Source organism: Camellia sinensis, chromosome 2, assembly GCF_055761805.1.
Source record: "Camellia sinensis isolate YWXY chromosome 2, ASM5576180v1, whole genome shotgun sequence".
NCBI classification, from domain to species: Eukaryota; Viridiplantae; Streptophyta; class Magnoliopsida; order Ericales; family Theaceae; genus Camellia; species Camellia sinensis.
The window spans coordinates 85081363-85153451 of record NC_138962.1 but is presented as its reverse complement, the minus strand read 5'-3'; the positions used below and the strand labels follow the sequence as shown (position 1 = coordinate 85153451).

Here is a 72089-nt window from a genome sequence, read left to right as displayed (position 1 = left end):
AATATATTTCCGTTTCATCTAATTTCACATTTATTTTTTATTTTTTATTTTTAAATCTCCCTTCAGATCATCCGAGCAAGAGTAGAGCAAGAAGATACAAGAGTACTTGGAGCTTATTGGCAGGCTTGTAGTCAGGATTAGTGTAGTGAGGGGTGGGGTCCACGATATGCTCTTTCCCTGGTTGGCTGTCTTGTTTCTGTGCTGGAAATTGCCCCTCCTGCTGCTTAATCGTCGTCGCCATTAATCTCTTTGCTAATAACACTCTCCTCCACCTCCCCTGAAATTCTCTACGGACTTCTCCGATGATGATGATGGGTTGCCCAACAATGATGATGACAAAAAACAGCTTCTGCTGCTAACACTCGAGAAAAATAACCAACAACACCAGATATATATGCAATATAACATACATACATACAAGCTTTGTATCTTCCAGACTGGTGATACATACATACTTACAGAGATCTATATATATATATATATATATGTAGAGAGAAAGAGACGGAGATGTGTTAGAAGCGGTGAACGGTGGAGCGGTGGTGGTGGTAGGCGTGGCCAGAGGTATTCATCTATGTGTCGGTCTTGGGCCGCATGCATCGGACACGTCTGTAGAAACGGACGTCATGGTTGAAGTGGACTTCGGCCCCAGCCCAGCGTTATCCTTCATCCCGGGGTTTCGTATGATTCTATTTACACCTAAATAAGTCTGATTAAAATTTTAATTCCTATTATATTGTAATGTAATTTTATTAATAAGGATAATACATATTAAATCATAATATAATTTTTTTATTTTTATAATACCTCTTAATCGTATTATTCATATTCAAGTTTCTTTCATTTTCTTTCTTTAAGTTTCAATTATTTTTTCATCTTTTTCCTCATTCCAAAATTTCAACCCACCCCTCCAAAACTTAGCATTTTTTTTTTAGATCAGTGAAAAATATAATATTTCATAAAAATATGCACCATCCAAATACAATCCAAAGCAGAAACAACAACTCCCTACCCCTAAAACACCAAATCAAAATGAACACAAATAACTACAAACGTACAATATAAGAACTGAACTGGGCATGTTAGCAAGAGCCAACAAACCACAAGAAATAGGAAATCAATAAGCCCACCCCCCAAAACAACATCAACATCACACGTACTCCTGCTTCTAGTAAACAAATGCTTCATCTTTCACAAACCTCTTCATCTTGGGGAAGTTCAAGTAAGAGTCGGTGGTGGAAGAGATTTGGTTTTAACATTTCAATCTCAAGAGATCATGAAGGAAAAACTCCTGTTAATGAAGAGCTGGCTAAATGAATGGTGTGATTCAGTCCTCGAATGGAAACAGGGGATGTCAATTACCCAAGAACGGCTTGTTTGGCTTAGTTGTTTTGGAGTTCCACTAAATCTTTGGAGTTGTAACACTTTCATCAACATTGGTAAGATGTGGGGTATTGTGACTGCTCTGGATTAGGATACTCGCAATTTAAATCATTTTCAATATGGAAAAGTGCAGATTGCAACAAACTTTATGGCTCCCATTAATCAAACCCTCAGTTTAGAATGCAAGGGTGTTCTTTACCCGTTAGGGTGTGCGAGGAACAAATCATTATCATCAAAGATTTGAAGGTGCCTGGTCTCAGCATTACATCTGAAGAGTTTTCCGGTGGAATCCGAAATAGTAGTCTTGCAAAAGTGGGCACTCAGTTTGCAGATACACGGAGTAAGCATGAGGAAGGGGATGATCTTGTCACAGTGGAAGCTCATGATAGCAGCAACATCATGGCAGAAGATGACCAGCTCAGAGACGCTTCGGTGGTGGCTGAATCAGATCTGCAGGAAGGCATGCCAGACGCAAACGGCTACGTATGTCAGGAGAGCTCTGCAGGACTGCTGATGAGTCCCAAGATGAGAGCCGTTGATGATCGAGGAAGGACTGAAGTTGAAATTCAAAATTCTGGATTGATTAAAACTCCGTGTGGGCCTGATAACATGGGCCAAGGGATTAATCTAATAGTGGACCTGAAATCGGCCCATGAATGTAATGGATCAGATGCGGTTCCAATCTTGGACAACTTGGTTGTCGGCCCAAGCAGGATAGCTCCTCTCACTGCTGGCTGGTCCCTTTAGATATTTGCAGCCCAATCTTACATACTGCTCCGAAAATCCTAAGTGTAGGAGATTTGGATCATCCCCAACCTAAGCAAACAGAGGGGCTGTGTGCTACCAGCTCACCCCCAAAATGCTCCAGCTTTCTGAGGAAAGAAACAAGAAGGAAGCTTCGGCTGATGAAAAGCTCTCGGGTTGGACCTTCTAGCTTCGGGAAAGCGACTCTGAACCTGTGTAAGGGAGCTTTCTTCTGATCTTCAGCAGCTGCCATTTCACTCTCAATGGCAAGCAAGTCCAGTAGAGGGAGTTTCGCTCTGTCTGAGCCAGAAGCTACCTTGGCTTTGGGTAAAACTCTTGGCATTGATTTTGAAGGGAAAGATGAGGAGGTTTTAAGCAAATTGCAGCAGTTGGAAGTTATTGATCTGGAGAAGGCCAGAGCTCGGGTTGGGGATGCCAACTAGGCTACTGCTGGCAGGGAACTAAGAGTGTAAATTTGTCTACATGAAGATTCAATCATGGAATATAAGAGGGATTGGCAGACTAGTGAAAATAAGAAAGATCAGGAAAGGTGTTCTTGAAAGAAAAGTGGATATTATCTTCCTTCAAGAGACTAAAAAGTCTGAGGTAAGCATAGGTCTCATAAGATCCATGTGGCCTAGTGATCAATTTGAATTTATGCAGTTGATGCTGTTGGTAGAGCTGGAGGTCTGTTGTGTATCTGGAATCCCAATGTTTTTCAACTACATGCTTCCTGTTGCAATCATAGTTTCTTGTTGCTATCAGGTACATTATTCTTTAGTTTTCATTGTGTCATTGTTAATATATATGCTCCTAATGTTGTGGCAAAAAGGCAAGAGCTCTGGGTCAGTTTAGTGAAGCTCAAAACCAATTTTCCAGGGCCTTGACGTATGGGAGGGGATTTCAATGAAATTAGAAATTTATCTGAAAGAGTTGGATGTTCCAGCAGAGACAGAGGAATGAGGGACTTTAATACTATGATAGAACAAATGGATCTAATGGATATGCCCATGCTTGGGAGGAAATTTACCTGGTGCAACTCTCAGGATAGGGCTAATTGGAGTAGAATTGACAGATTTCTAGTTCACCATGACTGGATCCAAAATTTTTCTCTCAAACTTTGGGGTCTTCCTAGGCAACTGTCAGATCACTGCCCCATTATTTTGTTGGAGGATGATAGAGATTGGGGCCTTCGACCATTTAGATTTCTCAATGCTTGGCTCTTGCATCCCAAGTTCATACCTTTCGTGAAACAAAGCTGGTCTGAAATGAATGTAGAAGGGTGGGCAGGATATAAATGTCTTATGAAATTCAAAGCTCTGAAACAGGTTTTAAAACAATGGAATTTGGAGGTGTTTGGGAGAGTTGAATCCAGGCTAAAAAGTCTTGAGGAGGAAGCTCATGCTTTAGATTTGCTAGCTGAGTAAAGATCATTGCTCTCCACAGAATCATGTCGAAGAAAGGAAATTAGGGGTGAAGCTTGGAGATTGAACAAAATGTTAGAATGGATTTGGCTGCAAAAATCTAGACAAAATTGGGCTCTAAAAGGGGATAGAAATACAAGGTTCTTCCATATCATGGGATGTAGCTGAATAAGAGGAACATCTTGGGTTCATTGTTGGTGAATGGCTCTTGAATTAAGGAGCCTAGGGAGGTCCGGGCTGCAGTTTTTAATCACTTTTCTAGGCTCTTTTCTGAATCTTAGGGTTTCAGACCCAAATTATCTGACCCCTTTAAGAACATTGGTGGTGCACAAGCTATAGGACATTTAGAGGGTGAGTTTACTGAAGTGGAAATCACACATGTTATCATGACTTGTGAGGGTAATAAAGCCCCTGGACCTGACGGTTTTAACATGGCTTTCTTTAAGAAATATTGGAGCATTGTGAAACCCGATTGGTCTATTTCATGAGAGAGTTTCATCGTAATGCATGTTTCGTTGGAGGTATAAACAACTCATTCATTGCTTTGATTCCAAAATCGGATAGCCCTTCTTCTCTAAATGACTTTAGGCCAATTAGTTTGATTGGCTCCCTTTACAAAATTCTTGCCAAGGTGTTATCTAATAGATTGAAATTGGTTATGCCTAGGATCATTGGTGAGGTTCAGTCAGCTTTTGTGGGTGGCCAGAATATACTTGATGGGATTCTGATTGCAAATGAGATTGTTGATGTGTGAAGGAAATCGAAAAGTAAAGGCCTTATTCTCAAATTGGACTTTGAAAAAGCGTTTGATTTCGTTGATTGGGATTTCTTATTTTCCATGCTATCCAATTTTGGGTTTGGCGTTAAATGGATCAAATGGATCAAAGCTTGTGTGTTTTCTGCTAGGATTTCAGTTCTGGTCAATGGTTCACCAACTTCTGAATTTCATCCACAAAGGGTCTTAGATAGGGCGATCCCTTGTCACCTTTCCTCTTCAACATAGTAGCTGAGGCCCTTAATATTCTACTGTCTAAAGCAAAAGGGCTGGGATTTTTAAAAGGAGCTCAGGTGGGACCATCTGGATTTTCTATATCCCATTTACAATTTGCGGATGATACTATTTTGTTTTGTGAAGCTAATTGGGAGGAAGTGGTGAATATCAAAAGAATTTTAAGATGCTTTGAGCTACTCTCGGGTTTAAAAATTAATTATCACAAGAGTGTAATCAGTGGTATTGGGGTGGACAAGGATTTGTTGCATAACTTTGCTAGTAGACTTAACTGCCTGCACCATAAATTACCTCTTAAGTACTTAGGGTTGCCCTGGGAGCAAATTCAGGCAGGAAAAGCACCTGGAAACCTGTTCTTGAGAAGCTTAGGTTGAAACTAGCCTCATGGAAGTAGAGACTGCTCTCCTTTGCTAGAAGGTTGACCTTAATAAAATCTGTTATGTCCAGTTTACCCACATACTATCTCTCTCTGTTTAAAGTACCTGCTGGAGTGGCTAAGGAGATAAAGAAATTGCAATCCTCTTTCCTCTGGGGTGGATCTGATTTAAGAAGAAAGGTGCATTTGGTCAAGTGGGATGTGGTGACATTAAATAAAAGGCTTGGTGGCTTGGGGGTGAGAAGAATTAATATTATGAATGTTTGTTTTCTTCTTAAATTGTGGTGGCGCTTTGGGACTGAGAATCACTCTCTTTGGAAAGCTGTAATTTGCAACAAATACAACTTAAGGGATGGCAGCTGGACTCCTAGTTTGGGTGGTAGTGGCTCCAGAATCTGGTCTGCTATCTTAACTTCTGTCCTATCAAACCCAGTGCTGCATAATTTTTATATTAATAATTCCACCATTGTGTTGGGGGATGGTAGGAGGTCTCTATTCTGGTGGGATAAATGGGCAGGAAATGTTTGCCTTAAGGAGGCATTCCCCAGGCTTTTCACCTTATCCATTGATAAGATGGGTGTGGTTGATGCCTACTATTAGAGAAGAGTTGATCCTGTGGATTGGAATCTTGGTTTTAGAAGAGCTTTATTGGCTTGGGAGGAAGAAGAGGTCTCTAGGTTATATGATTTTCTTAGAATTGCGCCTGGTTCATGCAGCTCCCAACCAGACTCATTATCTTGGACTGCTGGTTCTTCAAGCTCCTTCACTGTATCCTCAGCCTACAATTGGTGGGAATCTTCTCTTGGGCATGCTCTGAGCTGCACAAATTTACTTTGGAATAACTGTGCCCCTCCCAAAGTTCAATTTTCTGGTTGGCTAGCTTGGCATGGCAAGGTCAAGACTGCTAGCTTCCTCTGTAGAATTAGGGTCCTGGGCTCAAATGTCAACCAAGCTTGTATTTTTTGCAACAACGAAGTTGAATTTGTTAATCATATCCTCCTGTCCTGCCCTTTTGTTTGGCTGATTTGGTCCAACATTGTTCGATGGTGGGGTCTCTAGTGGGTTTTACCTGGTTCTGTGCCTGACCTACTGCTTTGGTGGTTTGGCTGTAGGATGAAAAAGCTGGAAAAGAAAATATGGTTGGCTATTCTCCTTGCTGTCCTCTAGTCCATTTGGAAACTCCGAAACGAATGTGTCTTTAAGGGCTCTCATCCTAACCAGGAGGTGCTTTGTGATCTTATTAAGATGAGAATAGCTCTGTGGGTTAAGGCCTCATCTCCTTCTTTGGTGTTCTCTGTTAGCGACCTTGTTTCAAATCTGCAACAGGTTTTATTCTGCCTTAGACAGGGCGGCTGATCTGGTTTGTTCTGAAGTGTATTCTGAAATTCTGCAGTGTGTTACTCTGCATCTGACCAGTTCTGAAGATCTGAAGTTCTGAAGTGTGTAACTCTGCATCTGTGTGCTGAATCTGATCTGCAGTTTCTTGGCTTCTCCTGAAGTGTGCTTTGCAGTTTTGCTGATATGAAGTGTGTAGTGAATTTCTGCAGTTTGGAGATTTCTATACCGATTGCTGTGTTTTGCTGCAGTTTTGCCACTGCTTTGAAGTTTTGCCACTGTTGTGTGTTTGCTGTGTTCTTGGTGAATTGCTGCGTGTTTGCTGTCTGAATGCTGCAGTTTTGCCACTGCTTTGGAGTTTTGGGGTGTCCGTATATGCTGAGTTTGTGCCACTGCTGGTTCTTTAATTTTCATCAGGCGTTGCTCTAAGTTGTCTGTCTGCTGATTCTTCTTTTGTTTGTCTATGCTTCTGTTTGTTTTTCACCTTTTGTTGGTTTCTCACCAACTGGAGCTTTGAGCTTCTTCTAGCTCTGAGCTCCTCCTTATTGATGTCTCTCTCTTTTTGTTTGATTCCATCAATAAAGATTTATTTTGCCGATCAAAAAAAAAAAAAAAAAAAGATTAAACAGTAAGTCATTGAAAGTTACAATAGACCGGGCATTCTTTTCTTTAACCTAACTCACTGTTATCATCAAAGAAGGAGATGAAGTATTTTTTGAATTGATTTGTTTATTATTTAGGTGTACCACAAATTATGATTTTATTTTGAAAGATAATTTGTGAAAAAATATAAGATGTACTAAGAGTAAATTATAACCCTAAATAATTATAAAGAGTATTGAAAAATTAAGCGTACTAAATAATTTTTTGGGTGTAAATAGAATCATCCTGGGGTTGAGGCTTTGTTTCAGGCCCAAAAATGTTGGACCCAAATTTAGTTTAAGGTCCAAAACTATGATAAGATTGAAGGCCTTATATGATTAGTATACGAGTAAAGGGCACTTACCTAGTTTTATTTACCAGATTTATTTATCTATATGTTCAATTCATTTTTTCACTTATCATTATTTTTAAAATACTCTTCCTTCATCTTTTCATCTCTAATGTCAATACTATTATCACTCCCTTCTCTCTTTTCATCCCTAGCCATCGGCAATCACTTCCAGTGACAGTTTCTTGGGACCACCTCTTGCGTTGACAACCATCTCTAGCGCCGACGACCACCTCCAACAATAGTGTTTGGCGATATTTTTTAGAATTTTTTTCAATGAAAATATCATCTATTACCACCACATCACTACTGCTACTACTTTCACCACTTGGTCATTCATTTCCACACAGTTCCTTACTCACATTTCTTTTCATACTTACTCACATAAACACAATAACCACAAATAAACATATACATATAGGAAGTAACAAAGACTAATATAATAAAATTATCAAAAACACATTCACTGATAAATTTATTACTGATCGATTTGTAAAAAAAAAAAAAATTACAAATGACAAATTTGATTAACTCACTCTTATTCATATTCACTTATAATTAAGAACACACCATGCGTTTCCACACATATATAGGAAAAAGAAGAACAAGGGGACTAATAAATTTACCATTGAAATATTAATTTGAATCTGAATAAGATTTATAATAAATCTAGTTAGAGAGAGATAGAGGGTGAGATATGGAGAATCACCATTGTTTAGAGTTATTTAGAGTCGATCTCACTATTTAAACAACTAGATAGTTGTAGTTCAAGATGAGGTCGTCTAAAAATGGCAGTTAATGATGGTGGTAATGATAAAGGATAGTGGCAACAATAGATAAGGTGGCAGTGATATTGTGGTTGTGTACATTGGCGACTGTGGAAGTGGATTGGAGATGGTAAAGTGTAGATCTACAATGGTGGAGATGGATATACGACGGTGGTCGTAGATTTGCGATAGTAATAGTGGTTGTATAGATCAGCGATGGTGATAGTATAAGAAATTAATGTACATGTTGTTGGAAATGGTTATAAAATTCTGGGTAAAACCAGATTTTTTTCCTAAGTTTGGTCTATTTTTTAGGTGGGTCTCGTGCGTCGATTTATGCGGGTCAAAGTGGTAACGCGTTCTATGCCGCGTTGTGATTCACGTGGTATAATTGGTTGCTTAAAACCATTACCGAGTGAATGGGAAATTGAAACCAAAGTGTGCTCCATGGAAATGGAGTTTTGGTGAAAAATCCTTAAAGGTTTGTCCCACATTGATTTGGTGGGAAGTTTTGAATGGGTTTATAAGGCATGGGTTTGGAACTTGGGGTGTGCCCCAAGGGGTACCCAAGTGTTTTAGAGAGGGAGGTTATGGGCAAAATGGGCTAGACGTATTGGACTCAAAATCACCACACGGGCGCCGCCGTCCGTCCGGTCGGCCGGGCTAGGCGCGGGTGCGTGGTGTGAGGTTGGGCTTGTCCGGCCCAATACCTCCAAAAACATTTGAATTTTATTTTATTTTATCAAAAAAAAAATCCAGAATTCAAATTAAACCGGAAATAATCTAGTCCGATTTTACTGTACATCCAAACAGGGCCCTTCCCGTTTTTTATCTGTTTGAATTATGAACCCAACAGATTCACATCTGTTTGAATTCAAAACCAACAGGTTCATACCTGTTTAATTCAAAACATACAGCCACCATTATATCTATAAATAGGACAACCCTCATTTGATGTTTTATGCATTTCAGAAATTTCGTATTTCACCTCTGCAAATCCTATTCTTCATTTTGCTGCATTTTATTTTTGTGAGAAAAAGTATAAACACTTAGTGTGTTCGATGAACGAATAAATTGTTGTGCTGCTTTTATTTGTTGATAGATCATTTTATCCTGGGAGATAGACGTCCACATTCTGAAAGCACCGAGGAGAGGACGAATCTGTCTTAAGGACACAGTGTCAAACACTGGTCTTGGTCAGATTATAATTCAAAGAAATTAATAAAGTAAGTTATTTAATTTATTTTTGGTGTTTTATTATTTATTTAAATCAGATTTTAATTTTGTTTTTGTAACAAAATAAAATTTGTTTTTATTTATTTATTTTTATTTCGAGTTTGATTTTTGTAATCAAACAAATTCTCTTCTTTCCTTTATTTCTTTTATATTCTGTTTGTTGTTAAGTACAGAAACTGAATTAATTAATTACAATGAAGATTGTCCAACAATCTTAAGACAGACCCATTTTTTGGTATCTTCATTGTATTTAATTTTCTGATTTCATAAAGACATATTCTGATTGGAAAAACAAATAGTTTTTATGCTATTTGACAGATAGTAGTAATATATTGTCTCTTTTCTTTGACAACTAGTAGTAATATACTGGTGTCATTAACAATTGCAGAATATTAATTGTGTTACAGAAAATTATTGTGATATTTTATTTTTCTAGTTTTAGTAACAAGGAAAATAAAATTATTTTGTATTATAATTTATTTTCTGGTTTTGGTAACTAGAAAATTAATTTGAGTTTTAATTTTTTCTGATTTTTGTAATAAGAGATTATGGTTACTACAACTGAAACTGCAACTGGTAGTGGTACTCTGATTGTTACACCAACATCGGTCCCTATCCAGAACCATGTTCATGTACCAATCAATCATGGAGAAAAATCGAAAAAATTTAACGGTACTGAGTTTAAAAGATGGCAGCAGAAGATGTTGTTCTATCTTACAACCCTAAATTTGGCCCGGTTTCTCCATGAAGAGGCTCTAATACTTAAAGAGGATGAAAGTGATCGGCAAGTTGTTGCCCCTGTAGATGCTTGGAAACATTCAGATTTCCTGTGCAGAAACTACATTCTTAATGGCCTTGACAACATGCTGTATAATGTATACAGTTCTTTGAAACAGTAAAAGAATTGTAGGATTCTTTGGAGAAGAAATACAAGACAGAGGATGCCGGCACGAAGAAATTTGTCGTCGGTAAATTTCTGGACTTCGTTATGGTTGACTCCTAAACGGTAATTTCTCAAGTTCAAAGTTTTCAATTAATTTTACATGATATTTATTCTGAGGGTATGTCTCTAAGCGAGTCTTTCCAAGTCGCTGCTTTAGTGGAAAAGTTACCACCGGCTTGGAAAGATTTCAAAAATTATTTAAAACATAAACGCAAAGAGATGACCATGGATGAGTTGATTGTAAGATTAAGAATTGAGGAAGATAACCGAAAGGCTGAAAAGAGGAATGAAAAAAATCCCATTGAGTCCAAGGCTAATGTGGTTGAACAAGTTCATATACCACATAACAAAAAGAGGAAGTTTACTGGAGATGGTCCTAAACAAGGCGACAACAATGGCAACAAGAAGTTCAAATGAAAATGCTATAACTGTGGCAAGACTGGACATCGAGCTTCTGACTGCTGCCGCTCTAAGAAGGATCATAGAAGTACAAGTAAGAAGACCACCAATCAGGCTAATGTAACAGAATTGGATTACATTTTTGATGAAGTGAATGACATCAACCTCTCTGCTGTGGTGTCTGAGGCTAACTTGGTTGGAAATCCCAAAGAGTGGTGGGTTGACACTAGAGCAACTCGTCACATATGTGCGGACAAGAAGATATTCACTACCTACAATGAGGCTGCAATTGGTGAACAACTTTTCATGGGAAATTTTTCTACTTCTACTGTGGCTGGACAAGGAAAAGTTATCTTGAAGATGACATCAGGGAAAGAACTGACCCTCAACAACGTACTGCATGTACCTGACATCGGGAAGAATTTAGTTTCTGGTTCTTTGTTAAGTAAAAATGATTTTAGACTTGTCTTTGAGTCTGATAAATTTGTATTAACAAAGAGTGGTATGTATGTTGGTAAGGGATACATGAGTGATGGTCTCTTTAAGTTGAATGTAATGACAGTTGTACCGAAAGTTGCTATGAATAAAAATAACACATCTTTTGTTTATATTCTTGAGTCAAATTTATGGCATGGTAGATTAGGACATGTGAATTTTGATGCTTTGCGTAGATTAATTGGTTTAGATTATATACCAAAGTTTGAAATTAATCCTAATCATAAATGTGAAATTTGTGTAGAAGCGAAACTAACTAAGGCTCTGTTTAAATCGGTTGAAAGGAAAATCGAACCTCTAGAATTAATTCATACTGATGTATGTGATCTAAAATTTATTCAAACTAGAGGAGGCAAAAAGTATTTCATAACATTTATTGATGATTGCACAAGATATTGTTATGTTTATTTACTTAGAAGTAAAGATGAAGCCTTAGAAATGTTTAAACTCTACAAAACAGAAGTTGAAAATCAACTTGGTAAAACCATTAAAATGGCTAGAAGTGATAGGGGTGGTGAATATGATGCACCATTAAATGAATTTTGTGCACAACATGGCATTATTCACCAAACTACAGCCCCTTATTCTCTCCAGCAAAATGGAATTGCTGAAAGGAAGAATAAAACTCTAAAAGAAATAATGAATGCCATGTTACTAAGTTCAAGTTTACCACATAACTTGTGGGGGGAAGCAATATTGTCTGCTAATTATGTTCTTAATAGAATACCCCACAAGAAAACCAACAGCACTCCTTATGAATTGTGGAAAGGTCGACTACCTTCTTACAAATACTTAAAAGTGTGGGGGTGTTTGGAAAAATTTGAAGTTCCTGTTCCTAAAAAGACTAAGATTGGACCAAAAACAGTAGATTGTGTATTTATTGGTTATGCTCAGAATAGTAGTGCATATCGATTTCTGACTTATAAATCAGAAATACCTGATATAAATGTGAACACTATTATAGAGTCAAGAAATGCTGTGTTTTTTGAACATGTCTTTCCTTATAAGAAAGAACAGGAATTAAGTTCACAGAAAAGAACTTACGATTTGTACACAAAGTCAAGAGACTAATGACAATCAAACACAAGAGACTAGTAATGGTCTCGACCAACAGGATTTAACTGATGATGAACCAAGAAGAAGTAAGAGAGCGAGAACTTCAAAATCCTTTGGTCCAGATTTTCTGACATACCTGTTAGAAAATGAACCTTAAAGCTTTAAGGCAGCAATGACAGGTTCAGAAGCACCTTTGTGGAAAGAGGCTGTTAATAATGAAATTGAATCCATTATGCAAAACCATACTTGGGAATTGGTGGATCTTCCACCAGGTTCTAAACCTCTTGGATATAAGTGGATATTCAAGAGAAAAAGGAAAGCAGATGGTTCAATTGACAAGTATAAAGCAAGACTTGTAGTTAAAGGTTACAGACAAAAGGAAGGTCTGGACTATTTTGACACATATTCCCCTGTGACAAGAATAACATCCATTCACATGCCTATTGCTATAGCGGCATTGTTTAATTTAGAAATACATCAAATGGATGTTAAGACAGCTTTCTTAAACGGTGATCTAAATGAAGAGATCTATACGGAGCAACCCGAAGGGTTTGTAGTATCAGGGCAAGATAAGAAAGTTTGTCGACTTGTAAAATCCCTTTATGAATTAAAACAAGCACCTAGGCAATGGCATGAAAAATTTGATCATGCAATGCTTACTAATGGGTTTCAGATAAACGAATGTGACAAATGCGTCTATGTTAAAAACACTGACCAAGGATATGTCATAGTTTGTCTTTATGTGGATGACATGCTTATCATTGGAAGCAGTCAAAACATGATCAAATCAACTAAGCAAATGCTTAACAAAAGATTTGATATGAAAGATATGGGGGTCGCAGATCTTATATTAGGAATGAAAATTACTAAAACATCTGACGGATATGCATTATCTCAATCACATTATATTGAGAAAATTCTTGGTAAATTTATCAAGGATGATTTGAATCTAGTTAGAACACTTGTAGATATCAGTCTTTATTTATCGAAAAATAAAGGTGATGCAGTGTCTCAGTTAAAATACTCCCAAATCATTGGAAGCCTAATGTACCTAATAAATTGCACTCGTCTTGATATAGCTTATGCTATCAGTAAATTGAGTAGGTACACTGGTAACCCCGGAGAAGACCATTGGAAAGCGATCATTCGCGTTCTTAGATATCTAAGATTCACCCGTGATCATGGTTTGAACTTTACTCGATACCCAGCAGTACTTGAAGGTTATTGTGATGCAAATTGGATATCGGATACTAAAGATTCAAAATCCACAAGTGGATATGTCTTTACTCTAGGAGGCGCTGCTGTTTCTTGGAAATCCATGAAACAAACATGCATCGCACGATCCACAATGGAATCCGAATTCATTGCTTTAGACAAAGCAGGAGAAGAAGCAAAATGGCTTCGTCACTTCTTAGAAGACATTCCAATGTGGCCAAAACCTGTGCCAGCTATTTGCATTCCTTGTGATAGTTAATCTGCAATAGGCAGGGCACAGAACCATATGTATAACGGTAAGTCATGACATATTCGTCGTCGACATAACACCGTTAGGCAGTTGTTGTCAAATGGAATAATCTCAATAGACTATATAAAATCTAAAGAGAATATTGCGGATCCGTTAACAAAAGGTTTGACAAAAGAGCTAGTGTATAGTTCATCGAAGGGGATGAGATTAAAGCCTATTACATAAGAGTCGTCATAATGGTAACCCTACTTATATGACTGGAGATCCCAAGAACTAAGTTCAAAGGGACAACTAAGTTATGTATGGCTCGCCAGAAATCACCAAGGGATTAAAATTCTCTACCCATTCCTATGGTGAGTGTGATATCTGCAACATATGTTGTATGCAGGGGCATAAGGATAATCTTTGCTTTTAATGATTACTTATATCTTGATTGAGGCATAAAATCAAGACGAGTATAAGGAGATACTCACAATAAGAATCACCTATATGAGTGTTGAACTGGGACCGGTTCTATGAGAATGAAGAGGCTAAATTCTCTAGAAACACTTATGAAAACCAGGCGCGTTCACGGCCAAAATGAACATTACAGTGAGAACCACGATGTGTTAGAAGATATTTTGTGTGAAATCTATTGTCTTGGCTTACACAAACGGCTGAACAATTCAAGGCATCGCGTCTTTTGGTTAGCCAGTAAGTCCGATAGGTTCTCACTAGGGAAGGTTCAAGGCTGAAAGCTATCTATCTTGATGCAAGATATTTTCGACTTATACTCTTTCGATAAAGTCTGCATATTGTTGCGTTTCCGTTGTCATCAAATTCCGTTCATGTGGGGGATTATTGGAAATGGTAATAAAATTCTGGGTAAAACTAGAATTTTTTCCTAAGTTTGGTCTATTTTTTAGGTGGGCCCCGTGCGTCGATTTACGTGGGTCAAAGTGGTAACGCGTTCTATGCCGCGTTGTGATTCACGTGGTATAATTGGTTACTTAAAACCATTACCGAGTGAATCGGAAATTGAAGCCAAAGTGTGCTCCATGGAAATGGAGTTTTGGTGGAAAATCCTTAAAGGTTTGTCCCACATTGATTTGGTGGGAAGTTTTGAATGAATTTATAAGGCATGGGTTTGGTACTTGGGGTGTGCCCCAAGGGGTACCCAAGTGTTTTAGAGAGGGAGGTTATGGGCAAAATGGGCTAGACCCATTGAACTCAAAAATCACCACACGCGCGCCGCCGCCGCCGTCCGTTCGGTCGGGCGGGCGGGGCGCGGGTGCGTGGTGTGAGGTTGGATTGGGCTTGTTCGGCCCAATACCTATCTTTTTGGGCCAAAAACATTTGAATTTAATTTTATTTTTGATAAAATAAAATTCAGAATTCAAATTAAACTGGAAATAATCTGGTCCGGTTTTACTGTACATCCAAATAGGGCCCTTCTCGTTTTTTATCTGTTTGAATTATGAACCCAACAGATTCAAATCTGTTTGAATTCAAAACCAACAGGTTCATACTTGTTTAATTCAAAACCTACAGCCACCATTACATCTATAAATAGGACAACCCTCATTTGATGTTTTATTCATTTTAAAAATTCCATATTTCACCTCTGCAAATCCTATTCTTCATTTTGCTACATTTTATTTTTGTGCGAAAGAGTATAAACACTTAGTGTGTTCGACGAACGAATAAATTGTAGTGCTGCTTTTATTCGTTGATAGATCATTTCATCCTGGGAGATAGACATCCACATTCTGAAAGCACCGAGGAGAGGATGAATTTGTCTTAAGGACACAGTGTCAAACACTGGACTTGGTCAGATTATAATTCAAAGAAATTAATCAAGTAAGTTATTTAATTTATTTTCGGTGTTTTATTATTTATTTAAATCATATTTTAATTTTGTTTTTGTAACAAAATAAAATATGTTTTTATTTATTTATTTTTATTTCGAGTTTGATTTTTGTAATCAAACAAATTCTCTTCTTTCCTTTATTTCTTTTATATTCTGTTTGTTGTTAAGTACACAAACTGAATTAATTAATTACAGTGAAGATTGTCCAACGCATGTAACCATAGTAATAATGCAGAATTGAACTTTACAGGATCTTGAATTCAATACAACTCAAGAATAAAACGAACATACCTTTGCCAGCCATTGAATTAGAGAAGTTGACATAATACCCCTAATAGTTGAATCTTGAATTCTTGGCTCACCTTCTTCTCTCTGTCTCTCTTAATTAGGCTGACTAAAGAATTTAGAGTGATGGAAAAATACTTATCTCAACAAAGGGAAGTCACCCATCCTTATATAGAGGAGAGAAGAGGGTCAGATAAACTCTATCAGAAGAATTCCTATCCATCAAGCTTTCCTTCTTATCTTAGAAGAGTAATTATATTAAAATTTTAATTACTGAACTTTATCTCAAATATTGGCTTTATCTAATTGTGGAGTCCAAATAAAATAAAACATGTAAAAACTATGTAGGCAATTGGACCACATTAGAAAATAAATGCAACATTCTCCCACTTGGGCCATTAAGCCAATTATGATGCAATTATGAGTTTTTTCAAAATATGCAATTTAAAAATAAAAATAAAAATTGACTTATTGGATTCCACACTAAAAACTTTGATATTTGATCACCAAATTTTAAAAATAGCCAATAAGGTCAGATATATTAGAGACTATAATATTGTGATTACTTCAAATCACCAATGTGAGTCATATCGGTTATATAACATTTATGTCATATTTCCTTCTATGCAGCACACCATCGATAACCTTCACTAACCCAGTCCATTATTGAGTTATGTAATTATTTCTCTGAAATATCCCTGTAATTTGTCTTGTTAAGACATTTTTTATTTATCAATATTCAAATTAATGTGTACACACGCTTTTAGAAACAGGAAAAATAGAAACAAAATTATTATTGCACAAATAATGTCAAATAAAAATAAGCACTCAAGATTAACCATACACATCATGGGTTGCTTAAAAGACCCATCATGATAACATGCTCTTTGTATGTCTTTGGTGGCAAACCCTTTGTGAATGGGCCAACAATCATTAGAGAGGTACTTAAGTTTTCAATTAACATTTGTTGTTTTTGGACTCTTTCTCTAACACCTAAGTACTTTACTTCCATGTGTTTGGAACCATTGGAGTACTTTCCATTCTTAGAGAAGAAAACTGCTGCGGTATTGTCACAATATATCTTCAGCAGCCTGACAATTGAGTCAACAACACCAAGTCCTGAGATAAAATTTCACAACCATAAAGCATGATTTGTAGCCTTAAAGCATGCCACAAACTCAGTCTCCATAGTAGATAAAGCAATAGTGGACTGCTTCACACTCTTCTGCAAAATTGCTCCACTAACTAGTAGAAAAACAAAATCTGATGTAGATTTTCTACTATCAAGACAACCAACAAAATCTAAGTCTGAGTATCCGGTCACTTCCAACTATTTTGATCTCCTATAGGTGAACATATAGTCCTTTGTTCCCTGAAGATATCTCATAATCTTCTTCACTGTTTTCCAATATTCCATTCCAGGATTACTTTGGAATTTTCCCAACATTCCAACTGAAAAACTAATATCTGGCCTGGTACATGTATGGGCATACATCAAGCTCCCTACTGTTGATGCATATGGAATGTCCTTCATTTGTTTTCTTTCTAAGTCATTCCTTGTACACTGTTTTTCACTTAATTTATCACCCTTCATAATGGGTGCATCACCGGTTGAACAAAACTGCATATTGAATCTTTCCAAAACAATATCAATATATCTTTTTTGAGATAGTCCTAGTAATCCTCGAGATCGATCCCTAAAGATCTCTATGCCAATAACATAGTTTGCCTTACCCATAACGATCATTTTAAAGTTCTTGGAGAGATATTCCTTGGTTTTATGCAATAAGCCAAGGTCATTACTAGCTAACAAAATGTCATCCACATATAACACCAAAATAATGAACTTACTCCCATTAACCTTCAGATATATGCACTGATCAACTACATTTTCCTTAAATATGAAGGAGGTAATGGTATCATCAAACCTTAAATACTATTGCCTGAAAGCTTGTTTAAGGCCATATATGAATTTTTTTAATTTGCAAGCTAAATATTTTTTACCTTTCTTTGCAAATCCTTCTGGCTGCTCCATATAAATTTCTTCATCCAAATTCTCATTTAGAAAAGCAGTTTTCACATCCATTTGATGCAACTCTAACTCATAATGAGCTACCAATGCTAGAATGATTCTAAGTGAGTCCTTCTTAGATACTGGAGAGAAGGTCTCTTTATAGTCTGTGCCTTTTTTTTGAGTAAAACCCTTGGCAACAAGTCTGGCTTTAAATCGTTCGATATTGCCTTTTGAGTCGTGCTTGGTCTTAAAGACTCGTTTACACCCGGCCTTTTTACAATTATTAGGCAATTCGACGAGATCCCAAACACTATTCTGTTCCATAGATTTTAACTCTTCATTTATAGCATTGACTCATTTAGTAGAATCGTCACTATTCATGTCTTGTGAAAATAAGATTGGATCTTTGTTAATCCCAATATCAAAATCAGATTCCTATAGATACACCATGTAATCATCTGGAATGGCATGCTTTCTTTCCCTCTGAGATCTCGGTTGCGGTGGCTCTACAATATTTTCAATGGTGGTATCTCTATGAAGTGGTGAAACATGAGGTGGTGAAGGATTTTCATTATGTTGTTCGTTTCCTTCAGCCTGTGAAATAGTCTAAGGAACAATAATTTTTTGATAAGGGTCAAATGTTGGCACATCCATCCTAATTTCCTCGAAATTCACCACTCGTGTTTTCTCACTACCACTAATTTCACCATTCTCTAGGAATCTAGCATTACTAGTCTCTACTATCCTTGTACTGCGATTAGGATAATAAAATTTGTACCCTTTTGTCACGACCCAAACTCGCCCCTATAGGTTTAGCATCGTAACCGGCCAGTAATCCTGGGATTACCGAAGGCCTCTGAGACAAATTAACATAATATTAGGGGCTAGCAGAAGCAAATAAGAAATATGCAACGTCCATTGAGCTGTGCAGGCTTATATGAGACAGAAAAATTTTAAGCTTTTATATACATATATACACATCATACAAAAAGGACTTAGCCCCTTTTTCAAAATACGCAAGACTTGTTTAACCAAGCAAGAAAACAGAACTTAAACTTTAAATCACATAGCGATAATCACTTGACATATCCGGAACCTCCACGGGAGGCATATAGGTTGGCTGACAAAAACAGATTCTAGGCAGATGCCTCTAAGCCTGGTCGCGCGTCTGATCATCTATATACATAAATAATACAGTGAGCTAGAGCCTAGTGAATAATAACAGAGTAAAGGGGTTTCAATGAATGATCCCGTACAGATTCAGAAATCACAATTCAGTTTCATATCAAATTCATAACTTGTCCAAATCATATACAGAAATCATGAGGTATGCTTAAATTTACGTGATACATTCATTAGCCCTAGCAGAATAGTTGACCCATAAAAGGGACGGCCATAAAGGCATACAGTTGATTCACGTGCACGGAGACGGTACAGTTGGCTCATGAGACGTACAGTTGACCTATAAATGGGACGTAAGGATCCATAACAGTTGGCTTATGAGACGTACAGTTGACCCATAAAGGGATGTAACAGAACAGATAACAGTTATCATTCGAGGCTAAGAATGTCACGAATACATTTCAGAAACATTGGACAACCATTAATTCATATAGAAAATATTACCTCAGAAAACAGATCATTTTACATCACTCAAAAAATACTTATAATTGAACATAATTTTACAAAGTTATTACTCACAGATAGCCGCAGAAGCAAATCAGACGGATTTGACATATCAGATAAATTAGGCAGACAATGGCGCGTGACCTACACAAACACATAGCATATACACATTGAAATACAATATTACTCCCTTGATCAAACTTGACTTTCCTTGTCTTTTTCCATCTAAATAGTCTGAAGTTCTACTACGCTTATTCTTTCTTATTTAAATAAATCAGGTTCTTATTTCACATATTCTTTCATTACTAAGTCCTTCTTTTCCAAATAGATTGATCCTTTACTTGGCTTCTTAAACAATTACCACTAGATCAAAGATTCGTTCTTAACTAACTAATCTATGTTGATTGGTAGCTCATTGATCTTTATTGAGTCATAAATCATGTCTAGAATGCTTTAGAAAGAGATGAGAATAAAAATGTGAACCAAATGCAACTTTCCAAAATATGCTGAAAAAGGGGTCTCCGCTTGAGCGCCACTTTGGTCGCTCGAGCGGACTGCAAAATTTGAAAAACTTCTGGGAGTTCAATTTCCACGCTCGAGCGAGAATTTCCTCGCTCGAGCGGACAACGTAAATTCTAGAATTTCATAATTGCAATTTAAATTCAAATTTGGCATTTAAAGTCTCAAAACATGTATTTTTGGTACATAAAATGGAGAACCACTGTATGATTTAGTAAACACTTTCAATTAGAAAACATTCATTCAAAATCATGTTCCAATTGTCCAAATTTAGTTTTTGTTCATCTTATTAATATCAACCCACAATTCTAAGCTATAAATTAGACTTCTCAACCTCTTGAAAGTTTTGTGATGTATGTAAAAAAAATAGAACCCAAGTTCATTATTAATAATAAAATCAAACTTAACCAATGAATTACAAAATCAATTCCTTAGAATTTCAACTTAACTCAATCTATAATCCAAAACTTGATTTATGATCATAAATGTTCCAAAATGTGTTAAAATTGAATAAAACTTTTAAATTCAATTACATGCATGGATCAAACAAATTCATAATTTTCATGACAAAATCAAAACTTTTTCTTACATTAGGATTAATTCCAAATTTCCCTAAATTTGATTTTTCTAAAGCTTTTCCTTTCTCTCTTCAAAATATGAGATTGAATTAATCCAAATTCTTCAAAATCTATGATGCATGTGTAATTAGAGTATTAAAACTTACAAAATTTGTCCATGCATGTATAAATGAAACTCAATTTCTTGCAAGACTACCAAAACCAAACTCAACATAATTGATTTCTAAACTAATTTCTAAATTTATTATCCATGCTCATGAACCTAACCCAATTTCTTACAAAATCCATGAGATTGATTCATAACTTTCTTAATTTCAAGTGTGACATGAAGATTCAACAATGCTTGTTTAATTGAAGTATTGATCTTGTAGAGTTTGTCCATGCACGCAACAATGAGGCTTAATTTATTCAAGACTACATCAATAAATCCAAAATAATTAATTTTCCAAATTAATTTTCATAATCATGAACCTAACTCACTTTCTTGCTAATTTATTTTCCATTGCATGAAATTGAGTCTAATTACCTCTTAGTTTCAACTTCTAGATAAATTATCTACAAGATTTGAGCTTTAATTTCTTATCCCAAACCTTCAATTGATGAGTTTCTTCACAATTCCTTGAGTCTCTCTTCAACTCTCTACTTTTCCAAGCTTCCCCTTGCTTTCCTTCACCCTTCCAGCACATAGAGTTGGTCTCCCCCCCCCCCCCTCTCTCTCTCTCTCTCTCTCTCTCTCTCTCTCTCTCTCTCTCTCTACCTCTCGGTTTTGTCCAGCACAAACACATGAATGCATTCATTTTCCTTTTCTTTCACCCTTATTTTGTGTTTCTTACTCATGGTTGAGTACAAGTTTGAACCCACCAGATTATACACTCACACACACACCTCACTTCTTGCCCAAGAACATGACACATGCACACACACACACACTCAATTTCCAACACATCACATACACACACATACACAGATTTCTCAATACACCCACACCCATTTACCCCCCCAATACTAATTTAGTCCATAATTCAATTTGTGTCGAAGAATAATTTAACTAAGCATCACTTAATCTTAATAAATTTTAATTAACACTAAATTAGTTAATCATAACTAATCTCAGATCCCACATAATTTAATTAGTCTAAATGACTTCCATTAGGGCCTAATTAAATATATTTAAATTTATCAATCCAAATCAGATTTTTAATCAAACTTCTAAAAGGCTCTAAACATCAAATTAAACTTATTCCCATCATCAATTTTGGTTCCTTAAATCATTAAAGTCTTCAATTTTGGATTAAACTTCAAAATCTTCGCCGATAAATTACATATTCAAATTGGACACCCCACAAATAAATTTAATTCGTAATAATCACAATTCTCAATCCTCATAATTTAATTAACTTAATCAATTCCAATTCGGGCCCAATTTAATTGAACTTCAATTTTACTAAATTGAATCGAATATTTAATTAAACTCCCAAATAGGCCCGTAATTAAAATTAGATTGATTCAACTTCTTAACTTCACTTCCTTAAGCCATTTGGACCCCTTAATTTCTAATTCCAAAATAACTCTTTAATAGAATCATATACAAGTCAGATCCCACAATCCTCATAAATCCCAAATTAAATTATAATACTCGGCAATGAAATTTCAAATTCTCTTAATTAATCAAGTACTAATCATTATACGTGATGGGGTTGTTACACCTTTAAACTTGTCTGGATAACCAATATAATATTCAGATATTGTTCTTGAGTACAACCTTTTCTTTTGTAGGTTGAAGATTCTTGCCTCTACTGGACAACCCCAAATATGTAAGTGTCTTAAACTAGGTTTCGTACTAGTCCACAACTCAAAAGGAGTTGTTGGGACCGCCTTACTAGGAATCCTATTTAAGATATACATTGCAGTCTTTAAAGCTTCACCCCACAATGAAATGAGTACAATTGAGTAGCTTAACATACTCCTAAGCATATATTTAAGTGTACGATTATGCCTTTCAGCAATTCCATTCTGCTGTGGCGTACCAGGCATTGTATATTGAGCACAAATGGCTTTCTTTTCTAAGACTTTGGCAAATGGGCCAGGATTTTGGCCTGACTCATCATATTTATCAAAATACTCACCACCCCTATCTGATCCTATTATTTTAACCTTTCTATATAATTGTTTCTCAACTTCAGTTATGTACACCTCAAGGATGTTAACAGTTTGAGACTTTTCATGAATTAGATACACATATCCATAACGTGAGAAATCATTTATAAATGTGATGAAATATTTTTCACCACTAAGACATGGGATGTTGTGTGGCCCACAAATATCTGTATGAATTATCTCAAGAAGCTTATTACTTCTTGTGTTAGAAAGTACTTCAGTAAGATTTGATTCATAACAAACAAAAGAAAATTTCTTACATTTCTTTTCGAACCAAGCCTTTCACTTGCTGCAGTCTTTCTTCACATGTCCCTTCTTGCCACAAAAGTAGCACTTGACAGTGAACCATTTTGAGCCTGATTTTCTTCCCCAGGTCCATTCTTTTTCTTGGGTTGATTTTTTTTTTTTTTTAATTTTACAAACTTACCCTTCTTTTTCTTTAGAGCTCCATAAGTTACAGCCAATGCAATTTGACGTCCTTCCTCCCTCAACCTCACTTCCTCTTGAACACACATATTAGTCAACTCATTCAAACTCTACTTATCTTTATTGGTGCTATAGTGAATTTTTAATGCGCCGAACTGTGATGAAAGTGAGTTGAGAATAAATTGCACAAGGAAAGTTTCATCAACTTGCATCACCAAAGTTTTAAGCTTTGCAGCTTTGTCAGCCATATTGAGGATGTGATCTTGAACTTCTCGATTGCCATCATATTTCATTGCCATCAATTCAGCCATAATAGTGCCAGAAAGTGACTTGTTAGTAGATCTCAATCGATCTTCAACAACCTTTAAGTATTCCAATGCATTAACAGTTTGAGGTAAGGAGGTCTTGATGTTATTCAGAAAGGGCAACTTGTTCTGAAGAACTATCTTTAGTAATGTCTGTAGGTTTATCTTCAAGCAATGCCATATCGAGGTCCAACACACGCAGTGTAAACTGAACATGTTCATACCATTCCGAAAAATTCGAGCCAGTAAGTCAAGGGACGCCCGATGCAAGAGAGTGCAATGAGGTGGGAACTATTATTGAAATAAGATAGAACATATGACGCCCCAAATTTTACTCTAAGGGTTAGGGTAAAGTCACTATAGAGTCTTTTGGTCAATAACCAAATAAGATTCTAGGAAGGTTGGAGGAGTCAATATAGCCTCCCTTTTAAGTCCAACCACCTTAGATAGCAAGCTATTTTTTTTGACAGATCTTAATAGCTTTTAACACAAGGTCTCATAAGTAACACAAAAATAGGCATAAACAATATACATATTAAAGCTTTAAGAATTATAATGATGAACTATATATATCACATAAGTCTTTCCTTTGGAAAAAACTTAGGTATATCTATTGTCCACTCGTCAAGAATCACTTATGTAGGTCTAAAGTAATATATGCAACTTTTCAACTAGTCATGTTACCTTTGGGTATTCAATTCTAATCTGCCAAATTACAAAAGTTACATTACCCTATCCAGTTCATAATTATTTGAAAGTGACTCTTCTTTGGGCTAGTCTCGATCTCCTAATTATAACTGCAATTGAGAATATTATCGACCTTAATATTACCTTTTTAACAATTCTTTTATGTAGTTCTATATTCATAAGTTTTACAAATTTAGGCCACTTTGGCAGCTACTAAATTAGTAAACCCTATGAATACGGAACTAACCAACAATATTCTCTATTAATTTGAGTTATTTAATTATTATTAATTCAATCACTATTTTAATAAAATCAAAATGTTATGATTTCTAGAATTTCTTTTATGTGATTGCAATTACCAATATGATAATAATAATAATTCTAGATGAATATGAATATATATATATCAAATTATGTAATATGACAATCATGAATATATCATATTGTACGGGGGAAAAATATCCCATACCGCTCGTGCTCCTCGCGTCCAAGCTCTACTTTGATCCGATTAACCTGCGAACAGAATGGCGGTGAGCTACCTGAAGGTGTGTTGCCGCAAAACCCCTCCGACGGTCAAGTTAGCAAACACTCAGAGATAGAGAGAGAGAGAGAGAGAGAGAGAGAGAGAGAGAGAGAGAGAGAGAGAGGGGAGCAGACTGAGTGCTAGCGTTTCTCTCATCAATTGATGATCCATGCCCAGCATGGAGGGTGCAGTCATGCTTATATACCTTCTGCGCATGCCTCTGCATCCATTCGCCTTTCGATGCGTGGACTTGCTCTCCTATCCCGTTTTCCCATGTGTTAGCGCAAATTCAGCTAAATACCACCTAATCAAACTGTCAAACGACGCTGGTGCGAACGGGCAGCTCGACAGCGATGACCCAACCGAGCTCTTAGCCGAGCTCCATCATAACCGAGCTTAATAGTCATCCATTATGACCGGGCTTCCGCTCGATTGGGCCGGTCTGCGGAGGATCCCACTCGCCGAGCTAAACGAGCGAACAATTGAAGCCGGGCTGGCAGAGGATCATCTTGGCCAAATCTGGTCTGGGCTTCAACTGAGCAAACTCCACCGGGAATGGCCCAGCCCAACTCGGCCCGAACACGCTCAGACCATCTTTAGCCAGGCCAACACATAGACCCAGGGCCAGATTATGAAATCTCCCTCTCATATATAACGGTCAATAAGAATTACACCTAATATGAATTAACCACTTCAATATTCAATATTCAATGCCATATAAAATTTCTAACAATTATAAAAAAAATATATATAACAAAGTTTACTCAGTAATCACATTACTTATGAATAATAGTTACCGATCACATGATGATCCACAATTTCAAAAATTAAAAATGTTCTAGAAATTTTGAAGTCTCCTATTTTTTTGTAAGAAGAGATTGCTTTAATTTAAATCAAATCTCATAAAATATTATTATTTAACAAAATATTTGAGGATCGCGATGTGGCGGTGTATAGGATCAAAAATTCAAATTAGTTTAAAATATTTGAAAAACTTCTTTACAAGTAACCAAGAAGTAACAAACATAATGGAATAATGACTCACGATTAACGTAAAAGTTTTACTACGGAATTTTCATCAATAATATATACAATTAATGATAATAATAATTATAAATAATAGATATTTAATATTCCAAGGTGTATTGATTCACAAAACTAAGGCTCTAATACCACATGTAAGAAATTAATGTACATGTAACCATAGTAACAATGCGGAATTGAACTTTACAGGATTTTGAATTCAATACAACTTAAGAATAAAACGAAAATACCTTTGTCAACCATTGAATTAGAGAAGTTGAGAACATACCCTAATAATTGAACCTTGAATTATTGGCTTACCTTTTTCTCTTTGTCTCTCTTAATTAGGATGACTATAGAACTTAGAGTGATGGAAAAATACTTATCTCAACAAAGGGGAGTCACCCATCCTTATATAGAGAAGAGAAGAGAGCCATATAAACTCTATCAGAAGAATTCCTATCGATCAAGGTTTCCGTTTTATCTTAAAGGAGTAATTATATTAAAATTCTAATTAGTGAACTTTATCTCAAATTTGCTTTATCTAATTGTGGAGTCCAAATAAAATAAAACATGTAAAAAATATGTTGGCTATTGGACCACATCAGAAAATAAATCCAACAGATTGTTGGTGAACGATAATGGTGGCCAAACAACAATGGTGGTGGTAGATGATGACGAGTAATATAAGATACGATATGAGCACCTGGTGGGATTAGTATAGGATTAATTATCCAGCTGAATTAATGGAATACATGATTTGTTCTTCTTACACTTACTTTGCAATAGATATAAAAAAAAATACAATCACAATTGGATGCTTATTTTACATTATTAGTTGTAAGATTAAAAAGTTCATCAATTTTGTTAAATAGAAATACCTATCAGAATCTAATATATGAATAACAAAAATTACAATCAAACACTAGAATGTTGTAGACGTCCCCCGAACGCCCCGGGGGGATGAACCCCCGTTCTGTTCATTTGGCCTCACTACAGTTCGGACTCTCAGATTGTCACGGTTCTTAATCTGAACCAAAGAGTCCAAATCCGGCAAATCGTTTTTGAGAAAACAGATTTTTAGAAAAGAAATGCCAAACATGGACTGCTTTGCCAGATACAGAGTCGCCACCTAAATATTTTATTTTGGGAAATTTAGGAAACCCTGACTCGTTGCCTAAGGCCACGTGTCCGTCATCACCAAAGTTGCCTCGGCTCGGGAACTTGGGTACGATTGGGAAAGGTCACTTCGTGAGCACCCCCGCTCGCCCGATCAAAGATCGGCCTCTACTAACCATGATATCTATTTTTGAAAACATTATGTGTTCTTATTCCAGTTATTAGCCTAGATTACTATGTGATGCGCACAGCATACAAGTATAGACTGGATCGCCTGAATTGGAACAAAACATTTCATGTTTGTTTGTTTGAAAATGGTTTGATGGTGCTACCCGCAAGTAGGCTAAGACGTGGATTTGCCACCCTCGGGTGGGTTTAGAAAACATGATTTTGCCACTATCTAGTGGGCTTAAAACACACATTTGATGAATTGTTCCAATTCAAATAACCCAACCTTCACCCACAGGCATTCAGGCAGTTATATCACATAAGAAATTAGCCTCATGGTAAACATGCTATCATGGCAGTTACTCACACGCATGCAAGGATGCTAAAGCATAAAACTTACCGAGTACTCCAAGCCAAAACAGAAGCTAATTAGAAATCCATGCATGATTCTAACTACACAAAGATGCCTAATGCAGCACATGCAAAAATGCAACTATAGCAGGCTCGGCTATTCTAAACATGGCATATGAAATGCTATAGCTAACACGTATTCAACTTGGAATTGAAAATACGATGCAGTTAGTATGATGCGCCGAGCCCGGTGCATGCAAGACAGATGAATGAATGCAAACATGCTATCATACTGTATGCTAATTGAAACATGCCCTAATCTAACCATCATAAGCGGGTAAATAAAAGGGAGAAAGACATGGGATTGGAAGACATACATCACACATACGCACACTTATTACAATATTTCCCTTGCGCAGAGGGTCCGAATAAATAATATAGTCCTGAATAAATAATTACAGTCCAAATAATTACAAAACCCTAATTAATTAACAAATTAAATTAGGAAAGCAATAAATTGGCATGCAAGCCAGGGACTGCCTCAAATCTGCTCCGGATGATGAATGATGCATGCTCGGGTTGCCTTGTGCGGAGAATCCCTTGCGATGCCCCGGTTTGCCTTTGTTTGCAATTGTTCTTCGAATGCGTGCTAAGCTCCGGAAGGCTGCCAATTTCTGATTTGCTGCAACAGAGAGCAACAAAGGGGCATGGCAAAGTATTTTCACATATGTATGCATGACTACTCTTCAGGGAGTGTAGTCCTCGATCCCCGTGCCACCAGTCACGTATCTCGATGCATGATGGCTGGGGAGTCAAATTGCATGACTCAATATGGAATGAAAGCACATGAAAACACAACAGGGCCTAGACTCCATCATAGATAATCCGGAGTGTCGGCGACCAAGAATTGAGATACGTTTCGTCACTCGGAGTATGAAACGTACCTCGTTTTCCGTGCTCAGGCTAACTCCTATCCCAAACACAATGCAATATGCATGACATGCATGAATGCAACTAATATACAACCTAGCATGCACAATGCTATGAAATGGCATACACGATGCACGAGGTAACATGGCATACACAATGCGCTAACATACAACCTAGCATATACAATGCTATAAAATGAAATGGCATACACAATGCACAATGGACTTACACCAACATGAGTGGACCTCAGCCGCACTGACATCGGTAGCCATTAGATGAAAATGAGACACTCGAAATGCGTGCACACATGCACGCAAACCGAGGACCGACCCTAAGGCACAAATGCCACTCTAACAAGACATGACAAGGCATGGAACATGGTATGCAAACATGCAAATTTCAGCACTGAAATGTGATGCAAAATGGTCCCAAAACATGGAAACATGGTACCCGATGCATGAAATGAGACCCGAAACGCAAAACTAGGCACACGCAATGGCCTATAGCTATACAAAGCATGCATTATTTGAAAATAAAGTGTAAGGAAAGAATCAAGGCAGTCCCAAAACATGCATATTTTCAGTTTTAAGCAAGGCCAAAAAGTGAACACAAATAGGGCTAAGTTAGCATGCAAAAATGGCCCCGAAAGAGAGATAAAGAAGCAAGTAGCAGCTGCTGGCCACAAACAATGAAGAGCCCTTCAACAAAGTAGAAGAGGGGCTCAAAACAAGGTATTTTACAGTTTATGGCCGAGCCCAAAACAGTGCACAAGTAAGCTTAAAATACTATGCAAGAAATAGGCCTAAAAGAAGGTTTAAACACAAAGTGTAAAAAGGGAGCCTCAAACAGCAAAAGACCCTTGATAAAACATGAAAGGGGCGGGGGTCAAAATATGACTATTTACAGTTCAGGTTAGAGTCCGAAAATACAATCACAAGGGGCTAAGAAAACATGCAAAAATAAGGCCAAAAGAGGGATAAAGAGGCAAGTGACAAAAGGAAGCCTCAAACAGTGAAGAGCCCCTCAACAATGTTAAAGAAGGGCTCAAAATAAACCACTTTTCAGTTTATAACCAAGCTCGAAACAATTTACAAATGAGCCTAAAATACTATGCAAGAAAGAGGCATACAAGAGAGGTAAAGAAGCAAGTGTAAAAAGGAAGCCTCAAACAGGGAGAGGCCCTTAAACAAACATGAAAAGGAGCTCAAAATAATGCTATTTTCAGTTAGGGTCGGAGCCCAAATATGCAAGCAAGAGGAGCTAATATATTGAGCAAAAATAGGGCCAAAGAGAGGGATAGAAGACTTACCCTTGAAGACCAATGCTTCAACAACTCTTTGTTTGAGAAAAGGTGCTCCTTGCCTCTGGAAAACCAGCTTCAAGTGTTGGAAAGGATGGTGGGGAGGTGGTGCTATGTGGTGGTGTAGAAAGGGGCCAAAAAAACAAAAGGGTTTTGATGCTTGGAATATAGAGAGAGAGAAATTAAATGTAGGAGGCTTAAACAAAATTTTTTTCTAACCTCCTTAATGCAGCTGGAGCTGCTGGTTATATAGGCATAAGAGTGGAGAAAAGGGGGGGAGATTCAAATTCAAGTTTCCCCTCCAAAAATTTCCCCCCCGGATACAGAATTTGGGGGGAAACAGAATACATATTTGTGGTGTACCAGGAGAGAGGAGTAAGGCCGGCTGCTTTTCTAGGGTTTAGGTGGCCAGCCGGCCTTCCCCATGGCCGGCCGCCCAAGGGTCAAAAGGGTCAATCATGATTGATGGCCGGCCATGCCAAAAAGAGGGCCTCCCATGTGTGCACAACACAACCATGTGGTCAAAAACTGGAGAAAGTGAACCAGGAGAGAGAAAAGGCCACTTTTAGGAGGGGTTCAAAAGGGTCACACAGAATTACTGGCTGGTCATGTGATATTGGTGGCCTCCCAGGTGTGTACAACACAAATATGTGGTTTAGGGCTGGAAAAAGTGGCCTTAGAGTGGTCAACATTGGTTTTCAAGTGAGAAAAACGGGCGACGGAGGGCGATGGAGGAATAAAACTGGTTTTCAGAACAATTACTGGCCTCCCACCCTTCTACGACCTTCCTAACAATGAAACAGAGGTCCCTGCCAAAAATGAACTCAAACCGATGCAAAATGGAGGTTCGGGGGCCGAAACGCGCAGCCCGAGGCCCCGAAAACTGACTGTTAGGCACCGGAAGTGGTGTTTGACCACGAAGTTGGTTTTTCGGACCGTAGTGTCCTTCAAAAGGGAGTAAATAAGATACATGCCAAAAATCGGAGCAAACGGAGGTGGTTAAGCGGTCCCGAACCGAGGCACACGACCGTTGGCTCCCAAAAACCGGAAACCGGGCTCCAAACGGGAAAAATGGCCTACGACCACAAAACGTAGCCTACGGTCACTGAGAGATGATCTATGAGACCTCTCCCTCCCTTCGGGAAGAGAAAACGGAGAAAACAGAGCCTGGTTCGTAAACCGAGGCAAAGCATGAAAGAGTCCGGAAGTCCGGAGGCGAGGCTCGCAGCTGAGACTCTGAAACCTCAGAACGAGCACAATATGCAATATCGCCAAGCACTCAATCGGTGACGTCTGAGTCTTAAGGTCGGTCAAAAATGGGGTGTCTACAGTTGCCCCCCTCTTTGACAGAACTCGAAAGTCATAAGTGACGGGAGTGAATGTCAAAGCCCAGAAACGACCCATTTTTGACAAGGCCGAAGACTTAGACAAACAGGCAAGATAACAAAGATGTGCCCGCAGGCAGGGGGCAAGATGCAAAATGATATGCAGGAAGATTTTGATAATTGGACTTATACGCTACGCGAAGCCGGTTTGAAAATTGGACTTATACGCTACGCGAAGCCGGTTTGATAATTGGACTTATACGCTACGCGAAGCCGGACATCACTCATGATCATGCAAAGAGAGCTGTAATGAAGCAATTATGCGAAATAAATGCAACATTTTAAGCGAATGCTAGGCAAGCAAGTAAACTCGAGCCAAACTACACCTCGTGCAGAAAGGATGTAAGAAAATTATGGAATTCTCACTGTGAATACAGTGTGCATGTGTGATAGATACACAGAGCGAACATGTGATTGATACACAAAAAGGTGAGCACAAAGTGTGATAGATGCACTAAGTGAACAAGTATGATAGATACACAAAGCGAGAGTGTGTGATTGATACACAGTGCGAACGCGTGTGATTGATTCACAAAAAGGTGAGCACAAAGTGTGATAGATGCACTAAGTGAACAAGTATGATAGATACACAAAGCGGGAGTGTGTGATTGATACACAGTGCGAACGCGTGTGATTGATACACAAAGTAGGCATAGTGTGAGCGTGTGTGATTGATACATAAAGTGGGCAAAGCGAGTGTGTGATAGATACACTATTTGAGCAAAGTGTAATTGATATACAAAGGGTGAAGTGAGCAAAGTGTGATGGATACACTAAAGGTGAACACAAAGTGTGACAGATGCACTTAGTGAACAAAGTATGATTGATATACTAAATGTGAACACGAAGTGTGATAGATGCACTTAGTGAACAAGTATGATGGATATACTAAAAGGGAACACAAAGTGTGATAGATACACTTAGTGAACAAGTATGATGGATATACTAAAAGCGAACACAAAGTGTGATAGATGCACTATGTGAACAGAGTGTGATTGATACACTAAAAGCGAACACAAAGTGTGATAGATGCACTATGTGAATAGAGTGTGATTGATACACTAAAAGTGAACACAAAGTGTGATAGATGCACTTAGTGAACAAGTATGATGGATATACTAAAAGCGAACACAAAGTGTGATAGATGCACTTAGTGAACAAGTATGATGGATATACTAAAAGTGAACACAAAGTGTGATAGATGCACTATGTGAACAGAGTGTGATTGATACACTAAAAGCGAACACAAAGTGTGATAGATGCACTATGTGAACAGAGTGTGATTGATACACTAAAAGTGAAAAGTGTGATTGATACACTAAATGAATAAAGTGTGATTGATACACTAAATAAATGAAGTGTGATTGATACACAAAAATAAATGATCTTAAAACGGAACTTGTTTGAATGAACCGTACATACAACATCGTGCGTGATTGAGAAACAAACTTGATAGGTACAATGCATTACAATGCATGATGCTTAAGGAAAGCAATAAATGGACAAAGCGGCGCTTTAGAAAGCACCTCATGAGGTGAGTGGCGATGAACCGCTCTACTCTGACGGGGATCTCCCTTCGTGCTCTTCGAACACTTACCTTCAACTTACAGTACAAAGGCTCTGAAATGCTAACAAGGGTCCTTTACGTAGAACACTTGGGATGCCACTTTTCTTCCTGACCACATTCACAACTTTCCCTATTCTCCAACGGGGTGACAGACTAGGTTGGTTCAGTATCTAGAATTGAGGTGCATACACGCTATCTCAACCTATGGGGCTTCCATACAGATTTCAAGCCGGGGATACACCCCTGGGTATTTAAACCAGACTTTAGTCCCGGAAATTCCGAGCCTTTATGTTCTAGGCATTAACCATTCGAACTCTAGTTTCCACCGTCGCAGTTGGTCTCCTAGGAACTCATTGCAAACACGGCCAAGATGTCCCTGGCACGAAACGGTCCTCAAGGAGAGCACTTCTGATTGTCTATTCTGGCTTGAAGCAGACTTGATCTTGAGATTGAGGTAAAGGTACATTCATACTTCGGAGCATTGGCAAGACCTGAAGAGGTACACACGGAATGTAGTCCTGGAACTTACTGAAGTTGAAACAAACTCTGATACCTGACATTTTCCTCTTTTGCTTTTGCTTTGCAGTCCGGAACCATATATAGCTTCAGATAGGTCCTGGTTCCACTGTTCTCACATGACTTGGGTTGAATCCTGGAATTTTATGAAAAAACAACTTCTGTTTTGTACAAATGTGGAGAACGGCCCGGCACTTGGAGCACAAAATGATTTTATTTTTGAAATTGAGAGATGAGTTTTTGACCAAGTATTGAGCCTACGACTGAACACAGTAAAACGACTCAACAAGGAAATAAAAGGCACACAACCTAGACACATCGAGTAACACTCGAAACGACTCAAAACAAGAATCGAGATAAAACAAAAAGACACGACACTCAGACGTGCACAGGGAGCCTGTTTCACCGGGTAGTGTTTCCCACCCTTTCTCATTTGTGGTTCTCACATCACTCGGCCCTCAAGCTCTGTTTTTCTGAAAAAGCCCTCTTCTCACTTTTCCTCTCATCGCACATCTTTCTATTCTTCAATCTCTCATTTTTCATCCCTCCCCTCGGTGGTTGATGGATAAATAGCAAATTGTGGGCTCGTGTCCCTAGCATTCTGCTAGATTCTCTTTCTTCCGCTCACAGCTTAGTGAATTCCTCCCACGGAAAGGTTGCGCTACAACTGGGTGTGTAGCAAATCTGCAGCTAACATCAGTTGATGAAGCTTTGCTGGGGAGTTTGGACGTGATAAGATCTGTCCAGATGATGGTGTGGAATATCTTGCCCCATTTTAGTTCGTGCTTCGCACTTTGCTTGATACCTCGTTGCTTGGAGGATGAGAGAGCTTTCTGCCCTTTCGCGGTCAGCTTCAATGGTGCCCTTTTCTGGCAGGTAAAGTGCCCTTTCTGGCAGGTAGAGTGCCCTTTCTGGAAGATGCATTGACAACGGGGGAAAGACAGGAAGCCTGACTCAACTGTGCCCCTAGTTCAATATTTTGACCATTTTTTTTTTTTGTCTTCTACTAAAACAATTTTGACCAATATGAGAGTTAGATAAACATACTTGTTCGATTTTTGATTTGAAAATCATGCGAGTTAGGTGATGAGCATTGAAAATTTTCCCTTTTTGGGTCTAAGAAATGGTTCAGTTTTGGAAAAGATGGAATAATTTTCGAGGGATCAGTCAACCTCAATAAAAATTCTCAAAAATTGTTTTTGCAAACGGCCACTGCTCAACGAGCGTAGAACCTACTCTTGAGATGCACGACCTTGGATCGGAGGCAATGGAAAATTGCCCCTTGTCTGAAGGACACTGCATGGCAAAGGAAAGTTGCCCCTTGTTTGAATAGCACTGCAGCGTATTGAATGGCAATAGAAAGTTGTCCCTTGTTCGAATGGCACCGCAGCACATTGTAGTCAGTCCTCAGAGTGACGAATACAACCAAATTCTCGGATACAGAGAAGACAAAGATGACCAGAACCATCACATGGACATAATCGAATTCGAAGTGTATGTAGCTGGACTTCAAGATGAAGTTGCCTACGTATCCCAAACATGGAAATCAAGCCATATGTAGTTCAGGGTTAAGGTACACTCGGGTATTTAACCTCTCCTTTTGCGCTCTAACTTTTGCCAGGGCTGCCCTTTGCGGGTTTTCAACCTTGCAAGCTATGTTTTTCTTCTTTTCAATTTTTGTGTTCTTTTTTTTGCATCTTTCTTTTTTGTTCTTTTGTTCTTTTCTCTTTTTTGTTCTTTTTCTTCTTTTCTTGCTCTAACTTTTTCCTGGGCCGCCCTTCTGGGTTTTCGGCCCAGCGAGCCTCTCAAGGGTAAAAGTATAGCTAGTTCATGCCAAATGGTTTTGAGATCCTGAAATTATCTGAATCCAGGAGAATGGCTGCTGTTCTAGCTTCGCAAGCTTCTTCTGATGAGATCTAATCTTCTTGACCTGACTTTGGATGCCTTTTGTTCGAGGGCTGCTTCAAATCTGGCCACATAGGCCTTACATGGCGATTGACCGTTGAACGTTCTGAATGGGTCCAAGGTTCGAAAACAAATGGATTGAATCTTGAGGCTGAGAGCGATCCTAGGCTGCACAATCTCAAGAGCGATTCCACACAAGTCTTCACAGGATTGCGCAAAACATTTTGTTTTTGAAAGTTTTAAGAAAGCGACAAATCGCTCGCGCCGGAGATAGTGTGGAACCAATCTGGATCAAAGCTAGGGTCCTTCTCAGTACTCACACTAACAAGCATGATTTCATTCATTAAGGGCTTAGCACGCCTCTCTTTCTCTCAGTTTGATCAAAGTTTTGCAAATCCTGAGGAATTCCTCCCTCTTTGTTTTCATCGCAACGTTCAAAAAGTTTTGAAAAACTCAGGTTATTACAATGACTTCAAGGCACAAAAAATGCAAAGTTCTTAGTCAAATACTGCCATCTCATTCAGAACTTCCGGCATAACTGGCACAAGGTAGAAGCAAATACGAGAGCGTGAAAATCACTGCTGTTTCATTCAAAATCTGTCGGCACAACTGGTTCCCTGGCAGAAACAGACTCAAAACAAAACGAAAAGATAAACACAAAACAAAATGGTGACGCCCAAGGTAACACCCCCCGGAATCACCCGACTCCTATACAACAAGACTGACTCGATACAACAAGACAGGCCCAAAACAAAAAGAGACTGACTCAAAACAAAAAGACAGACTCAAAACAAAACAACAAGGCTGACCCAATACCCAAGTCAGAAAGCACAAAAGCTAGCATTGGCAAATGCTCAAAACAGTGCATGCCATACACCATATCTGAAATAAACTGAACGCCGCCCGCAGGTGGTTCATCCCTTGTTCACATCACATTATCCCCTACAGGTTCACTGGTCGAGTGCCGATAGACTTTGCTGGACTGGTGATTTGTGCCTGACTGGCCTTTTTACCCTGCCTCTGGCAAAGGAACACTGATTGCCCTTGAACTGAATCTCTGACCTGACAAAGTCTATCAGCACAAGTTTGATGAACCTCGGGGGATATCGGAGCCTTCTGAAGCTATGGTTCCCAGACTACCCTAGCAAAAGAGAAAACATGCAGCATCTCAGCCTAACTTCACCAAAACAGATACGAGCATAGTAGGATGACTGTGCCCTCTACTGAATTCTGGCCCCAAAATTCTGCCCGTAAACTGATACCCTCAGGTGAACTGAATCCCAAAGTACTGAACTGGTGCCCGCAGGCCTGATGCCCAAACTTGTAGACTGATACATGCATTCCTATAGAGACGCACTCTAAAAGCACATAGCAGACAAGTGAGAGCCAAAACACCCCTATGTTGGGGTAGGGTTTCCCTGTCCTATTTTGTCAGGAGATAGGGTTTCACTACGCATGCAGCGGTTTCAAACAACCTATATCGGGTAAGCAACCTGTCCTAGTTTGGAATGGTCACTATGGATTCCGAATATGCACTAGGTCAAATGGTCAAAAAGGGTGCCCCGGTAAAATCGGGGTTTGTGTTCCCATACTGGTAGAGCCCACAACCGGTCAGCCTTATGGTCATGCCTTGACAAGACAAGCCTCCGGCAAACCGTTCAGGAATAGCAGATCGCAAACATGGTGTCCTAGGCGCACCAATGCAAATGCAATGCAAAGAAACACATAAGTGTAATCAAAACAAGATATCATGAGTTCAAGTTAAGTTCTCTAAATCCCCAGCGGAGTCGCCAAAAACTGTAGACGTCCCTCGAATGCCCCGGGGGGATGAACCCCTGTTCTGTTCATTTGGGCTCACTACAGTTCGGACTCTCAGATTGTCACGGTTCTTAATCTGAACCAAAGAGTCCAAATCTGGCAAATCGTTTTTGAGAAAACAGATTTTTAGAAAAGAAGTGCCAAACATGGACTGCTTTGCTAGATACAGAGTCGCCACCTAAATATTTTATTTTGGGAAATTTAGGAAACCCTGACTCGTTGCCTAAGGCCACGTGTCCGTCATCACCAAAGTTGCCTCTGCTCGGGAACTTGGGTACGATTGGGGAAGGTCACTTCGTGAGCACCCCCGCTCGCCCGATCAAAGATCGGCCTCTACTAACCATGATATCTATTTTTGAAAACATTATGTGTTCTTATTCCGGTTATTAGCCTAGATTACTATGTGATGCACACAGCATACAAGTATAGACTGGATCGCCTGAATTGGAACAAAATATTTCATGTTTGTTTGTTTGGAAATGGTTTGATGGTGCTACCCGCAAGTAGGCTAAGACGTGGATTTGCCACCCTCGGGTGGGTTTAGAAAACATGATTTTGCCACTATCTAGTGGGCTTAAAACACACATTTGATGAATTGTTCCAATTCAAATAACCCAACCTTCACCCACAGGCATTCAGGCAGTTATATCACATAAGCAATTGGCCTCATGGTAAACATGCTATCATGGCAGTCACTCACACGCATGCAAGGATGCTAAAGCATAAAACTTACCGAGTACTCCAAGCCAAAGCAGAAGCTAATTAGAAATCCATGCATGATCCTAACTATACAAAGATGCCTAATGCAGCACATGCAAAAATGTAACTATAGCAGGCTCGGCTATTCTAAACATGGCATATGAAATGCTACAGCTAACACGTATTCAACTTGGAATTGAAAATACGATGCAGTTAGTATGATGCGCCGAGCCCGGTGCATGCAAGACAGATGAATGAATGCAAACATGCTATCATACTGTATGCTAATTGAAACATACCCTAATCTAACCATCATAAGCGGATAAATAAAAGGGAGAAAGACATGGGGTTGGAAGACATACATCACACACACGCACACTTATTACAATATTTTCCTCGCGCAGAGGGTCCGAATAAATAATACAGTCCCGAATAAATAATTACAGTCCAAATAATTACAAAACCCTAATTAATTAACAAATTAAATTAGGAAAGCAATAAATTGGCATGCAAGCCAGGGACTGCCTCAAATCTGCTCCGGATGATGAATGATGCATGCTCGGGTTGCCTTGTGCGGAGAATCCCTTGCGATGCACCGGTTTGCCTCTGTTTGCAATGGTTCTTGGAATGCGTGCCAAGCTCCGAAAGGCTGTCGATTTCTGATTTGCTGCAACAGAGAGCAACAAAGGGGCATAGCAAAGTATTTTCACATATGTATGCATGACTACTCTTTAGGGAGTGTAGTCCTCGATCCTCGTGCCACCAGTCACGCATCTCGATGCATGATGGCTGGGGAGTCGAATTGCATGACTCAATATGGAATGAATGCACATAAAAACACAACAGGGCCTAGACTCCATCATGGATAATCCGGAGTGTCGGCGACCAGGAATTGAGATACGTTCCGTCACTCGGAGTACGAAACGTGCCTCGTTTTTCGTGCTCGGGCTAACTCCTATCCAAAACACAATGCAATATGCATGACATGCATGAATGCAACTAATATACAACCTAGCATGCACAATGCTATGAAATGGCATACACGATGCACGAGGTAACATGGCATACACAATGCGCTAACATACAACCTAGCATACACAATGCTATAAAATGAAATTGCATACACAATGCACAATGGACTTACACCAACATGAGTGGACCTCAGCCGCACTGACATCGGTAGCCATTAGATGAAAATGAGACACTCGAAATGCGTGCACACATGCACGCAAACCGAGGACCGACCCTAAGGCACAAATGCCACTCTAACAAGACATGGCAAGGCATGGAACATGGTATGCAAACATGCAAATTTCAGCAATGAAATGTGATGCAAAATGGTCCTGAAACATGGAAACATGGTACCGATGCATGAAATGAGACCCAAAACGCAAAACTAGGCATACGCAATGGCCTATAGCTATACAAAGCTTGCATTATTTGAAAATTAAGTGTAAGGAAAGAATCAAGGCAGTCCCAAAACATGCATATTTTCAGTTTTAAGAAAGGCCAAAAAGTGAACACAAATAGGGCTAAGTTAGCATGCAAAAATGGCCCCGAAAGAGAGATAAAGAAGCAAGTAGCAGCTGATGGCCACAAACAATGAAGAGCCCTTCAACAAAGTTTAAGAGGGGCTCAAAACAAGGTATTTTACAGTTTATGACCGAGCCCAAAACAGTTCACAAGTAAGCTTAAAATACTATGCAAGAAATAGGCCTAAAAGAAGGTTTAAACACAAAGTGTAAAAAGGGAGCATTAAACAGCAAAAGACCCTTGATAAAACATGAATAGGGGGTCAAAATATGACTATTTACAGTTCGGGTCAGAGCCCAAAAATACAATCACATGGGGCTAACAAAACATGCAAAACTAAGGCCAAAAGAGGGATAAAGAGGCAAGTGACCAAAGGAAGCCTCAAACAGTAAAGAGCCCTTCAATAATGTTGAAGAAGGGCTCAAAATAAACCACTTTTCAGTTTATAACCAAGCTCGAAACAATTTACAAATGAGCCTAAAATACTATGCAAGAAAGAGGCATACAAGAGAGGTAAAGAAGCAAGTGTAAAAAGGAAGCCTCAAACAAGGAGAGGCCCTTAAACAAACATGAAAAGGAGCTCAAAATAATGCTATTTTCAGTTAGGGTCGGAGCCCAAATATGCAAGCAAGAGGAGCTAATATATTGAGCAAAAATAGGGCCAAAGAGAGGGATAGAAGACTTACCCTTGAAGACCAATGCTTCAACAACTCTTGGCTTGAGAAAAGGTGCTCCTTGCCTCTGGAAAACCAGCTCCAAGTGTTGGAAAGGATGGTGGGGAGGTGGTGTTATGTGGTGGTGTAGAAAGGGGCCAAAAAAAACAAAAGGGTTTTGATGCTTGGAATATAGAGAGAGAGAAATTAAATGTAAGAGGCTTAAACAAAATTTTTTTCTAACCTCCTTAATGCAGCTGGAGCTGCTGGTTATATAGGCACAAGAGTGGAGAAAAGGGGGGGAGATTCAAATTCAAGTTTCCCCTCCAAAAATTTCCCCCCCGGATACAGAATCTGGGGGGAAACAGAATACATATTTGTGATGTACCAGGAGAGAAGAGTAAGGCCGGCTGCTTTTCTAGGGTTTAGGTGGCCGGCCGGCCTTCCCCATGGCCGGCCGCCCAAGGGTCAAAAGGGTCAATCATGATTGATGGCCGGCCATGCCAAAAAGAGGGCCTCTCATGTGTGCACAACACAACCATGTGGTCAAAAACTGGAGAAAGTGCACCAGGAGAGAGAAAATGCCACTTTTAGGAGGGGTTCAAAAGGGTCACACAGAATTACTGGCTGGCCATGTGATATTGGTGGCCTCCCAGGTGTGTACAACACAAATATGTGGTTTAGGGCTGGAAAAAGTGGCCTTAGGGTGGTCAACATTGGCTTTCAAGTGAGAAAAACGGGTGAAGGAGGGCGATTGAGGAATAAAACTGGTTGTCAAAATAATTACTGGCCTCCCACCCATCTACGACCTTCCTAACAATGAAACAGAGGTCCCTGCCAAAAATGAACTCAAACCGATGCAAAGTGGAGGTTTGGGGGCTGAAACGCGCAGCCCGAGGCCCCGAAAACTGACTGTTAGGCACCGGAAGTGGTGTTCGACCACGAAGTTGGTTTTTCGGACCACAGTGTCCTTCAAAAGGGAGTAAATAAGATGCATGCCAAAAACCGGAGTAAACGGAGGTGGTCAAGCGGTCCCGAATCGAGGCACACGGCCGTTGGCTCCGAAAAACTGAAAACCGGGCTTCAAACGGGAAAAATGGCCTACGACCACGAAACGTAGCGTACGGCCACTGAGAGATGATCTACGAGACCTCTCCCTTCCTTCGGGATGAGAAAATAGAGAAAATAGAGCCTGGTTTGCAAACCGAGGCAAAGCATGAAAGAGTCCGGAAGTCCGGAGGCGAGGCTCGCAGCCGAGACTCTGAAACCTCAGAACGAGCACAATATGCAACATCGCCAAGCGTTCAATCGGTGACGTCTGAGTCTTAAGGTCGGTCAAAAATGGGGTGTCTACAAATGTGAATCCCATAGATTAATAATTATAATTCTATTCTATCATCAGCTCAATCAAGTAGGCCCTAAAAGGACAAGTAATTTATTTATTTATTTATTTATTTTTTTTGGGGGGGGGGGGAGAGGAGATCATTACCAACAGATCCCATTGACTATATTTATTTACTCATAAGTAGAGTGGATTTTTTTTTTAATTTTTAATTTCATGTATTTGTCACTCATTTTGATAATGAGAAAATTTTTAGACTTTCTAGATGCGTTTTGTATTTGTAGAATGATAATTTAGAACTGTTAATAATACTAAGAAATTTATTAAAATGATAAATGATTGATATTGTAGACGTCCCCGAACGCCCCGGGAGGGTGAGTCCCGTTCTGTTCGATATTGGGCTCGCTACAGTTCGGACTCTAAAATTGTCACGGTTCTAAGTTTGAACCAAAGAGTTCAAATCCGGCAAATCGTTTTGAGAAAACAGATTTTTGAAAGAAGTGCCAAACATGGACTGCTTTGCCAGATACAGAGTCACCACCAAAATATTTATTTTGGGGGAATTTAGGAAACCCTGACTCGTTGCCTAAGGCCACATGTCCGTCATCACCAAAGTTGCCTCGGCTCGGGAACTTGGGTACGATTGGGGAAGGTCACTTCGTGAGCACCCCCGCCTGCCCGATCAAAGATCGGCCTCTACTAACCATGATATCAAGTTTTGAAAATATTGTGTGTTTTTATTCCGGTTATTAGCCTAGATTTACTATGTGATGCGCACAGCATACAAGTATAGACTGGATCGCCTGAATTGGAACAAAACATTTCATGTTTGTTTGTTTGAAAATGTTTTGATGGTGCTACCCGCAAGTAGGTGTAGACACCCCATTTTTGACCGACCTTAAGACTCAGACGTCACCGATTGAGCGCTTGGTGATATTGCATATCGTGCTCGTCCAGAGGTTTCAGAGTCTCGGCTGCGAGCCTTGCCTCCAGACTTCCAGACTCTTTCATGCTTTGCCTCGGTTTGCGAACCAGGCTCTGTTTTCTCTATTTTCTCTTCTCGAAGGGAGGGAGAGGTCTCGTAGACCGTCTCTCAGTGGCCATAAGCTACGTTTCGTGGTCGTAGGCCATTTTGCCCGTTTGGAGTCCGGTTTCCGATTTTTCGGAGCCGTTGGCCGTGTGCCTCGGTTCGGGACCGCTTAACCATCTCCGTTTGCTCCGGTTTTTGGCGTGCATCTTATTTACTCCCTTTTGAGGGACACTGCGGTCCGAGAGACCAACTTCGTGGTCGGACACCACTTTCGGTGCCTAACAGCCCACTTTCGGGGCCTCGGGCTGTGCGTTTCGGCCCCCGAACCTTCATTCTGCATCGGTTTGGGTTCATTTTTGGCAGGGACCTCTGTTTCATTGGTAAGAAGGCCGTAGAAGGGTGGGAGGCCAGTAATTGTTCTGTCAGCCAATTTTATCCCTTCATCGCCCTCCGTCGCCCGTTTTTTCTCACTTCAAAGCCAATGTTGACCACCCTTGGGCCATTTTCTGGAACCCTAAATCCCATATTTGTGATGTACACATCTGGGAGGCCACCAATATTTGGTGGGCGGCCAGTAATTGCTCTTGAACCTTTTGAACCCCTTTGAAAAGTGGGTTGTTCTCTCTCCTGGTTCATTGTCTCCAGTTTTTAACCACTTGGTTGTGTTGTGCACACATCAGAGGCTCCCTTTTTGGGGTGGCCGGCCACTAATGCTTCTTGACCCTTTTGACCCCTAGCCGACCGGCCATGGGAGGTAGCTGGCCGGCCACCTAAACCCTAGATAACTGGCCAGCCAGAATCCTTGCATCAAAAATAGTGTAAATACATCCTCCTTTTCCCCCCAGATTCTGTATCCGGGGGGGCCAACTTTTGGAGGGAAACTTGGCTTCATTTCCCTCCATTTTCCCCCCCTTTTTCCCCCTTCTCTTGCCTATATAACTAGCCTCCCAGCTCTGTAATAAGGGTTAGAAAATTTTCCCTTTAAGCTCCCTTGTTGTATCTCTCTCTCTCTATACTTCCAAGCACTAAACCTCTCAAGTTCTACACTCATTTCTTCATCAACCCATAGCCCCACCCTTCCATCCTCCATTCCAGCAGCTTGAGGTTGTTCTCCAGAGCCTAGGAGTGCTGCATCTTGGTCCAAAAGGCTGCTAAAATTTGGTCTTCAAGGGTGAGCACCATTTTCCCTCTTTTTAGCTTGTTTTTGTATCCTTTATAAGCCATACTTGCTTGCTGTTTTGGGCTCCAAACCTAACTGGGAATAGCATTATTTTGAGGTGTTTTTCATGTTTGTTTAAGGGCCTCTCACTGTTTGAGGCCTCCTTGTTGCACTTGCTTCATTAGCTCCCTTGTATGCCATTTTCTTGTGTAATATTTTTGGGCTATGTATAAACTGTTTTGAGCTCTGTCATAAACTGTAAAGTAGCTTATTTTGAGCCCTTCTTCAACATTGTTGAAGGGCTCATCACTGTTTTTGGCTTCCATTTTCCACTTACCTTTATATCTCTATTTTGGCTCCATTTTTGCATGATTTGTTAGCCTCTTATACTTCTATTTTTGGGCTCTGGTCCGAACTGAAAATGACCTTATTTTGACTCCCTCGTCATGTTTCATTAAGGGTCTTTCACTGTTTGAGGCATCCTTTTTATACTTTGTGTTATAGCTCTCTTTTTGGCCCTATCTTGCATAGCATTTTTAGCATGCTTATACACTGTTTTGGGTCTGGCCATCAACTGGAAAATATCATGTTTTGGGCCCCTCTTCAACTTTATTGAAGGGCCCTCTCTTGTTTGGGGTCAGCAGCTGTGACTTGCTTCTTTATCTCACATTTAGGGCCATTTTCGCATGCTAGCTTAGCCCCATTTTTGTTCATCGTTTGGCCTTGATTAAAACTGTAAACATGCTTATTTTGGGGCTGCCTTGAATCTGTCTTCACATTTCATGATCAAATAGTGCACGTTTTGTATAGCTATAGGCCAATGCATAGGCCTAGTTTTGTATTTTGGTTTCATTTCATGCATCGGGAGCCATGTTTCCATGATTCGGGACTGTTTCGGGTCATATTTTATCGCTGAAATTTGCATGTTTGCATGTCATATTTCATACCCTGCCATGTCTTGTTAGAGTGGCATTTGGTGCCTTAGGGTCGGTCCTCGGTTTGCGTGCATGCGTGCACACATTCCGAGTTGTCTCATTTTCATCTCATGGCCTCTTATGTGAGCGTGGCTGAGGTCCACTCATGTTGGTGTAAGCCCATATTGCATTGTGTATGCCATTTTATTTCATAGCATTGCGTATGCTAGGTTGTATGTTAGCGCATTGTGTATGCCATGTTACCTCGTGCATCGTGTATACCATTTCATAGCATTGTGCATGCTAGGTTGTATATTAGTTGCATTCATGCATGTCATGCATATTGCATCGTGCTTGGGATAGGAGTTAGCCTGAGCACGGGAAACGAGGGATGTTTCGTACTTCGAGTGACGGAACGTGTCTCGATTCCCTGTCACCGACACTCTGGATTGCCCATGATGGAGTTAGGTCTTGTTGTGTTTTCATGTGCATTCATTTCATATTGAGTCATGCAATTCGACTCCTCGGCCATCATGCATCGAGATGCATGATTGGTGGCACGAGGATTGAGGCATGTATACATTTGTGAAAATACATTGCCATGCCCCTTTCCTGCTCTCTGTTGCAGCAAATCAAGAATCAGCAGTCTTCCGGGGCTTGGCGCGCTTTTTAAAAAATATTGTAAAACAGAGGCTAATTGGGGCATAACAGTGGATTTCCGTGCAAAGGCGACCCGGATATGCATCATTCATCATCTGAAGAAGAGTCAAGGCAGTCCCTGGCTTGCATGCCAGTTTATTATTTTCTTAGATAATTTGGTAATTAATTAGGATTTTTGTACATATTTGGACTGTATTATTTATTTGGACTGTACTATTTATTTGGGACTGTATTATTCTTTCGGACCCTCTGTGCGAGGGCACAACTGTAATAAGTGTGCGTGCGTGTGATGTATGTCTTCCAACCCCACGTCTTTCTCCCTTTTATTTACTAGCTTATGATGGTTAGATTAGGGCATGTTTAGCATACAGTATGATAGCATGTTTGCATTCATTCATCTGTTTTGCATGCACCGGGCTCGGCGCATCATACTAACTACATTGTATTTTCAATTCCAAGTTGAATACATGTTAGCTGTAGCATTTCATATGCCATGTTTAGAATAGCCGAGCCTGCTATAGTTGCATTTTTGCATGTGTTGCATTAGGCATTTCTGTATAATTAGGATCATGCATGGATTTCTAATTAGCTTATGTTTTGGCTTGGAGTACTCGGTAAGTTTTATGCTTTACCATCCTTGCATGCGTGTGAGTGACTGCCATGAATAGCATGCTTACCATGAGGCTATATGCTTATGTGATATAACTGCTTGAATGCCTGTGGGTGAAGGTTGGGTTATTTGAATTGGAACAATTCATCAAATGTATGTTTTAAGCCCACTAGATAGTGGCAAAATCATGTTTTCTAAGCCCACCCGAGGGTGGCAAATCCACGTCTTAGCCTACTTGCGGGTAGCACCATCAAACCATTTTCAAATAAACAAACATGAAATGTTTTGTTCCAATTCAGGCGATCCAGTCTATACTTGTATGTTGTGCGCATCACATAGTAAACCTAGGCTAATAACCGGAATAAGAACACACAATGTTTCAAAACTTGATAGCATGGTTAGTAGAGGCCGATCTTTTATCGGGCGAGCGGGGGTGCTCACGAAGTGACCTTCCTTAATCCTACCCAAGTTCCCGAGCCGAGGCAACTTTGGTGATGACGGACACGTGGCCTTAGGCAAACGAGTCAGGGTTTCCTAAATTTCTCCAAAATAAAATATTTCGGTGGCGACTCTGCATCTGGCAAAGCAGTCCATGTTTGGCACTTCTTTCAAAAAAATCTGTTTTCTCAAAACGATTTGCCGGATTTGGACTCTTTGGTTCAGTCTTAGAACCGTGACAATTTGAGAGTCCTGAACTGTAGTGAGCCCAATATCGAACAGAACGGGGGAGTTCGTTCCTCTCCCGGGGCGTTCGGCGGACGTCTACAGTTTCTGGCGACTCTGCTGGGGAGTTAGAGAACTTGACTCGAACTCATGATATCTTGTTTTGATTACACTTGTGTGTTTCTTTGCATTGCATTTGCATTGGTGCGCCTAGGACATCATGTTTGCCATCTGCTATTCCTGAACGGTTTGCCGGAGGCTTGTCTTGTCAAGACATGACCATAAGGCTGACCGGTTGTGGGCTCTGCCAGTATGGGAACACAAACCCCAGTTTTACCGGGGCACCCTTTTGACCATTCGACCTAGTGCATATTCGGAATCCATAGTGACCATTCCAAACTAGGACAGGTTGCTTGCCCGATATAGGTTATTTGAAACCGCTGTGTGCGTAGTGAAACCCTAGCTCCTGACAAAATAGGACAGGGAAACCCTACCCCAACATAGGGGTGTTTTGGCTCTCACTTACTTGTTATGTGCTTTGGGGTGCGTCTCTATACGAATGCATGTATCAGTTTACAGGGTTTGGGCATCAGGCCTGCGGGCGTCAGTTCAGTATTGTGGGTATCAGGCCTGCGGGCATCAGTCAGTATTTGAGAATCAGTTATCTGCGGGTATCAGATTCAGTCTTTGGAGACAGTGATTCGGGGATAATGATCAGTGTTAGAGGACAATGTGTATTTAGCTATATCGACCATGTGTTGTTATGCTCGGCTGTGTGTCATGCATTTACTTTAAGCTGTTATGCTGTCTGTTTATCTGTTTATTTATTTCCTTATTGCTTTATTTATCTTTTTACTAGGGCAGTTCTAGCACAATTGCTTCCAACCCAGTAGATATTCCCCAAGCACTTTGGACAAGAGGTCGTCGGCTCAATCGATCCGAGGATCTGGTTGACGGACAGCCAGTGTTCCATTCTCTACCTCCAGTTGTCAGAAGAAGGCCAAGAAAGCGCAGTGTGTCAGAACAGAGGTTGCCAGAACAGTGGGTTACTCCATCAGAGGACAATAGAACTGAGGTCTCGATTGTTGCTATAGAAATAGACATACCAGTTAGTCGGATGGATCAGCAAAATACATCAGGGATGGAAGCCCTGATGTGCCAAATGCAGGAGAGCATGAGACAAATGCAGGAGGATGCCGCCCGTCAAGCGAAATTCTCCAAACAGCAGGCCGCAATCATGGCCCAGCAGGCCGAGCTAATCACTAGACTGCAACAGCAGAATGCGGCATCTACTTCACATCAAGTTCCTCCTCCGCCAGGGGCTCCATTACCCGAGCAGGCACCTACTGTCCAGAACGCTCTGCCAAACACCCAGAACACCGTGCCAAATATCCAAAACATACAAGAGGACACGAACCTTCCAACGGGGCCAGCTCCGCCCCCGCTTCCGCCTCAACTGTCCAAGACCCATACACCCAACCACCCGGACTCTCCCTTCGAGTTCGAAATAGACCATACAGCTCTGAAACTGAGCAAGCTTGAGAAGCTCTTCAAGAAATCACAAGGAGTAAAGGCTATTCCGGATATCGAGGATGGATATACCGACGTGGCCGTTACATTGCCCGATAGGTTCAAGATGCCGCAAATTGACCGCTTCGACGGGTCCGAGGACCCCATGGTCCATCTTCGGCTATTCTCAGACATCCTGCGGCCAATGGGCCTAACTCGACCACAAAAGTTTTCGCTGTTCGGCCGAACCCTGTCGGGTGTGGTTGCTATCTGGTACGCAAAGTTAGAAGATGAGGTAAAGAGAAGTTGGGATGAAATGGCCGAAGCCTTTGTCGCACAATACTCGTACAACACCCAGATCGAGATTACAACTCGTGATCTCGAAACGACAAGGCAGGAGCCCAAGGAAACTTTCTCAGATTTTGTAACTCGGTGGAGGGCAAAGGCGTCGATGATGACTTTGAGGCCCACTGATAAGGACCAAATCAGGATGATTGTGCGCAATCTCCAACTGAAATTGATGCAGAAGATGATTGTACTCCCCTTTCCCACCTTCTCAGATTTACACGAGATGGGGGTACAAATCGAGGATGCGATGAAACAGGGTCTGATCGACCAAGATAGAGAGCAACCAAGGAGGACTTTCAACCGTAACAACAATGCAGGCCCGAGTGGCGCGGCAACCGCAAGAGCTTCGGAGGTCAGCATGGTCACCACCATTCCCCCTCCCCTTCCAAGGCCCATGGTAGCCACATCCTTCTCCGGTGCATCCGGAAGTAATACTCAAACCTCTAAATACCAGCCTAGAGGCCAAAGAACCTTCACCCCACTATACATGCCTTTGTTTAAGGGTCTGGGGGTCTTGATCAGAAAGGGGCATCTAAAACCCCTAGAGCCGAGGCCATTGCCGAATCCACTCCCTCCCTCTCACAACCCAGCCAAGTACTGTGCATATCACTAGCAGCACGGTCATGATACTGACTAATGTTTCAGGCTGCGTCACGAGATTCAAGACCTCATTGACAAAAATGTGATTTTGCCACCAGAAAAACCCAACGTCACAACCAACCCCCTTCCTACACACAACCAAACTCCACCTCCCAAAAGAGTCAATCTTATCCAGACTGGGGTCGTGTCTTACGATCCTAGCATCTATATTACTCCTACCCATCTACCTAAGCCGGAGGTGCTCCTTCCCGACTGCACTGACTTCTTGTGCATGTTGGACATCTCCACAACCCAACCAGAGCCGACGGTGGTGACCATCGAAGATGGGGCAGGGAAGACCTCAGGAAAGAATGGGATTGTTGAGTCTGGGATTGAACAGAGTTTTGCTGGGAAAGTCTATGATCCAAGTGAGTACATCCTGTCAACAGGCTAGATTGGGCTGGGTATAGAATTGCCAGAAAAGGAAGAACTGTATGTGATCCGGGGGAGTGGATTTGGGCAAGGGGCAGATGATCTGACAGCTGTAGAGGAGGACTTTGCCAACCTGTAATTTTTCGATGATCAAGAATCAGGGGACGTGGCAGTCAACTGGTTTGACTATGAGGAATCGGCAGAGGCCACTGGATGGCTCAATGATCAACTAGATGTGGTGGGAGAATCCCAACCAGAACAGGGCCCGGCAGGGGCGAGAGTATCAGCTATGGCCGGAAGGGCCGAAAGTCAGGTTACATTGCCGGAGAGCGCCGGTACAAAGAATTTCGCTCAGGACAGAAGCATTGTGAATACAAGGAAAGTTGAACAATAAACTGCACTGACGCAGGTAGAACAACAGGGTTCTGAGAGAACTGGGAAAGCCAAAATCCATGAGGGGATCGGAAGTGCTGAGGGCACAAGAACAGAGGATGCTGTGAGCATGCAGACTGAAAGTGCTGTGAGTACAAACATGTCCGGACCAGATAGGTGCCTTCTGAATGCCAGTGGAATGTGGTGGGAAGACGATGACTTATGTCTTGCCCACACAAACGAAGACTGGGGAGACAATCAACCGGATGACACCTGGTACCTCGATGAGGTTGATCACATGACAAGAAGCGGGCGGTACTTTAAGCCCCCGCACCTAGACCAACCCGAGGCATCTGGGAAGGATAAAGAAGCTGAGAAACAGAAGGAGAAGCAGATCGAAGAGGAAGCTGTGCTGAAACAGCTAAAGAAGATACAAGCAGACATCTCCATCTGGGGACTGCTTATGGCATCGCGAGTACACAGACAGGCTGTCCTTTTTGCTATGGACAAGTCCAAACTCTCTATAGATACTACACCAGAACAGCTGGTTGGGCTGGTTTTTCCGGGAGGAGGTTCCCCGGCATTAACCTTTTCAGATAAGGAACTGCCGCCTGAGGGCATAAATCACAGCAAACCCCTCTACATTTTCGTGGAATGTAGAGATAAGTGGATACCGGTGGTACTTGTTGATACTGGGTTCGCCATCAATGTCTGCCCAGCCAGAACAGCATATGCAATCGGGTTGAAGCCCGCGGACTTCATCCCAACTATTCAGGTGATCAGAGCATACGATAACACTAGCAGGGAAGTGATGGGGACTGTCAAAATTCAGACCCAGGTTGGTCCCGGACAACACAATATTGAATTCCATGTCTTGGACGTTCCTGCAACCTTCAACCTACTTTTGGGGCGACCGTGGTTGCACCAGGTCAGGGCAGTCTCTTCCACTTTACATCAGATGCTGAAGTACCCTCACGGGAAGGGGGTGGCTATTGTCTTCGAAAATTCATCAATCCATCCGCCGCCGGAAGTGTCCACACCAGTCTTGGAAATCGAGCATGGCACCGAGGATGTGTTCTTATCAGGGTTCACTTTGGCTGAGGCTCGAGTGGTGCAAAATATTATGGCTGTGAATGAGGGGGTGTACGTCAGTGCTCAATCCGTCTACCTCATGAACAAGTTACAACACATCCCCGGAATGGGATTGGGAAAGAGTGACCGGAAGGGCGTCGCAGCATTGGCCGAAGTGCCACATAACCCTCACACCTTTGGATTGGGTTATCTGCCCACCAAAGAGGACTGGGTGAGGAAGGGTAAAGAGATGGCCGGAAGAGCCAGAGCAAAGAAGGCAGGGAAGCCTTTTGAGTTAATGCATCGGCCCATTCAGGGTACCCTAAACGGACGCTTCGTCCGGGAGGGGGAGGACTTTCCGTTTTGCGGCTTCCCAGAACCATGGCTGAACGCGGAGAGGAAGCGCGTGCCTGGTTTCGAGATCTTCTTCGACCTGCAACTACCCGGGGATGACGTTGCCGAAGAGCAGACAGACCCATCAGCTGAGGTTGGGCAGTGTAAGGCAGTGGATTCCGAGAGCACCGAACTTGAGATGGGGGTAGCACTGGCATGTCTACTTTCAAATCCTTCGATCGACCAAAAGTGCTTGGGGGATAACTCCTCGGTTTCCATGATTGGGGATGAAACGGCTGCGGGCCTTCCAGCGACTATTTTGGATGCATCTATTGCACCCTCTCTCACTTGGCAGTACGAGGAGGGATTTTTGTCCAGCGGCACCGGGTCAGGTAGTGAGCCGGAATCTGATTCCACCGAGTCTTGTGAGTCGGAATCAGGTTCCAGCTCGACTGAGTCTTAGTCTGGTAATCCTGGGGATGATAACCCGGATGCCACAGTTATGTCCAGGTCGTCTTTTTCTCTCTCATTTGAGTCTGTTGTAACCGAGAACTCGGACGATTTGGATGTGCTTAATGAGAATCAAGTAACTGTGGTTTCTGAGTACTTTTCTGTGCCCTTAATTTATTGCATAAACTCAGACTTTCAAAATTTTGATGAAAACGACGAGGACGAAATTCCTCCGATTTTGCAATGTTTAATTGAGCAGGAGCAGGAGAGATTTGTCAAACCCTTAACAGATGAAATCATTACCGTGAATATTGGTACTGAGGAGGACCCGCGGCTGGTCCAGATCGGGTCCACGTTGTCTTCGGAGGAACGCGAGCGCTTAGTCGCTTTACTAAAAGATTTCAAAGATGTTTTCGCGTGGTCCTACGAAGACATGCCTGGGATCGATCCTGAGATTGTACAGCACCGGATCCCCGTTGACCCAGAGGCCCGACCTGTCAAGCAGAAACTCAGAAGGATCCGCCCGGACTGGGCTCTCAAGATTACGGAAGAGGTCACCAAGCAGATCGATGCAGGCTTCCTGCTGGTATCCGAATACCCGACTTGGTTGGCCAACATCGTTCCAGTGCCGAAGAAAGATGGTAGGATCCGGGTATGCGTGGATTTCTGGGATTTGAACAGAGCTAGTCCGAAGGACGACTTTCCCTTACCGCATATTGATGAGTTGGTAGATTTCACAGCAGGGCATGCTTTGCTCTCATTCATGGATGGCTTCTCAGGGTACAATCAGATAGTAATGGCACCAGAAGATAGAGAAAAGACTGCATTCACCACCTCGTGGAGAACATACTGCTACAGAGTAATGCCGTTTGGGTTGAAGAATGCCGGAGCTACTTATCAATGGGCCGCGACCACAATATTGCACGACATGATCCACAAAGAGGTTGAGGTGTACGTGGATGACATGATTGTCAAGTCCAAGGTAAGAGAGGGCCACTACACCGCCTTGCAAAAGTTCTTTCAAAGGATCAGAGAATTTCAGTTGCGGCTAAATCCTCAAAAGTGTACGTTCGGTGTTACAGCGGGAAAAATGCTAGGATTTCTGATTACACAAAGGGGCATCGAGGTCGACCCTTCAAAAATCAAGGCCATCTTAGAAATGTCACCACCAAGGATTGAAAAGGAGGTGCGAGGCTTTCTGGGTAAAGTGCAATTCATAAGACGGTTTATCTCAAAATTAACCTTGACTTGTGAACCACTTTTTGGTCTCCTGAAGAAAGGCAAGAAATTTTAATGGGACGGCCGATGCCAAACTGCGTTTGAACAGATCAAGAAATATTTACAGAACCCGCCCGTGTTGTCGCCACCAGAGTCGGGAAAATCGTTGATATTGTACCTTTCGGTGAATGAGACTATGATGGGCTGCATGCTCGCACAAGAATCAGAGGATAAGGTGGAGAGGGCCATCTACTATCTGAGCAAGAAGATGTTGGACTAAGAGACCCGCTACACTCCGCTCGAGAAGGCTTGCTTGGCTTTGGTATGGGCTACCAGGAAGCTGCGGCACTACTTGTTAGCTCACTCCGTAATGTTAGTTTCACGACTGGATCCCATCAAATACCTTTTCGAGAAACCGGCACTTACGGGTAGGCTAGCTCGTTGGTTGCTGTTGCTCTCTGAATTCGATTTGAAATACGTGACACGCAAGTCAGTCAAAGGAAGAGCAGTGGCAGAGTTCTTGGCCGATCATCCAGTCGAAGGAGGTGAAGTAGTTGAGTACTTATTCCCAGATGAAGCCATTTTGCACATCGACGATGAATATTGGACGATGTACTTTGACGGAGCATCAAATCAGTACGGGTATGGGATAGGGGTGTTGCTGATAGCACTCGACAATTCCCGTATCCCTCTAGCCTTCAAACTCCGGTTCAAAGTCTCGAACAATGAAGCAGAATATGAAGCGTGCATTGCCGGCCTAGAAGCGGCCCTAGAACTAGGGGCAAGACGTTTGGACGTCATCGGGGATTCGAACCTTGTTGTATCTCAGGCAAACGGAGACTGGAAAGTCAAAGAAGAAAAGATGATGATGTACCACCAGACCTTGGACTTGCTAATCCCTCGGTTTGAAAAGCTAAACTTCGCTCATCTTCCAAGAGAGAACAACAGGTTTGCAGATTCTTTAGCAACTCTATCTTCCATGATAGACATCCCGTTTGGAATCTGGATGCGTCCAGTCGTCATTGACCAGAAATTTGCGCCAGCTTATGAGTCGATTGCTGCTATAGATGAGGTTCAGGACCAAAACCCCTGGTATTATGACATTTGGAATTTCTTGGAAAAGGAAGCATACCCGTCAGGGGTTAAATGCCAAGGATAAAAGGGCAATCAGAAGAATGGCCATCCAGTTCATCATCTGTGGGGGTAAGCTGTATAAGAGAGGTCATTTGGGAATGCACAAGCTGTGTGTTGAAGCCGAGGAATCAAAGCGCCTGATGGAGGCCATCCATGGAGGAGAATGCGGTGCGCATATGAACGGAGTAATGCTAGCACGGAAGATCCTTAGACAGGGTTACTACTGGTCCACCATGGAGGAAGATTGTATTAGTTTTGTTCAACGATGCCACAAGTGTCAGATTCATGCAAACCGCATGAACATCCCGCCGTTGAAGCTGTACAACATGACTTCGCCATGGCCATTTTTAGTTTGGGGAATCGATGTGATCGGGGCTGTCACTCCGAAGGGGTCGAATGAGCATGAGTTCATCCTGGTTGCGATAGATTATTTCACGAAATGGGTCAAGGCCTAATCGTATGCGGTGTTGAAGACGTCACATGTTGCGAAGTTTATCAGAAACAACATCATTTGTCGCTATGGGGTCCCGAACGAGATCGTTTCAGATAATGGTTCCCACTTCAAGAAGGAAGTGATTGACTTGTTGGAGAAATACAACGTGGCTTTCCATAAGTCATCTACATACCGGCCGCAAACCAACGGAGCGGTTGAGGCCGCCAACAAGAATATCAAACACATACTGCAGAAGATGGTGGAAACCTACCGGGATTGGCCACATAAGCTGCCATTTGCTCTGTGGGGCTACAGGACTTCAATCAGAACTTTTACCAGAGCGACTCCGAATTCATTGGTTTATGGGATGGAGGCTGTTCTACCCATCGAGATTGAGGTTCCGTCATTACGAGTATTGGCTGAGTGTCAAATAGTCGAAGCAGATTGGCAGCAGAGCAGATTTGAGGAACTCATGCTTTTTGACGAGAGAAGACTGAAAGCGCTGTACCATGTTCAAGGCTATCAGCGTAGAATTGCCCGGGCTTTCAACAAGAAAGTTAAGTCCAAGAATCTAAAGGAAGGAGATTTGGTGCTCAAGGACAACCGAGCTCCCATCCACGACCCAAGGGGCAAGTTCAAACCCAATTGGATTGGTCCCTACATCATCAAAGCTATCTGGTCAGGTGGAGCTGTGGTTCTGATGGATCTAGATGGCCTAGAGTTCTCCCAACCGATCAACATGGACAAGTTGAAGAAATATTACCCCTGAGAGGCTCGCTAGGCCGAAAACCCGAAAGGGCAACCTAGGCAAAAGTTAGAGCACAAAAAATTAGAAAATATAAAAACTGAGCTCGCAAGGTTGAAAACCCGCAAAGGGCGACCTTGGCAAAAGTTAAAGCGTAAAAGGAGAGTGAAAATACCCGAGTGAACCTAAGCCTGAACTACGTAAGGCTTGATTCCCATCTTTGGGATACGTAGGCAACTTCACCCTGAAGTTCAGCCATAAGCTTTTTCCCGATCAACTTTGTCCATTTTGACCATCTCAGTCATCTTTATCCATCAGCATTTATCACGATCTCCGGTGCAGTGCTATTCAGACTAGGGCAACTTTCTGTTGCCACGACGGTGCAGCGCTATTCAGACTAGGGGCAACTTTCCGTTGCCATGCAGTGCCGCGGTACTCTTCAAACTAGGGGCAACTTTCCAGTTGCAGGGATCTGGGGTTGTGCATCTCAGTGACAGATCTTAGGCGTGTCCAGTTCTGATTCATATCGAAAATGGTTGTGAAAAGTTTTAATAAAAGTTGACTTTGTTCAAATTAATCTCTTTACAATTAAGACCATTTTTGGACCAAAGCGGAAAATTTTCAGTACCACAACCTTCAATTTCATTGATTTCAAAACAGAGTTCTCCTGCTCTTGCATACAATCGAAGTTGCTTTTTTTATTACATTCATAAAGAAAACTTGAAAGTACTAATAAAGCAATAAATCCAGGGCATAGTCAAGTCAAGTATCCCTGCGCCCCCTCCCAGAGCTGGTCGAAGCCTCTGACGCCAAGCTAGGCCCAACCTGTGCCTCCTTATTGAGCCAGTCCAAGCACTCGTCAGACAAAATGCAATTGAAAGTGGGATCAGGAGCCAGGAGCTCTCTAGTCCTCCATGCTGTGGCATATTGGGCAAGCTGTGCACCTCGGACCGGGAAAGCAGCCGGGTACTCAATCCCCTCTGACGGGCAAATCTGATCATGACCGAACTGGCGCAAGAACCGGAACAGAAAGTAGAACACACAGTGCGTCAGACCAATCAACTGGATCCCGATCAGCCGGGACATGCTATAGCTCATTGCCGGGAGATTGAGCCAAGGACAACGCCAAGCAATGCCATCTGCGGACAAATTGCACATCCAGTCAAACCACCACTTTTCATCAGGGGCGTTGACTAGGCGTTGTCGAAAGAAATAGCCTCGAGCTGAGTAGGCTGGGCAAGAGTCCACAACCTGCAATTTGTCCATTAACCATACCTGGGGAGGAATGAAAAATGAGAGAATAAAGAATAGAGAGATGTACGGTGAGAGAAAAGTGAGAAAAGGGCTTTGTGAGAAAAACCGAGCGTGAGGGCCGAGTGATATGAGCAAATACATATGTAAGATTGGGTGGGAAACATTACCTGCTGCAGCAGTGGACTCCCAGCAAATCTAGTCGTCTCCCGGCGATAGATAGAATCCAAGCCCATCAGCGTCTCAGCCAAGGTCATGGCGATGCAGCTCTTTCTTTCTTTCAAGCCTTGAGCAACTTCAATCAAACGGATGCTAGATCCGCCAGAGCCCGGGGAAAGCAGAAAGTGAGACAGCAAGCACAAGCAAAGGGCGTGTTGCCGGAAACCTTGCCAATAATGGTTGCTGCGGTCACCAGCGTCAGAAAAGCGATGAATCAAACCAAGGATATCCAACTCCCCATTACAGATCAGAGACCGAACATCATGCGCGGCGAGTCCACACATCCGCCCTAAAGCTTGGGCATGGCCAAAACGGAACTGGGGCAAGATCTCTTCGTGACATTCAGACTCCATTAAAACTTGAAAATCTTCAAAAGTTGGACATACCTCTTGACCGCCGAAGCTAAAGACATGCGTCACCGGGTTCCAAAACTTCACCGCGGCATGAAGGAAAGGAAGATGTAGCGGAGTACGGCTCAGTGTGAATAGTGCATTCAAGCCGAAACCCCGGAAGTTCAACTTTTTCGAACCATCTAGAGAAGCAATCCAAGCTGTGAGATTTTTCACGAGAAACGCCTCCATTTTTGTGCAAAACTAAGATGAATTGAATCAAAACACGGAGCTAAGGCTTTTAAAGAGGAAAAGACACTATTCAGGGGAACAAGTGTCAAAAATTGGGCGGTTGCTGAGCTAAGTGGCCGGCCGGCCATCTTTTTTGGCAGGCCGGCCATTTCTTGTTTCAAAACTGGCCGGTGGCCTCCCCTCTACAATAAATCTGGCCGGCCGGCCCCCAAAAGTGGCCGGCCATGCTCCAATGTATGTCTTTGGCCCTGTTTTACCCTCCGAGAGAAAGTTTCAAGCATTTCCATGCAACGGATGTGTCGAAGGCCTCTATTTCCCTCTGTTTCGGATGCGTTCCGTTGCCCAGATCATCCGGGGTACACTTCGTTCTGTTAAGTTTTGTTTACCGAGTTGTTGTTTTGTTTATCGAGTTGTCGTTTTGCTTATCGAGTTGTTTGTCGAGCTGTCGTGTTTCGTGGTTTTGAGTTGTTACTCTTTGTTTAAGCTTTTTGTTTGAGTCTTGTTTATCGAGTTGTCAACATTATTGTGTTTTGTTTATCGAGTTGTAAACTTGCTAAGGTTTTGTTATATCTTAGACAGTTAAGTTGTTGTGTCGGTTCACTACCTGACTGGGCAAAATGCACAATGCACATTTCCATTCATTCTCATTATGATGCAGAATGATGCGATATGATGCTAAACGTTTAAAATACAATACTTTTTTCAAAAACTGTTTCATCCCATCATGCCTCGCTTGTTACAACATTTTACAGACTAAGGCACAAGTTTTACAGAGAATAAAACTGCCCGATAATGTACAATGTGTTACAACTACTAGCAAAAAGATAAATAAAACAGGAAACAGCCGCATCTGTGCTCTCAAGAGCAGTAATAAGAGGCCCTCTTCGTCCTTTTCTGCGGAATAGACTCTCCGCCACTATCGCCATCGCCATCATCTGAATCGGAGCCGTCATCCTCGGGATCCCCCTCAGCCTCACCTCCACTCCCGGAACCAAGGCCGGAGCCGTCCTCTCTATCAACAGATGTCTCCGACTGATGGTCTGCAACCTCCTCCTCCTCATCCTCACCAGGCTCCTCCTCCACAATATGTGCTCTGCATCTGCGAGACGACCCCTCCCCTCGAAAAGGCCTGGATGGCCCAGCTCCGTGAAAAGGCCTGGATGGCCCAGCTCCGTGAAAAGTCCCAGATGGCCCAGCTCCCCGAGAAGGCCCAGGTGGCCCGGCCTGCGGCTGAGCATATACCGAAGGCATCTGAGAACAAAGAGTTCAAATTAAATACATCAGTCCAAATATGTACATCAGATGCAGATACAAGCAAAAACTACATGAAGTGGGTACATGTAAACACAGTGTACAAGTGGGGTGTGTGTCAGATGTGCTCTACACAAGTAGCCTATCAATGCAGTAGAAATCAGCATGTCATCAGAAGTATGATAAATGCCGAAAAACTAAAGGGTACCTGGAAACCCATGATAGACAACTGTGCCTCCCTCCGCAGGACCATCCCCTCAAGTGAGGCTACCATCTCGAGCACCTGATCCATATACTCAACAGGGGGCTGCAGATGCAAAGGCAAGGGTGTCAGTAAAGGAATGAACGTCCAAATATCTGAGTGATGAATCAAAGCTGTAAAACATACCGGTGGTGAGTCGGGGTCTCTGACATATCGATGACCGGGCATCGGAGGCTCTATCGGGATCAAAATCGGAGAGGTAGTCCCATACTGCCACCCCATCAACTCAGTCGGCATGTCTGGCCACCTAGGATGAGGAAAAGTCGGAGGAATCGGGGGAACCGATCCACCCCCACCTCTAGATGTACCAGCCCTGCTGGTGGAAGGGGCGTCTGCAGCCCGAGCCCGGGCCTGGCTCGAAGATGTTATACCAGCAGGCCTCATCATCGGAGTGCGAACTCCCGCTAATGGAGGCATCAGGTATGTGTGACGGTAAGTGGCGTAATCCCCTTCCTCAAGATATAGCAAAGCATCAGTACCCAGCATAGCATTAACAACATCCCGGGAAATGAGCACATCAGCAATCCGCATATCGACTGGGGGTGCTGAGGGAGGATCTTGAGAAGTGTACCCCCAGACCTGACGCAAGAAACGCTCCCCCAGAAAAAAGGCCCTACCAACCGGCCCTTCGAACAGGAGCCTGTACCAGGAGGCACCCCACCCTCCAGCAAACTGGAATCGGAGACCCTCACCTAAGGGCGCCCAGGGCTGCCATGTAATCTGTAGATAACAGGTGCATAAACCAAGCAGAAATCGAAGATGTACAGGACAAATCAAAGATGAAAACAGAAAGAACTGAGAGTTTTGAAGTACCTCCGATGAGCGCACCGTGTCGAAATACTGTCGCAGGTAAAGGAGAGACTCCCGAGGTCTTGGCCGGTGCTGGCCTTCAAACACAAGTGAGTACGAGGTCATGAGAGGTCCCGCTACCATCAACTCCGGGGCCAATGTCGGGAAATATACATAGACCCACAACTGTAGAAAACAAAGCAGAATATGAAATGTTGAGGGCAAAATGCACGATACAGAGTATAAAGTGCGCCGTGTGTGCGATGTGCAGGTAATGAGGAGCAGAAATGTAAATCAAAAGGGCAGAAAGTACCTCCCAGGCTCTCCAATAGCCGCCAAGTAAGTCTCCCCGTCCGCGTGAGGTCGCGCTCATGTAGCAATAAAGGGTGGCCAAGCCGGCACCACCCCAGTCATACCGCCTGACCTGTGACAGGTCCACCAAGGCACTCAACAGATAAAGCCCAACAGTGTTCCCTCTATCAGCAAACAGAGTGGTCCTGAGGAGGAACATCAGAAAGTCGCGGGCGTACTGTGCTGCCTCCTCAGGAGTCCCGGGCTCCATCTCCACCCGCCGAAAATGGGAAGAGAACCAGGTGTATCGGACTCTCCCCGAAGCTCTGTCAACAGGTGGGCGAGCCCCCAGCAGATATATCCAAGCGGCCTCCCACTGGCCCATGTCCTCATCATATGGGATCGCCCAGCCTCCCACATCAAGGCCGGTCAATACAGCGAAGTCAAAAGGGGTCATAGTCATGTCCCCAGTGGCAGAGAAATGGAAAGGGTTGGTGGTGTCCCACTATCTCTCCACCAGGGCGGCCATCAGCGTCCTCCTGGCAGGACAACGAGATAACCTATTGCAGAAGGGCCCGAACCCCGCTAAGTCAACCAAATCCCGAACGGCCTCCGGGAGCTCAGCATACCAGTCTCTCGCCGTGGTAGAGCCATCCCCCCGCACGGTGTAAGAAGTCACCTGCATTCAGAATGAACACATGTTTCAGCATGAAATGAATAAAGCTGCGTGCGAATAAAATGAATAGGCTGCGTGCAAAGTAAAGTAAGTGGGCTGCGTGTTCACCTTCAATTTGGGCTGTGTGTTCAAAAGATTAGTGTGTTGGGCTGTGTGTTCAACTCTCAATCAGTATGTGCTGCATGTTCACCTTCAATTTGGGCTGTGTGCTCAGAATATCAACTTGGGCTGTGTGTTCAGAAAATCAATGTTTTGGGCTGCGTGTTCAACTCTCAATCAGTCTGGGCTGTGTGTTCAGAATATCAACTTGGGCTGTGTGTTCAGAAAATTAGTGTTTTGGGCTGCGTGTTCAACTCTCAATTAGTGTGTGCCGTGTGTTCACCTTTGATTTGGGCTGTGTGTTCAGAAAGTCAGTGTTTGGGCTGCGTGTTCAACTCTCAATTAGTGTGTGCCGTGTGTTCACCTTCAATTTGGGCTGTGTGCTCAGAATATCAGTGTTTTGGGCTGTGTGTTCAAAATATCGGTGATATGGGCTGTGTGTTCAGAAAATCAGTGTTTGGGCTGCGTGTTCAACTCTCAATTAGTGTGTGCCGTGTGTTCACCTTCAATTTGGGCTGTGTGTTCAGAAAGTCAGTGTTTGGGCTGCATGCTCAACTCTCAATCAGTGTGTGCTGCGTGTTCACCTTCAATTTGGGCTGTGTGCTCAAAATATCAGTGTTTTGGGTTGTGTGTTCAGAATATCAGTAATGTGGGCTGTGTGTTCAGAAAATTAGTGTTTGGGCTGCATGTTCAACTCTCAATCAGTGTGTGCTGCGTGTTCACAATCAATCTGGGCTGTGTGTTCAGAAAATCAATTTGGGCTGTGTGCTCAGAAAATCAGTGTTTTGGGCTGTGTGTTCAGAAAATCAGTGTGTTGGGCTGCGTGTTCAACCCTCAACCGATGTGTGCCGCGTGTTCACAATCAATTTATGGGCTGAGTGTTCAGGAATTCAAGTGATTGGACCGTGTGTTCAGAGCGCAAACAGAATGCAAGAAAAATTCGTAATATGTTACAGAAAAGGTAGGAATGAAGTAAATACCTCTCGTGCCTCATAGGAGAGATGATACTCTGGCTCCCGCAGAAGGAGATCCCTGGGTGCTCGCTCGTCAAAATCGGTGAAATGATGGAAAACAGCCCGCAGGAGAACGTGTACTGGTGGGTCATACCTCTCGGGGATGAAAGGGCGAACCCTCGGAGGTAAAGACATGATGTCAGGCTCGCCTCTGGCACCTGGAGAACCTCCGCCATGGGGAAATTGACCCGCCATTTCAAGAAATCTGCAAGAGGGGCAAAAATGAGCAAAAATGAGCAAAAATTGAAAAAAGTCAACGAAAGTCAACTCTCGGGAAATGAAAAAGTCAACAAAAGTCAACTCCTGAGAAAATCTTCCAAATATTGATACAAACTCACCTCAAGTGGCGAAAATGAGAAAAGAAGCCCCGAAACCAAAATTTAATCGGTTCAAAGTGCTTAAAACTGAAAGATTTCGTGAAAATAACTTGCGTGGGACGTTGGAAAACGCGTATAGAGCACAGATCTGAGGGAGAAAATGGTTTGGGAAGCTAGAGAAGAAGATTTCGGAGCTACATTTATGAGCCTGAAGTGTTTGGGTGGATGTATTTAAAGAAAAGAGGCCGAAAAGACAAAACTGCCCCCGGATTTGGCAAAGTGGCCGGCCGGCCACTTTTTCTGGCAGGCCGGCCATTTCCTTTTCAAAAAATGGTCGGTGACCTCCCTCTCCCAATAAAACTGGCCGGTGGTGTTCCCCACATGCCCTCCAAGGTCCCTGCAAATTTTGGGGAGGATTGGAGTCCCCGAGACCTGAAAAAGTACAAGAGAAGTGCACTTTCTGTCGCGAAATTGCTCCGCCGGAACTTCAGCTTCAACTTCCGATGCATGTCTCATTGTTTACTCATCGAAAGTGAGGTATATCCTTCTTAACATGTTGTAACCTCTTCGGGAGGTGGACCGAAGGCCGCGATCGAGTCACCCTCGCCGAAACGCGCGTTTCTTCCCGCATTGCGATGCGCTTTTCTATCAAACACCGTGATTATCTGCATTCGATATCACATTGAACAGTATGTTGTTAGATGTTTGTGCTTGTCGAGTTTCTTTATTTTGCAGGCACGATATTGTATGTATGGTTCATTTGAAGCTGGTGCGACCAGACGAATCGCACAGGTATTGTATCTTCTCCGTGTGAGATGCGATGAGAATTGAATAATTCTCCGCATTCCTAACTGCATGAAATGTAGTTATTGCTTTGCATTCTTGCTTAAAACTGTTGCATCTATTTGCGAATACTTGCTTCATTACAGCTTGCTGCATTTGCATGATCATCAAGTCGCATCTGGCCTTATGCATACCGTTTTGCATTTTGTCCCCCTGCCTGCGGGCATGCCTGCGGGTGCATCTTTGTTATTTTGTATGTTTGTCTAAGTCTTCGGCCTTGTCAAAAATGGGTCGTCTCTGGGCTTTGACATTCACTCCCGTCACTTGTGACTTCCGAGTTCTGTCAAAGAGGGGCAACTGTAGACACCCAATTTTTGACCGACCTTAAAACTCAGACGTCACCGATTGAGCGCTTGGTGATATTGCATATCGTGCTCGTCCAGAGGTTTCAAAGTCTCGGTTGCGAGCCTTGCCTCCGGACTTCCGGACTCTTTCATGCTTTGCCTCGATTTGCGAACCAGGCTCTATTTTCTATGTTTTCTCTTCCCGAAGGGAGGGAGAGGTCTTGTAGACCATCTCTCAGTGGCCATAGGCTACGTTTCGTGGTCGTAGGCCATTTTGCCCGTTTGGAGTCCGGTTTCTGGTTTTTCAGAGCCGTTGGCCGTGTGCCTCGGTTTGGGACCGCTTAACCATCTCCGTTTGCTCCGATTTTTGGCGTGCATCTTATTTACTCCCTTTTGAGGGACACTGCCATCCGAGAGACCAACTTCGTGGTCGGACACCACTTCCGGTGCCTAACAGCCCACTTTCGGGGCCTTGGGCTGCGCGTTTCGGCCCCCGAACCTTCATTCTGCATCGGTTTGGGTTCATTTTTGGCAGGGACCTCTGTTTCATTGGTAAGAAGGCCGTAGAAGGGTGGGAGGCCAGTAATTGTTCTGTCAGCCAACTTTATCCCTTCATCGCCCTCCGTAGCCCATTTTTTCTCACTTCAAAGCCAATGTTGACCACCCTTGGGCCATTTCCTGGAACCCTAAATCCCATATTTGTGATGTACACATCTGGGAGGTCACCAATATTTGGTGGCCGGCCAGTAATTGCTCTTGAACCTTTTGAACCCCTTTGAAAAGTGGGTTGTTCTCTCTTCTGGTTCATTGTCTCCAGTTTTTAACCACTTGGTTGTGTTGTGCACACATCAGAGGCTCCCTTTTTGGGGTGGCCGGCCACTAATGCTTCTTGACCCTTTTGACCCCTAGCCGACCGGCCATGGGAGGTAGCCGGCAGGCCGCCTAAACCCTAGATAACTGGCCGGCCAGAATCCTTGCATCAAAAACAGTGTAAATACACCCTCATTTTCTCCCCAGATTCTGTATCCCGGGGGGCCAACTTTTGGAGGGAAACTTGGCTTCATTTCCCTCCATTTTCCCCCCTCTTTTTCCCCCTTCTCTTGCCTATATAACTAGCCTCCCAGCTCTGTAATAAGGGTTAGAAAATTTTCCCTTTAAGCTCCCTTGTTGTATCTCTCTCTCTCTATACTTCCAACCACTAAACCTCTCAAGTCCTACACTCATTTCTTCATCAACCCATAGCCCCACCCTTCCATCCTCCATTCCAGCAGCTTGAGGTTGTTCTCTAGAGCCTAGGAGTGCTGCATCTTGGTCCAAAAGGCTGCCAAAGTTTGGTCTTCAAGGGTGAGCACCATTTTCCCTCTTTTTAGCTTGTTTTTGTATCCTTTATAAGCCATACTTGCTTGCTGTTTTGGGCTCTGACCCTAACTGGGAATAGCATTATTTTGAGGTGTTTTTCATGTTTGTTTAAGGGCCACTCACTGTTTGAGGCCTCCTTGTTGCACTTGCTTCATTAGCTCCCTTGTATGCCATTTTCTTGTGTAATATTTTTGGGCTATTTATAAACTGTTTTGAGCTCTGTCATAAACTGTAAAGTAGCTTATTTTGAGCCCTTCTTCAACATTTTTAAAGGGCTCATCACTGTTTGTGTCTTTCATTTTCCACTTACCTTTATATCTCTCTTTTGGCTCCATTTTTGCATGATTTGTTAGCCTCTTATACTTCTGTTTTTGGGCTCTGGTCCGAACTAAAAATGACCTTATTTTGACCCCCTCGTCATGTTTCATTAAGGGTCTTTCACTGTTTGAGGCATCCTTTTTATACTTTGTGTTATAGCTCTCTTTTTGGCCCTATCTTGCATAGCATTTTTAGCATGCTTATACACTGTTTTGGGTCTGGTCACCAACTGGAAAATATCATGTTTTGGGCCCCTCTTCAACTTTGTTGAAGGGCCCTCTCTTGTTTGGGGTCAGAAGCTGTGATTTGCTTCTTTATCTCACATTTAGGGCCATTTTCGCATGCTAGCTTAGCCCCATTTTTGTTCATCGTTTGGCCTTACTTAAAACTGTAAACAGGCTTGTTTTGGGGCTGCCTTTAATCTTTCTTCACATTTCATGATCAAATAGTGCACGTTTTATATAGCTATAGGCCAATGCATAGGCCTAGTTTTGTATTTCGGTTTCATTTCATGCATCGGGAGCCATGTTTCCATGATTCGGGACTGTTTCGGGTCATATTTTAGCGCTGCAATTTGCATGTTTGCATGTCATATTTCATACCTTGCCATGTCTTGTTAGAGTGGCATTTGGTGCCTTAGGGTCGGTCCTCGGTTTGCGTGCATGCGTGCACGCATTCCGAGTTGTCTCATTTTCATCTCATGGCCTCTTATGTGAGCGTGGCTGAGGTCCACTCATGTTGGTGTAAGCCCATATTGCATTGTGTATGCCATTTTATTTCATAGCATTGCGTATGCTAGGTTGTATGTTAGCGCATTGTGTATGCCATGTTACCTCGTGCATCGTGTACGCCATTTCATAGCATTGTGCATGCTAGGTTGTATATTAGTTGCATTCATGCATGTCATGCATATTGCATCATGTTTGGGATAGGAGTTAGCCTGAGCACGGGAAACGAGGGACGTTTCGTACTTCGAGTGACGGAACGTGTCTCGATTCCCTGTCGCCGACACTCTGGATTGCCCATGATGGAGTTAGGTCTTGTTGTGTTTTCATGTGCATTCATTTCATATTGAGTCATGCAATTCGACTCCTCGGCCATCATGCATCGAGATGCGTGATTGGTGGTACGAGGATCGAGGCATGCATACATTTGTGAAAATACATTGCCATGCCCCTTTCCTGCTCTCTGTTGCAGCAAATCAAGAATCAGCAGTCTTCCGGGGCTTGGCACGCTTTTTAAAAAATATTGCAAAACAGAGGCTAATTGGGGCATAACAGTGGATTTCCGTGTAAAGGCGACCCGGATATGCATCATTCATCATCTGAAGAAGAGTCAAGGCAGTCCCTAGCTTGCATGCCAGTTTATTGTTTTCTTAGATAATTTGGTAATTAATTAGGATTTTTGTACATATTTGGACTGTATTATTTATTTGGACTGTACTATTTATTTGGGACTGCATTATTCTTTCGGACCCTCTGCGTGAGGGCACAACTGTAATAAGTGTGCGTGCGTGTGATGTATGTCTTCTAACCCCACGTCTTTCTCCCTTTTATTTACTAGCTTATGATGGTTAGATTAGGGCATGTTTAGCATACAGTATGATAGCATGTTTGCATTCATTCATCTGTTTTGCATGCACCGGGCTCGGTGCATCATACTAACTGCATTGTATTTTCAATTCTAAGTTGAATACATGTTAGCTGTAGCATTTCATATGCCATGTTTAGAATAGCCGAGCCTGCTATAGTTGCATTTTTGCATGTGTTGCATTAGGCATTTCTGTATAATTAGGATCATGCATGGATTTCTAATTAGCTTATGTTTTGGCTTGGAGTACTCGGTAAGTTTTATGCTTTAGCATCCTTGCATGCGTGTGAGTGACTGCCATGAATAGCATGCTTACCATGAGGCTATATGCTTATGTGATATAACTGCCTGAATGCCTGTGGGTGAAGGTTAGGTTATTTGAATTGGAACAATTCATCAAATGTATGTTTTAAGCCCACTAGATAGTGGCAAAATCATGTTTTCTAAGCCCACCCGAGGGTGGCAAATCCACGTCTTAGCCTACTTGCGGGTAGCACCATCAAACCATTTTCAAATAAACAAACATGAAATGTTTTGTTCCAATTCAGGCGATCCAATCTATACTTGTATGTTGTGCGCATCACATAGTAAACCTAAGCTAATAACCGGAATAAGAACACACAATGTTTTCAAAACTTGATATCATGGTTAGTAGAAGCCGATCTTTGATCGGGCGAGTAGGGGTGCTCACGAAGTGACCTTCCCCAATCGTACCCAAGTTCCCGAGCCGAGGCAACTTTGGTGATGACGGACACGTGGCCTTAGGCAAACGAGTCAGGGTTTCCTAAATTTTTCCAAAATAAAATATTTAGGTGGCGACTCTGTATCTGGCAAAGCAGTCCATGTTTGGCACTTCTTTCAAAAAAATCTGTTTTCTCAAAACGATTTGCCGGATTTGGACTCTTTGGTTCAGACTTAGAACCGTGACAATTTGAGAGTCCTGAACTGTAGTGAGCCCAATATTGAACGGAACGGGGGAGCTCGTTCCTCTCCCGGGGCGTTCGGGGGACGTCTACAGTACGCTAAGACGTGAATTTGCCACCCTCGGGTGGGCTTAGAAAAGATGGTTTTGCCACTATCTAGTGGGCTTAAAACTCACAGTCAATGATTTGTTCCAATCCAAATAACCCGACCTTCACCTACAGGCATTCAGGCAGTTATATCACATAAGCAAATAGCCTCATGGTAAGCATGCTATCATGGCAGTCACTCACACACATGCAAGGATGCTAAAGCATAAAACTCACCGAGTACTCCAAGCCAAAACAGAAGCTGATTAGAAATCCATGCATGATCCTAATTATACAGAAATGCCTAATGCAACACATGCAAAAATGCAACTATAGCAGGCTCGACTATTCTAAACATGGCATATGAAATGCTACAGCTAACATGTATTCAACTTGGAATTGAAAATACAATGCAGTTAGTATGATGCGCTGAGCTCGGTGCATGCAATACAGATGAATGAATGCAAACATGCTATCATACTGTATTCTAATTGAAACATGCCCTAATCTAACCATCATAAGCTGATAAATAAAAGGGAGAAAGACGTGGGGTTGGAAGACATACATCACACACACGCACACTTATTACAGTTGTGCCCTCGCTCGGAGGGTCCGAATAAATAATATACAGTCCCAAATGAATAATACAGTTTGAATAAGTACAAAACCCTAATTAATTTACAATTTAAACTAGATAAGCTGTAAACTAGCATGCAAGCTAGGGACTGCCCCGACGCTGCTTCAGATGATGAATGATATATGCCCGGGTTGCGTAGAATTCCATCGCGATGCCCCAGTTTGCCTCTGTTTACAATTGTTCTTGGAATGCGTGCCGAACTCCGGAAGGCTGCTGATTCTTGATTTGCTACAATAGAGAGCAAGAAAAGGGCATGGCAATGTATTTTCACAAATGTATGCATGCCTCGATCCTCGTGCCACCAATCACGCATCTCGATGCATGATGGCCGAGGAGTCGAATTGTGCAACTCAATATAGAATGAATGCACATGAAAACACAACAGGGCCTAGACTCCATCATGGATAATCCAGAGTGTCGGTGACAGGGAATTGAGACACGTTCCGTCACTCGAAGTACGAAACGTCCCTCGTTTCCCATGCTCGGGCTAACTCCTATCCCAAGCACGATGCAATATACGTGATATGCATGAAATGCAACTAAGATACAACCTAACATACACAATGCTATGAAATGGCATACACGATGCACGAGGTAACATGGCATACACAATGCGCTAACATATGGCCTAGCATACACAATGCTATGAAATGAAATGGCATACACAATGCAATATGGGTTTACACCAACGTAAGTGGACCTCAGCCGCATTCACATAGGAGGCCATAAGATGAAAATGAGACTCTCGAGATGCGTGCACGCGTGCACACAAACCGAGGACCGAACCTAAGGCACAAATGCCGCTCTAACAAAGCATGGCAAGGTATGAAACATGATATGCAAACATGAAAATTTCAGTACCAAAATATGATGCAAAACATCCCCGAATCATGGAAACATGGCGCCCGATGCATGGAATGAGACCCGAAACATGAAATTAGGTACATGGAATGACCTATGGCTATGCAAAACATGCATTATTTGAACATGAAGTGTGAAGACAGAATCAAGAAAGCCCCAAAACAAGCATATTTACAGTTTTAAGAAAGGCCAAACAATGAACACAAATAGGACTAAGCTAGCATGCAAAAATGGCCCCGTAAGAGAGGTAATGAAGCAAGTAGCAGCTTCTAGCCCTAAATGGACAAGAGCCCTTCAACAAAGTTGAAGAGGGGCTCAAAATGAAGCACTTTTCAATTTACAACAAGCCACGGATCCAAACAAAAACAGGCCTAAAACATTGTGCAAGAAATGGGCCAAAAGGGAGACAAAGAGGCAAGTGATGGTTGCTGGCCTCAAACATAGGAGGGCCCTTCAACAAAGTTGAAGAGGGGCCCAAAACATGGTATTTTTCAGTTAATGACCAAACCCAAAACAGTGCACATGCAAGCTTAAAATACTATGCAAAATGAGGCCTAAAAAGAGGTTTAAACACAAAGAGCAAAAATGATGCCTCAAACAGCAAAAGACCCTTAATAAAACATGGAGAGGGGGTCAAAACAAGGCCATTTACAGTTCTGACCAGAGCCCAAAAATACAAGCACAAGGGGCTAACAAATCATGCAAAAATAAGGCCAAAAGAGGGATATAAAGGCAAGTGGCAAATGAAAGCCTCAAACAATGATGAGCCCTTCAAAAATGTTGAAGAAGGGCTCAAAATAAGCCACTTTATAGTTTATAACAGAGCTCAAAATAGTTTACACGTAGGCCAAAAATACTACACAAGAAATAGGCATACAAGAGAGGTAAAGAAGCAAGTGGAAAAAGGAAGTCTCAAACAGTGAGAGGCCCTTAAACAAAAATGAAAAAGAGCTCAAAAAAATACTATTTTCAGTTAGGGTCAAAGCCCAAAAGTGTAATCAAGAATGGCTAAGAAAGCATGCAAAAATGAACTCAAAAGAGGGGAAAAATGACTCACCCTTGTAGACCAATCTTTGACAACCTCTTGGCACAAGAAATGGTGCTCCTCGGCTCTGGAAAGTAGCACCAAGTCGCTGGAATGGAGGTGGTGGTGTGGTGCTAGGTGGTGGTGTAGAAATGGTGTAGGAACTTAAGGGTTTTGAGGGTTAGGATGTAGAGAGGGAGAGATGCAACATATGAGGCTCAAAGCAAAAATTTCTAACCCCCCAAAACCAGCTGGGAGTGCTGGTTATATAGACAAAAAGGGTGGAAAAGAGGGGGAAAAATGGGGGGAAAACAATTCAAGTTTCCCCCCAAAAGGCCAAACCCTCGGACATAAGGCCTAGAGGAAAACAAAATTCACTTCTAGGACACACTTGGGGAGGGGGTTATGGCCGGCTAGCTAAAAAGGGAAAAAAGGTCATTTCACCAGCTAGGTGGCCGGCCTTCTAGATTTTCTGGCCGGCCTGCTACTTTCAGGACAAAAAAAATGGGCTGCCGGAAAGAAAAGTGGGCGGTGGGTGTTTGGGAAGTCCAATGGTGGCCATTAAAGTGTCCAAATTTAAGCCCCGGAAGTTATCTTTCCAATGGCGCAAACCTTGCATTAAAATTCCTCCTTTGGAAAAAGTTATGCCAGTTTCCGTGAAGCCGCGCAGATTTGGTCCCAACCGGAGTGATGCCCTACTTCAATTAACTATATCTCCCCCGTCCGGAATTGGATTTAGGAGATTCTTGAGTGAAAAATGAAGCCCCGGAAGTATTATTTCCAACGGTGGTGGCCTCATAGCTTGATTCCAAGTGTGCAAATGAATAGGCCCGATTTGGCGAGGGCTGCTCGACTCTTTCTTAACGGTTCATGCCCATTTTCTCCCCCAACTGGATTTCTTCCCTCTTCTCCTCTTTTCTTCAACTTCAAACCCTAAGCAAGGTGTTTTGAAAGATTTTTTCAAATATTTCATCTCTCTTTCATTCTTTTCCACTTTGTCCTTGCTCGATTTACTGAAAAGCGCAACATTTGACAAAATGCGAGCCTCGGAACATCGTAAAACCTTTATTTCAAAAACGTTTTGAAAGAGAGGGTTTTATGGCTAAAATCTTTTGATGAAGGTTGTTTCGGTCCAAAAAGGGGTATGAAGTTGAGCTTTGACTCTCTCCTTGCCGAAGAAACTGAACCTTTCTCTGCACACCTTTCTCCACCATGTAAACCATCAGTCGCGTCCAAGTCTTAAGGGCGGTCAGAAATGGGGTGTCTACAGATATGGTTTGACTTTTTTTTTTGTGAGTTTTGATTTAATTTTAGTTTATTTGTCTTATAGTTTGTATTGAAATCTGATGTGAAATATGTAAGTACTTGAATTGTATTTTGAGTTTATTAGTGATAAGTTCATTTTTATGGGGGGATATGATATTAGGTTCAAGGATTGATCTTTCATAGAGACAAGGACATGATTAATGAAATTGTTTAGTGGGAATTGCAAATTATTGTTTTAAATGATTTTTTTTCTTTTCTTTATATAATTTTTTTAAAAAAATTTTACTCCACAACTGCTAGATTATTGCCGGACTGCTGCAGGATCATTTCCGGCATTAGAAAAGTCACCGGTTGCAATGAGTGATGGTGGTAGTGATATGAATAGATAAACAAATTAGATAGACATAAAAGTGACATGTGAACAAATAAGAAATGACATATGGACAAATAGGTGAACAAATAGATGACACTTGAATATATGTCATGTGGACATATGGATAGATATATAGGAGTAATATGATCAAATTATTTTATTATTTTAGCTTCAAAATGATAGAGTTGGGGATTGTTACTTAAATTTTTTTTTAAATTAGACTTATGACTGCTCCCCAAAAAATATTCCGAGTGTGCGTTATATTTTTTAATAAATAAGTTCCATCTTGTCACTACAAGAAATGTCACTTTTGGCTACCAAAATATTGGTCGCCAAAAGTCACTTATTTAGTCGCCAAAATGAATTAGCGACCAAAATTTTTCGTCGCTAAGCTCGTCGCCTTTACCTTGTCGGCGATAGTATTGGCGACTAAAATCTGTTTGGTCGCCGAAAGTGTACACATTTGGCTACTAAATTGGCTTTAGTCGGCAAAAGGTATGTTTCCCCTACTAAAATAATTGGTCGCCGATAATCAGCATTTGGCTACGACTTTGAGTTTAGTCGGCAAAATATATGTTTCTGCCACTAAATAATTGGTCGCGGAATTAGGCTTTTTGGCTACCAACCTGTGGTGGTCGGGGAAGGTTCACTTTTAGCTACTAAAAAATTGGTCGCCGAAAGTGCATATTTGGCTACTACTTTGAGTTTAGTCGGCAAAAGGTCTGTTTCTGCCACTAAAGTATTAGTCACTAAAAGTGCTACCATAATTTAAGAATAACTATTATAGACCAAACATTTTTGTCACCAATAGAATACATATTTTTAGTGACTAAGTAATTTTTGTCATTTTTACTTTTGCCCACTAAAAGTTTTGTAGCCAAAAGCCTGCTCACATTCACTTCTACATTTTTTGCCACCAAACATTTTAGTCACCAAATGACACCATATTTTTTCCGTGACTAAAAAATTTAGTAGTCAATACTTTCTTTATCTCTTTCTCAATTGTTTTAGCTACTAATTATTTGGTCGCAAAAAATTAATGGGTTATGTTTTTGCTACTAAATTCTTAGTCACCAAAACATTTGATTACATATTTAGCTACCAAAATATTTGGTGGCCAAATACGTTAACATTTTTTTTTTAATTAAAATATTTGGTGCACTTGTATCCATTATTAATCAGCATTCCTGTATCCATCAACGGTAAATATGTTATGA

General features: G+C 41.8%; 3 protein-coding genes across 3 annotated transcripts in view; 1 reads left to right on the top strand and 2 right to left on the bottom strand.

Annotated features, from left to right (window-relative positions):
• The window catches only part of LOC145814981 (glucose and ribitol dehydrogenase-like), a 4492-nt gene extending 4243 nt beyond the window's left edge, over window positions 1–249 (bottom strand). The window contains exon 1 of the mRNA XM_082911955.1: window positions 107–249. Within this exon, the coding sequence (XP_082768081.1) occupies window positions 107–241 (135 nt within the window). The 5' untranslated portion in view covers window positions 242–249. The remainder of the gene's footprint in view (window positions 1–106) is intronic.
• Window positions 250–3101: 2852 nt separating this feature from the next.
• LOC145814978 (uncharacterized) lies at window positions 3102–4302 on the top strand. The gene is made up of 3 exons (XM_082911946.1): window positions 3102–3452; window positions 3830–4023; window positions 4113–4302. Exons 1-3 carry the CDS (start codon window positions 3102–3104, stop codon window positions 4300–4302), a joined length of 735 nt encoding a protein of 244 aa, XP_082768072.1.
• A 12782-nt stretch (window positions 4303–17084) lies between these two features.
• LOC145814970 (uncharacterized) lies at window positions 17085–59473 on the bottom strand. Its single transcript, XM_082911937.1, has 5 exons — window positions 59225–59473; window positions 58069–59097; window positions 23290–23436; window positions 18216–18362; window positions 17085–17648 (listed from the first exon to the last, which is right to left on the bottom strand). The coding sequence occupies exons 1-5, from the start codon at window positions 59471–59473 to the stop codon at window positions 17085–17087; spliced, it is 2136 nt and encodes a 711-aa protein (XP_082768063.1).
• Window positions 59474–72089: the final 12616 nt, after the last annotated feature.

What these genes read in the sequence shown, in the direction of transcription:
- LOC145814978 (XM_082911946.1), top strand. Translation starts at nt 3,102, where the DNA reads ATGATAGAACAAATGGATCTAATGGATATGCCCATGCTTGGGAGGAAA. An exon ending in AATTCAAAGCTCTGAAACAG is followed by an intron (nt 3,453 to 3,829) that starts GTTTTAAAACAA and finishes TCTGAATCTTAG; the next exon opens with GGTTTCAGACCCAAATTATC. An exon ending in AGCATTGTGAAACCCGATTG is followed by an intron (nt 4,024 to 4,112) that starts GTCTATTTCATG and finishes AAAATCGGATAG; the next exon opens with CCCTTCTTCTCTAAATGACT.
- LOC145814970 (XM_082911937.1), bottom strand. Translation starts at nt 59,473, where the DNA reads ATGGAGCCCGGGACTCCTGAGGAGGCAGCACAGTACGCCCGCGACTTT. An exon ending in TGTCTATCATGGGTTTCCAG is followed by an intron (nt 23,437 to 58,068) that starts GTACCCTTTAGT and finishes GAATACTTAAAG; the next exon opens with GTTGTTGAAGATCGATTGAG. An exon ending in CTGCAAAGCTTAAAACTTTG is followed by an intron (nt 18,363 to 23,289) that starts GTGATGCAAGTT and finishes ACTATTTCACAG; the next exon opens with GCTGAAGGAAACGAACAACA.